Source organism: Sciurus vulgaris, assembly GCF_902686455.1.
Source record: "Sciurus vulgaris genome assembly, chromosome: 1".
Taxonomy (NCBI): domain Eukaryota; kingdom Metazoa; phylum Chordata; class Mammalia; order Rodentia; family Sciuridae; genus Sciurus; species Sciurus vulgaris.
In genome coordinates, this window is record NC_136461.1 from 117,280,862 (window position 1) to 117,350,731 (window position 69,870).

Genomic DNA, 69,870 nt, shown 5'->3' on the forward strand with positions numbered 1-69,870 from the left:
TGAGGCAGGAGGATCACAAGATTGAGACCAGCCTGGGAAATTTAGTGCGATCTTGTCTCAAAAGAGAAAAGGAAAAGGACTGAAGATGTAGCTCAGTGGTACAGCACCTCTGGGTTCAATCCCTAGTTTAAAAAAAAGGGGGGGGGGGGTTGGGGATATAGCTCAGTTGGTAGAATGCACCACAAAAAAAAAAAAAAAAAAAAAGGTAAGATCTCCCTTCCTTGGGCCTGTATATCGCACAGCTCCAGGAGAATAATTTTCATTGAAGTTGTACAATACAGCAGCCCCTGCCCCTCCCTCAATGCCTATTCCCTGAGGTAATTTGTTAACAATTTAAAGCTATTCACAAAATTATTTTTTAGTTGTAGACTCTGATGAAATAGGGATGGAAATTGGACATCAAGAAGGACTTACCGCGTTGGGGGTGTGGCTCAGTGGTAGAGCGCTTCCCTAGCATATGTGAGGTACTGGGTTCAATTCTCAGCCCCACATATAAATAAATAAATAAATAAATAAACAAATAAAATAAAATAAAGGTCCATCAACATCTTTCAAAAAAAAAAAAAAATAGAAGGACTTACCAACAGAGTTGAAAAGAAACCTAAAGGGGACTAGAACTGTGAGCATTGGAGGGGCAGGAAGAGCAGAGCACGGGCTGGACTTGCTCTAGTTAGCTATAAAAGCTCAAGTGAGTAGGGGCAGAGAATGAGAAAATTATTAGAGCAATAGGTTCTAGTCCCTTGCTCTGACATGGGGACAGCAGGGATGGTCTGGGTCCTACTGCTCTAAGCTGGCCCGCTCTGGGCAGGTAGCTCAGGGCTGGGTGGCCCTGCCACGCCTGGGGAGTTTTATAGACATAGCCTACTTCAGGGCAGCCTTGGCTGGTGAGAGCCAGGGGCTCTGGCAGGTGGTTGATTGGTTTATAGGTCGTGGCCAGCGCTCCATGTGCCCCTGCCCATTGCAGGCTTCCAGGACGTGCATGCCATGGTCTTCATGGGCTTCGGCTTCCTCATGGTCTTCCTACAGCGGTACGGCTTCAGCAGCGTCGGCTTCACCTTCCTCCTGGCCGCCTTTGCCCTGCAGTGGTCTACGCTGGTCCAGGGCTTTCTCCATTCCTTCTACGGTGGCCACATCCACGTTGGCATTGAGAGGTGGGCAGCAGTGACCTCCCCAGCTCTCTTGAGGCCACGCTGGGAGGCTCCTGCTTGAGAGAGACCCAGCTTAAGCCCTTGCCCTTGAAGTTTGTTCCCTGATCCCTGTTTATGACCCATCAGTTGATTTCCCTAGGTGCTCTGCCTGATTTCCTTCCCATCCTTGACCCCCCTATCCGTCCCACCTCACTTCTGGGGGCCGCTATTTCCCAAATGCTCTTAGGAGGAGAGATGGCATAGAAGGGGGTGGGGCATAGAGGCGCTCTTGGCGCATGTTCTGGTTCTTCCACCTACTGTGGGCTTTGTCTGCCAAGTCCTCCACTCAGTTTCCTCATCTACCAGAAGGAGCAAGGTAATCCCTTGACCCCCATGGAAGAGTTGCCTTTTCCCCCCTTTGCCCTCCCCTGCCTGCGTTGTGCTGCCTTCATTTGTGCCTGGCAGAAGCCCAGAAGCCCCTCTTCCCTGCCCCTCTCCCATTCCACGCTCACCCAGCATGATCAACGCTGACTTCTGCGCGGGGGCTGTGCTCATCTCCTTTGGTGCCATTCTGGGCAAGACTGGGCCCCCACAGCTGCTGCTCATGACCCTGCTGGAGGTGGCGCTGTTTGGAATCAATGAGTTTGTGCTCCTCAATCTCCTGGGGGTGAGAGTCTGGACAGGGATGGGATGAGGGGATGGTCAAGGCCAAGCTCTGAGCTGGAAGAGCTTCTGGGTAGGGACAGCAGACTGCCTTTCCACCTCCGCTCTACCTTCCCAGGTGAGGGATGCTGGCGGCTCCATGACTATCCACACATTTGGTGCCTACTTTGGGCTGTCCCTATCAAGGGTCCTTTACAGGCCTCAGCTGGAGAAGAGCAAGCACCGCCAGAGCTCCATCTACCATTCGGACCTCTTCGCCATGATTGGTGAGGCCTCCTGTGACAGGTTGACATGAGGAGCTGGTTCCAGATCCCTCTGATCTGGGATGAAGGGGACCACCTCCAGGCAAAGTCTTAGGGTGCTGCCTACAGTCCTTGGGTTTCTAGCTGGGAATCTGCTCTGAGAGTTTCATCTTTTTATTTCAATACTGGAGATTGAACCCAGGGTTGCCCTACCACTGAGCTACATCCCCAACCCTTTTTATGTTTTATTTTGAGACAGGGTTTCTCTAAGTTGCTGACCTTGAACTTGTAATCCTCCTACCTCAACTTCCCAAGTAGCTGGGATTACAGGCATGCACCACTGTGCCTGGTTTTGCTTATCCTCCTCCTCCTTCCTCCTCCTCCTCCTCCTCTTCTTTTCTCCTTCTCTCCTCCTCCTCTTCCTCCTTCTCCTTTTTCTTCTTCTTCATGCCAGGGATTGAACCCAGGTATGCTTAACCACTGAGTCACATCCCTAGCCCTTTTTATTTTTTTTTTTAATTTTGAGCATGGTCTCACTTAGTTCCTTAGGCCCTTACTACATTGCTGAGGCTGACCTCCAAATTGCGATCCTCCTGCCTCAGCCTCTGGAGTTGCTGGAATTACAGGCATGTTTTATGACATATTCTTAGAACTCAGTCATGGGGTATCCATGTGGCCCAGATCCATTCCCAAGGGTCCCCCTTGTATGTCTTTTTTTTTTTTTTCCAGTACTGGATATTGAACCCAGGGGTGCTCTACCACTGAGTTATACCCCCCAGTCCCATTTAATTATTTATATTGGGGATTGAACCCAGGCATGCTTTACCACTGAGTTACATCCCAGCCTTTTAAATTTTTTTAAATTTTAAGACAGGATCTCACTAAATTGCTGAGGCTGGTCTAGAATTTGGGATCCTTCTTCCCCAGCCTCTGAGTTGCTGAGATTGCAGACATGCACCACCATGCCCAGTTTTCCAGGGGTCTTTCTTAATCTACCTCCATTTTGCTTCAAATCTTCCAGGGCCCCCACAACCACACATTAGCAACAGAACCCTCATCCTGGGATGCAGCCCCCATCCCTGCTCACTCACCCTCCCCTGTACTTGGCTCCAGTCAGACTATGTCTTAGGATGTTTGGTTTCCTACAAACCTCCAGCCTCTGGCTAAGGACCCTCCTAGGATCCCTGAAAGCCCCTGCACTCTCAGGAGGGGTAGGAGGCATCTCAGGGAGAAGTAGAGCTGGCCTGGGAACCTTGTGCCTTCATGGTGGCCCCTGCTCCTCTCTCTGCATTTACAAACTGCAGTCAGCAAAGAACATCCATGTTATTTTTCATAGTAGGTATTGAACAGGGACTGCAGTGCCTATTTTTGCATTAAAAAAGAGACTGGAGCACTTAGCAGGGTGGCACATGCCTGTAATCCCAGCAGCTCAGGAGGCTGAGACAGGAGGATTGCTAGTTCAGAGCCAGGCTCAGGATGTGGTTCAGTGGATAAGCTTCCTGGGTTCAATCCCTGGTACAAAAACAAAACAAAACAAAACAAAAAACAAACAAACAAAAATAAATAAATAAATAAAAAGCAAAACCAGACTGATTTGGAGTGGCACATGCCTGTAATCCCAGTGATTTAGGTAACAGGTAGAAGAATCAAAAGTTCAAGGATAGCCTGGGCAATCCTTAACAAGACCCAATCTCAAAATTAAAAAGAAGGGCTGAAGATGTAGCTCAGTGGTAGCCCTGGGTTCAATCCCTAGTACTGAAAAAAATAAAGATTTATTTTGCATTTCTTGCCCACCTCCCAGGTTTTTGTTTGTTTGGTGTGTGTGTATGTGTGCGTGTGGTGCTAGGGATTGAACCCAGGGACTTGTGCATGGGAGGCAAACACTCTACCAACTGAGCTATATCCCTAGTCCTACCTCTTATTTTGTTGTGAAATAGATAGGTGCAGTCTCCTTGACCTCTGAGCCCCAAATAAGCTTGACTTGAAGTCCAAAGATTGAACTTGCCCCAAGATTTTCATGCATTCTCAGATCTCCGCCTCCCAGCTCCTGTTTTAGTTGTAGACCACTGAGGCAGGAACATGACCCGTTCCTCCACCGTCCCCCTACTCTCCATTAGAGACAGCCTATGTGAGTGTGGTCAGTTTTACTCCAGACTGTGGGGTTGCAGGGAGAAGTTCCACGGAGCAGGCTACTCAAAACTAAGGGACAGTCCGGAAGCCTCCCACCTGGCTGGCCCACCCTGCAGGGGCCTCAGCCTTCTGTCTCACCTCGTCCCTTGGCTTTTCTTTCCTCTCCCTACAGGACTGCAGGACACACACATGCAGGATTCTTATCCCAAAATGTGCAGGTCTAGGACATCCATTACTGAGCAAACAGGCCATGCTAGGTCCACCCTCTCTAGGAGGTGGTTGAGGTTATAAAACAAATTGTTTCCTGATATCAAGTACCCAGAACAATGCCTAATATGCAGTAACCTTTGTCTTTTCTCTCTCTCTCTCTCTCTCTCTCTCTCTCTCTCTCTCTCTCTTTTTTGTACCAGTGATTAAACATAGAGGTGTTTAACTACTAAGCCACATTCCCCAGCCTTTTTTTTTTTAAGTTTTTCGTTATTGTTGTAGATCAATATGATACCTTTATTTTATTTGTTTTTTTATTTTTACATGGTGCTGAGGATTGAACCCAGTGCCTCACATATGCTAGGCAAGTGCTCTACCTCTGACCTATAACCCCAGCCCCATCCCCAGCCTTTTAAATATTTTATTTAGAAACAGCTCCTCACTAAGTTTCTGAGGCTGGCTTTGAGCTTGTGATCCCCCTGCCTCAGCAGGGACAGTCACTAGGATTACAAGTGTGCACCACCATGCCCAGTTCCTCTCCTTTTCTGTCACTTAAAAAAACAAAACACTTGGATGGGCACAGCTGTAATCCCAGCTACTACTCAGGAGGCTGAGGAAGAAGAATTGCAAGTTCAAGTCCAGCCTGGACAATTGTCTCAAAATTAAAATCCAAAGGTCTGGGAATGTAGCTCAGTGATAGAGTGCCCCTGGGTTCAAACCTCAGTACCAACAAGGCAAAACAAAACAAAACACAACACAACCACAAAAACTCAATGCTCTATGGCTTTCAATCAGGTAGTTCCCTCTCTACTAGTACCCTTCAATAGATATCATTTTTTTAGTTCTTTTTTTTTAGGATTGGGGCACAGGTGGTATGAGGGATTGAGCCCAGGGGCCTTGTACATGCTAGGCAAGAGCTCTACCAGTGTACTTCACTCCCAGCCCTTGTCAAGCACTTAGTACCTGCTAGGACGCTGCCTATGCACTTCTCTGCATTATCTCCTTGAATCCTCACTTTATGTGATGGTGTGCTCAATCCCACTTTGCAGATCAAACAGGCTGCAGAATAGATGACTTGTCTGCAGTTACCATCTCCAACCATGTGGGGGAGCCACTTATTTCCTCTCACTCTGCCTGGCTGCCCATCATTTAGGAACCATCTTCCTGTGGATCTTCTGGCCTAGCTTCAACTCTGCACCCACTTCGCTGGGGGACACGCAGCATCGGACAGCCCTGAATACATACTACTCCCTAACGGCGAGCACCCTCAGCACTTTTGCCTTGTCTGCCCTCGTCAGTGGGGATGGGCGGCTGGACATGGTATGGGGAGGAGGCCTTGGAGGAGGCAAAGGGATAACCTAGCAAGGGAAGGAGAGACCCCACAGGGACGTCTCCACGGAAATAAGCATGAGGGGGGCTCAATCCACCCTGGTGGGGGAGTGGGAGTCAGAATGGAAGGAGACAATATAAAAGCAGGAGAGTTAGAGCTTAGATGGCACAGGGACTTCCAGAAGGACTTCCAGTAAATGCCTTGGGGATGGGGTTCTATTGAGTGTGGGTGGATGATTTGAAAGGGTCTCCAATGTCTTGCCCTTCTCTGTTCCCTTAGGTCCACATTCAGAATGCAGCACTGGCTGGAGGGGTTGTGGTGGGGACATCTGGTGAAATGATGCTGACCCCCTTTGGGGCTGTAGCAGCTGGCTTCTTGGCAGGGACCGTCTCTACCCTGGGGTACAAGTTTTTAACGGTACAGCTGCCTCTCTGTTCCTGGGCAGAGCAGGGAGTCAATTTCCTCCCACCTCCCCAATAGGCCCAGAGTGGAGGTGGGAGGGAACAGGAGTCTGATTATTCATCCTGTCCTTCTTCCAGCCCATACTTGAATCCAAATTCAAAATCCAAGACACATGTGGTATTCACAACCTCCATGGAATGCCAGGGGTCCTGGGGGCCCTCCTGGGGGTCCTTGTGGCTGGACTGTCCACCCATGATGCTTATGGAGATGGGTGAGTTTTCCCCAATCCACACAGCTGTCATTATCCCTCTGGAATGCTCTCTGTTACTCTCTGTGTCTATTTTCATCCTTCCATCCTCCATCTACCCACCCATTCAATCATCTACCCACCCATCCAACCATCTATCCACCCATCTACTCATCCACCCAACCATCCATTCAAACCATCCACCCACCCATCCACACATCCATCCACCTATCCAACCAGCCAGTCATCTACCCACCCACCCATCCACCCATCCGCCTATACATCCACCCATCCACCTATCCAGCCACTCGTCCATCCACCCATCCACCCATTCCTCCACCCACCCATCCAACCATCCACCCTCCCATCCATTCACATTATGGGAACCAAGGAAACTGGAATGAACAAGACCAATCCAGGCACTGTCCTTCTGGTCAAGTGCAACAGGAAGTCATTAAGCAAATGATTTCAAGCATATGGATTGTTATTAAAGGATCAGTAAGACATAATGACCTTTGGGATCTATTTTTGCACATCAGGACTCAAAAGAGAGGTGGGCAAAAATGACCCTTGAACTGAGTCTTGAAAGGTGTGTGTCTGTCTGCTGGCATGTGTAGGGGAGGGTGTTCCAGGCTATGGCCTGGCTTAAACAACGTCTGCCTGGTGGGCTTCCTGCAAGCCCTTTGGCTGCTTGGTTGTCCACTGGTGTGACCAGCCCTGTATCCATGATCCATCCTTGTACCCCACCCCTGCCTCTTCACAACCTGGTCTCCCTGCAGCCTGGAGAGTGTGTTTCCACTCATAGCCAAGGGCCAGCGCAGCGCCACGTCTCAGGCCATACATCAGCTCTTTGGGCTGTTTGTCACACTGGTGTTGGCCACTGTGGGCGGGAGCCTTGGAGGTGAGTGACTTTGGATGGCAATGGGGGATTGGCAGGCACTCCAAGGAGGGGAGAACACAAAGGAGAGGGAGTCTCTGGAGGAAGGGCCATTGAGTCCTATGTCCCTGGCATTTGATTCATTTGCTCACAAATACTTATTGAGTGCCTAACTTATGCCAGGGGTCAGGTGGAGGGGTCAGGGTAAACCTCCTTGGGGAGGGAGGTACAAATGGTCTTGTTTCCTCCTGGTGCCCAGGAGGCTGGGGAGCTGGGGTGGGCTGAGGTGGTACCTCTTCTCATAGCTGGCTCCCCTGTGCTGCTCCATGGAGCCACTAGAGGGCAGCCCAACCTCAGGCTGAGGCCTAGAAGGGGCAGGCTCATCTATCCCCAGGCAGAGACCTAAAGGGAAGGAGACCTAGCTCACCATTAGATAGGCTTCACAAAAACCTTTGGATAGAGGCACGCTCTCCTTGGTCCCAGGTCAGGCAGTCCTTCCTGATGTATGGCCTTAAAAATAAATCCTGATTAAGGATCCCCATCCTCCTGCTCTCACCCCAAGATTTTCACTCTCTATGGTTCAGTTCATTCATTTAGTAACTTATTTACATAATACAACTTTTCTGTGCTCCACCTATGTGGGAGACTAAAAAAAACTCAGTGGCTCATGACAGAATAACAATTTTGTCAGTCCCTTATCAACTGCAAACTTGAGCATATTATTTAACTTCCCCGAGCCTTGGTCACTTTGTCTGAAATATAGGGATAATATCCACCTCACAGGGTTGTGGTGGTTTCTCAGGAAGGCAACACTTGTTAAGCACTTGGCACATAGCAGGTGCTCAAAAATGCAGCTGTGGTTTGCCTGTGCCAGGTGCCAAGTTGACCCCATGCCTCCTTTGTACCCTTGGAGCACTGAGTGGCAACCACTGCTGAGGGGTAGGGGGTAGAGAAACCTCACATGTCTTCTCTACCACCACCAGGGCTCCTGCTGAAACTGCCCTTCCTGGATGCCCCCCCAGACTCCCAGTGCTATGAGGACCGGATTTACTGGGAGGTGAGGCAGTTATATCCCTCATACCTGGGGCCTTCATGCCCTTCGACCCTCCCTTCCCTGCCTCAACTTCTGTGCCCCAATCTGCCTCCTTACTCCTTTGCCTGCCTTTCTCACTGGCCAACAGCCCTGAGCTGTGGCCTGCAGCTCCCTAGAGCTTCCCCTTTGTCCCCTTCCTGCTTTCCAGGTGCCTGGGGAGTATGAGAATGAAGTCCAGGGACCTCTGAGTGTGGAGGAACCAGATACTCGGGCCTAACCAGTTGCCAGCCTGAGAGGATATTCTCCTTTTAGAAGATGAGCAGGACTGGGGATGTAGCTCAGTGGTAAAGCACTTGCTTAGCATGTGCAAAACCCTGGGTTCAGTCCCCAGTGCCATGTACACACACACACAAGATGATGATAACTGGCTCTCTTTTAGCTCCTGTCCAATAGAAGGCCTGGAGAGGGGGGAGGAAGCTTGGCCAGCTGCCCCACCCACTGCCCTACCAGCTTACACATGGGGCAGAAGGTACAAAGTGAGGCACCCAAGTGCCTGCCGATCCTTTGGGCCAATGTCACACAGTTACAGTGAAGCCTAGGCCAGGCTCAGTTCCCTGGGGGTAATAAACACCACCCTCATCAAGGATTCTGACTCCTTTTATTTGTGTCCTGGGAACATGGGAAGTTCCTCTTCCTTTTAACTCACAGCATTAAAACCTGGAAGAAGGAAAGGATCTTTGGGGTTAAAAAAAAAAAAAAAAAAAAAATCTCCTCTCTGGGTCCATTGATCTCTTTCTAGGAGGTCACATCTTATGAGACAGGGACCCCACCTGGACTTGCTATATCCAGAGACAGGAGAGCCTGTGCCTGTTCCAGCACACTCTGCTGCCAGAGTTCTTCTTAGGCCCCAATTGCTGCCTCTTTGACCCTCAACTGGGGTGGCCTCTGAGCAGAACAGGAAGAGGGCCCCCACAGGGCCTAAGGGGGGACATAAGGAGCTGTCTGATACCAACCCTCAGAAGCCAGAGGCTGCCATCACCTAGGTGCCACTTTATGTCTCTGTCCTGAAACTGAGTAGTGAGGATAGGAACAGCCTTGAGTAGCACAGGTCTGTGGCACAAGAAAAGTGGGCCAGGGCCTCTCACAGCCTGAAGTTATGTGACCACCAGAGGGCGCTCCAGACCCAGCAGAGGAAGAAGCGGTCTTCATGGTTCTATCATTCTTGATTCTCTACCAAGAATGAAAGTCCTTTCTACCGCCTAACCCTCTTCCTGTCTGCTTCAGTTCTGTTCTTCATACCAGGAATTCATACCGCAGCCTTTTTTGAGTTCCCACCCTCTCCGCACTACATGTCAGGCAGATGCCAGGGATTTCAGATCTCTCATCCCACAGAGAATCCATCCTTCCAGTACACTGACATCCCCTTCCCAACACTGAAGGCAGGCTCTTTTTCCACAACCTCCCCTGACCCTTGATGGCTGAGATAGGTATGTTGGGGGTGAAGATCCCTGTGTTAAGGCAGAAGACTGGCAACTGAGATTGCAAAAAGGTCTCCTGTCGCTGGGAGAGAAGGAAGAAGTTTGGGAGAGCTGAGGCCTCATTGATTCCACCCTGATCTCAGCTCCCGAATCTGCATAGACCAGCGTGTTCACCCATCCTGGCCCCAAAGCTCCAACAGAGATTTAAAAGAAGACTTTCCAGGGTGATTTAAGTGTAGGATGAGGCCCTCCTTTGCCCAGCAGTTTCTGTGAAGGGAAAGAGATGAATATTTATTCATTTGTGGCATCAGTATTTTATAGCCTTATCTTCTCCCTTAACTGATGGTTCCTTCTTTTTTAAAAAAAAATATTTTTATTTGTAGGTGGACACAATGTCTATATTTTATTTATTTAATGTGGTGCTGAGTATCAAACCCAGTGCCTCACACATGCTAGGCAAGTGCTCTACCCTTGAGCCACAACCCCATCCCTGATGGTTTCTCCTTGATTATAACCAAGTCTTTTCTTTCAGGCACCTCCAACCGAGGATGACCCTGGTTTTGGGGAACCACCCATCTCAATCCAGGAAGTCTTCCTGGAGAAGGGACAACTGAGCCCTCTAGGAGAAAGCAATTGCCAAACGAGTTTTCAAGGGACAAAAGGCTAAAAGTACCAGGATGGCCTGCCAAGAGGTCCAAGATAGGAGGGAAAGTGTGAGAGCTGTCCCATGAGAGGTGGCCCTCTCAAGTTCCAAGCTCCATCACTTCCATGAAGTCCCCCATGGTTCCAGCAATGAACTAAGTGCCACCACAAGCCCCTGTACCATGTTCCCATTGTTCAGGGTACTCTGCCACAGGTCAAACTCTCCTAAGTCACTCCCTTGGTTTTTCACTTTATGTCCTCCTTTCCTTCCTCCACTTGCCTTAAATCTGGGGGTACATGGTGGGTAGATAGTTCCATTTTATCTACTTGAGTCATTATCTGAGGTCTAGGCGAGGGGGTCATCATCCCTTCCCTGATTCAGTCAGGGAATTCAGAGGGCAGGAAAGACAGGTATGCTTAGATTCCCTTGATGTACAGGAGCTAGTCCCTCCTGGCTCTTGCCTGTAGCTCTTGCTTCAGCACTATTGGTCCCCCACACGGTGGCCCATCATTCAGGCTGGGTCAACAGGGTGACAATAAGCAGGTCAAGGGGATACGGGGGGGGCAGGGGCCAAGGGAGCTCCTTCTTCATCCATTCGGGACAATGAGGCTTTGCCCCTCAAGGACAGCCCCTCTGATCACCACCATTATTAGTCTCAATGCAGGACAATCGCACACTTGCCCGCTCATGAACTCTGTCTGTCCGGCCCCAATGCCTGAGCTCTGGGGATAATGATGGACGAGGACACTCCAGGGCCAGGGAGAGATGGGCTGTGCTGGGGTCAGGATGAGAGCCATGGCAGGAAGGCTCTCTGGAAGCAGACACTGTTCTGGCCTGGAACAAGTGTGTATGGGCTGACAACAGGGTTTCCTGTCCAACAACATCTGGGTAGGAGGCCCAGGGGCTTCAGGGTGCTTCTGTGCTTGTGCAACCAGAGCTTCCCGGGCCGGGAATTGGGAGCTGCCCCTCTGACCTGTGGAGGACCCTGCGCTCCGAACCCCGAACAGCCTGGGAAAGGCCTGATATCCCCCCTATTGGGATTCACATCACGGCGCGTAGCAGTCTCAGCTCCAGCAGGAATTAGACACGGCGTGGGTGTCCAAAGTGCAGGGCGGTGGCGGTCCCGGGGCAGACAAACTCCGCAGCCGCGGCCCCCACCTCACCCCGATATTGCTCTCTCGCCGTCGGGATCTCCCCGCCCGCCGCCTCCCGGCTCTGCGCGCCCGGTCCCCTTTGTCTGGCCCGCCCGCCGCTCCCAGCCGGTCCACCGCGCCGGCCAGCGCGCCCCGGCCGGGCACCCTCCACCACCGCCCCGGCCGGGAACAATGCCGGCCAATGTCTCCGAGCGGGCGGGAGGGCGAGCCGGCTATGCAAATGCCCAACGGCCTGTGAGAATCCCTCTCCGCCGCCGCCCGGGCTTCCACCGCCTGAAAGAGGCTGGCGGCCCGGCCTGGGTGGGGGAGGCGGTCACTGCATTAGGGATGAGCTGTCGTCCTGGAGCGCCCGGGACAGAGCACCATTGTCTGTGTCCCCGCCGTCTGATCGCCAGTGGAGTCTGCCAGCTCACGGAGGAAGGCGAGGGTGACCGGAACAGGCACTGGGGCCAGGAGAAGTGGTCACCTGTCCCCTTCATACCTATTCCTCATTCCAGCTAGCTTTGACTTAGGGCTTAGACCGCTGTGAGCTCTCCTACTCATTCACCCGCGGCCTTAACAAGTTAGTTCTCTACTCGCAGCCTTGGTGGCTTGGGGTTTAAACGTGGCTGGTATCTGATGAGCTTCCCCCTCCCAACCTCCATCCATTTTTATTCTTTCCCATATCATGTTGACACAGGGGACTCTGACAAGTGTCTCTGGGGCCAGTTGTTTTCCTGAGAAAAAGTCTTGGCGCCCTGAGAGCAGAACAAGTTACTAGGCAGAGATGCCCTCAAGGGGTCCTTTCTGACCTGTGAGCCCCAAGCCAGGTCCAGGACTTTGTCCTTGCCTCCCTCTGCCATCCATTACCTGTTCAGGAGCCACTTCAAGTGTGAGAAAAGCCAGCCACAGCAGGACTAAAATAAACTTCTCCATGATATGAAGGCAGGGGTTACTACATAAAGGCCCTTCCCACAAGTGAAAGAGAGTGTCCCTCTACCTGCAACTCATGAGCCTGTGTCCATCTAATAGAGGGCAGTGGTCCGCACTGGAGGATACCTGGGGGTAGTAAGGCAGAAGCTCTATGCTAAGAGCAGCAGAGCCCATTCTGACTGGGAACTTGGCCTCTGTACCTGAACATTTACAAGCTGAGCTCCAGGGTATGTGCTTGAGAGTCAGCAAGAATGCAGGGCAGGCTGGGCAGGCCAGGTGGCCCACTCTTGTAATCCCAGCAGTTTGGGAGACTGAGGCAGGAGAATTGAGAGTTCAAAGCCAGCCTCAGCAATTTAGCGAGGCCCTAAGCAACTCAACAAGATCCTGTCTCTAAAGAAAAAAGAAAAAAGGGCTGTGAATGTGGCTAAGGGACCGAGTGCTCCTGGGTTCAATCCCCGGTAACCCCCCCCCCAAAAAAAAGAATGCAGGACAGGAACCCACCTTTTCTAAGCTGCCACCAAGATTCATGAGATTGGGGGTGTAGCTCAGCAGTAGAGCCCTTATCTAGCAATCTACAAGGCAGTGGGTTCCATTCTCAGCACTGCAACACCACCAACAACAAAAAAGACTCACAAATAAGGGTGCATGCTACTCTTATGAGGAGCCATTTTGGAGATTTTGGGGCTTTTGGAGCAGTGACGTAAAATCAATAAGGGCCAAATGAGAACTGTCCAGGGTTTCAGTCACAGTAAGTCAGGAGAGTCTGGATGAGGGGAGGAAGGAGAAGGTTCTGGTAGGTCATGTGGTCTTCTGCTAAGTTGGGCTCAGTAGTAGCCTCAGGGGCTTGTTCTCTGCCCCCACCATACACACACACTGGGGCCTGAACCCAGGGGCACTCTACCACTGAGCCAGCCCTTTTTACTTTTTATTTTGAGACAGAGTTTCATTAAGTTGCTCAGGCTGGTGTGGAACTTGTTATCCTCCTGCTCCAGCCTCTGGAGCAACTGGGATTGCAGACATGCACTACTGCACCCAACTAGGGCCTGTTCCTTTGTGCTTTGGCCCAGCCTTCCACACGAGATGGAACTGTCCCCTTCTCCCTGTCTTCTTGACCTGTGCAAATCCAGGAGCAAAGTGCATGTCAGCCCCATCCAGAGGTGGAAGCAGCCTTTGGGATAGCCTTTGGGAGACTATTAGATGAAAGGGAAGTTGAGGACAGGGGACCACCAGTGGGAGCTGGGGCATTTCAGGTGCCAAAGAAGCAGGCAGAGTTCTCCTCACCCAGTCACAGGATCAACCTGGAATCCCTCCAAAATATTCTGACCTGGGGCTGCCTAGCTTCATGGAAACTTCTCCAGGGACCCCAAAAGCTACTTTTGAATGAAGCTGAACCAGTGGCCTCTTCTTGGGTTTTCCTGAGCCCCCGGAATACTCCTCCCTCCAGTGGCCCTCCCTTTCCAAAGCACTTACAGAATCAACCTTGCTTTGGGCATCCCTGAGAAGAGGGCTGACCAGAGCTCTCTGCCCTCACGGCAATCCTCTCCCTTTGGGTGGCAGTTCCAGGACTCTCTGGGACTGCTCTGGGCCCGCTCTGGGCCTGCCTGTCTTTGGGACTCCAGGCAGGACACGGGCAGGCTCTACTTGGCTCAGAGGCTGAGAGAGGAAGTGGGCTTTGTCGTGTAGGCCTCCTCTGGATTCTTAAGCTCCATTTTCCCACCCTGCTCTTCTTGGCAGGAGAGCCCTCAGCTGGAGAAGCCCCCCACCCCACCCTAGTGTCCCCTCCTTCCCTGTTCAGCACCATCCATCTCCGTCTCCCCAGAGCAAGGAATGTGACTCCAGGACACTGTGGGGCTTGTTCCCAATCCCCTTCTAGCTCATTTCACTCAGGCTTTTACAGACTCGCCTCCATCTCCCAGGCTGCTGTCTGGGTTCTGGCTCTAAAGGCATAGACAGAAGCCCCCCTCCTCCCTGCAATTCCTCACGCTTCATTTTGTCCCAACACCATAGAGGAGGCCGCACTGTGGGGGGTCAAGGAACCCTGGTGTGGGAGCCCGTGGGGGCGGGTGTTCCCTTTCTCCTAGCTCTCCAGTCACCGAGGCCGGCCTCTGCTGCTCTGTGGATCCAGCGCAATCCACGGCATTCTCATTATTACCCAAGCTGGAAACCATCCATCCCCTCTCCCGCCTTTCCTGTCCATGCCCCACAAGCCTCGATTATTGGTAGAATTAGCACCGGGCTTCTTGTTGGCAGTTGCTAATTAAGACCATTAATAAACGCAATTATTAATGCTGTACCAGGCGGCAGCTGCCAGCATCTATCACCAGCACCCTTGGCAAGGTGCTGGGCCTGGGATGGCTTCTGCCCACCTCCATCTTGGACTGCTCCATTTCACCTCCTGTTCCCTTTGCTGCAGGCCCTGCCAGGTGAGGGTTAGTGGATACAGAGGTTTGGAGAGTGTTTGCCTGAGCTTTCCAGAGGAATGAAGTCATAACCTACCCTCCAGGGAGCCCCAAAACTGGAACAAGGGAGGCCAGCATGTGTGTGAGAGGGACTGCATCTGATGCCAGTATCTTTCTTCCCTAGAATGTCAGGTGGGTCAGGGAGCAGTGTACAAAGACTCTAGGGAAACCTAGTGCAGTGGCGCACACTTGTAATCCCAGTGATTCAGGAGGCCGAGGCAGGAGGACAGCAAGTTCTAGGTCAGCCTGGGCAACTTAGCAAGACCCTGTCTCAAAATAAAAAAAAAAAAAAAATAGAAAGGGCTGGGGATGTGGCTCAGTGGTAGAGCACCCCAGTATTGGGGGGGAAAAAAGACCAGGGATAGCTGTGTGGACCCTAATGTGCCCCTCTGCTCCCACCAACCACAGCTCTCTGTGCCCTCCTGGCCTGCTGTGCTCCACCAGGTAATACTTAAACTTTCCTAGTGGATTTTCTTACCCTATGGGCTAGGGGATCATCTCAGTGAGACAATGAGTCACTCTCTGTAATAGGGCTTGGAGTTGCATCTAACCAGAACAGTTACTGAGCACCCACTTTGTGCCATGTGGGAAGGAGACTCTGTCTCTGTCTCTCTTTGCTTTTTTTGGTACCAGGGATTGAACCCAGGGACACTTAATTACTGAGCCACATCCCCAACCCTTTTTCTTTTCTTTTTTTTAATTTAGAGACAGGGTCTCTCTAAGCTTCTTAGGGCCTTGCTAATTTGCTGAGGCTGCCTTTGAACTTTCAATCCTCCTGCCTCAGCCTCCTGGGCCACTGGGATTACAGGTGTGCACTACCTTGCCCGACTGAAAGGACACTGTCATAAATGAACCACAGACATCTCTTCTAGGGAACTGTCTCTGCTCTCTGTAAACTGGATGAGGTCCATCTCCTTCAAACACCTCTCACTCCCATTTATGTAACAATTTGTGTTGGATTAAGCTGTGCGTGTATCTTTTCACCCCACTGGACTGTGCTCTGCTCAAGGACAGTGGCTGTGTACCACTTTCTGCAAACAGCAGAAGTCCAGGCTGGCTTTGTCGATGGGGCCTTTCCTGCCTGCCTTCTGGTGATTCCATCTTCCATTCCCTTCCCTGCTCCATTCTCCCCTCCCTGACCTCCAGCCCCAGGCTACCAAAACAGGATGGGTAGCAAGGAGCCTCTGACCCAGTTGGCCTCAGGCGGAAGAGCAAGGAAACTTTAGGACTGTAAGGAGGTAGGATGTGCTGCTTGGCAGGATTGAGCCTCCAGGGTCCTTTTGAGGAGCTGGCTGCTCACCTGAGCTTCCCCTCAGGTCCAGTCCAGCCTCCGCACCCCCTTGCACCATCCATTTCTGCCCCAGAGTGATCCAGGTCAACCCAGGAGAGCTTGGAAAGAGACCCTCCCCCACCACCGGCTCTCCCTATTCTTTTCCACCCTCTCCACCCCCTACCATGTCCATGTCTTGACTTTTCCTGCAGTATTTGAGGGGAGAGTCCACCAAGACTTTAGTCTTCCCCGACTCAGGGAAAAGAAAAGAAAAGAAAAGAAAAAAAAAGTCTTGGAAACAAAACCCCTACAACAACCTTAAAGTAGGAGAGATCAGTTGGAAGGCTTTTAATCCCTTAATCCCTCTCAGATGGGCCTTGAGACGCTAATGATTTTCCTAATTATTCCCTCCCATTTTCCCATCACTCTATAAGGACTTTGGAGAGGAGCAAAATTCTGAGTGAGCTGGTGTGGGATGAATGGCAGAGTTACCTCCCCCCAAAAAGGGCCCAGAGTCCAGGCGACTGGAGAGGTGGGGGAAGGGCCAGGAGTGCCCCAGCTGGGGGCTTGGACTTCCCCACCACTGACATCCTGGTGCAAGGCCCAAAGGGGCCTGGGACAATGGGGCGGTTGGGGGCTGCCTGAGAGGGCCAGGTGTGGGGCTGGGGTCCCCTCAGTGTGAATGGCCCATTATCCTGCCTAGAGGATGGGAGTTGAGGGTCTCTTTGTGTCCCCCCGCCCCTACCAAAAGGCCCCTCCGGGTGATAATCACCCTGGGAGGGAGGAGGAGAGGGTGATGAGGGTCTTTAAAGGGGGCCAAGCTTCCTCAGAGAACAGTTGCCCATTCAGGCCTCTGCCCTTCTCTTGTCTCCACTAGTCTAGGATCCAGTGGGCCATCCATGGGAAGTAGGGGTGAGGGGTGGCCAACAAACATGGCCACGCTCAGGGCACTCAGGCCCCCTTCCCTTCAGTGTGGCCTGCTGGACTGAGTTCAGGGGTGATCTTCTCCAGGAAACCCCTACCCGAGACCACATTTCCTACCCCCCACTTAATCTCTGGTACCCAGAAGCCTTATCTCACCTCTCCAGAAATGAAGTTCCTCTGGGACCAGACCTGCCTGGAACACCTTGACCCTTGACCCTGTAGCCTTGCTCTGTTTTAAGAAAACCCTCTCAGGGATTCTGTGCCTACAAACTCCCAATGGCATAAGGTTGTTAGCCCCATTTTGCAGATGAGAAACTGGACAGGTAAGTGATTTCTGGAAGAGGACACAGCAGTTAGGCCCAGAGCTGAGATTGGAGGCTAATTTCCCAAACACCAGACAAGGTTTCTGGGATTTTATTTTGTTTTGGTACTGGATTGGATCCAGGAGCACTTGACCACTGACTTACATTCTTAGCCCTTTTAATTTTATTTTTCAATCTTGAAACAGGATCTCACTAAGTTGAACAGTCTGGCCTTGAACTTGGCAATCCTCCTGCCTCAGTTTCCTGAGCAGCTGGGATTGTGGGCCTGTAGCACTGTGCCCAATCAGGCGTAAGGATTATACCCTGCCATCATTGCTCTGTTTGAAATGCTCACCTCCTAAATGGCCACATGGTTGTCTTCCTTGCCTCCTCTGGTCTTTGCTGAAATCATGCTCTCTAAGAAAGGCGACACGTGTGATTTGCTTCAAATGACATGGGTGGTGGGGAGAGGTGGGAGTATGGATGAAACAAGATCAGCCATTGTAGAAGCTAGATGATGGATGGGTGGCGGTTCATTATACTATCCTGTTTACTTTGTAACTATTTAAAAATTTCCACACACACAAACTTCGAACAAAATCCAAGCTTTCCGAAGCACCTCATTTTAAAACGTCATTCACCACCCCCGGCCCGGCCCTGCCTGTTCTCCTTCCCTGTGCTGTTTCTCTTCAGATCGTTCATCGCCATCTGACATCCTGTGTGTTGAATTTACTTGTTGTGATCCTTGTCAATCTCCCACATAGGTCAGAGAGTGTGAGGTCAGAGGTCGTGGGGACTATTTGTGCAGGCTGATGCCCCAGCAGGCAGAGCAGTTCCTGGCACCTCAAAAGCACTCAGTAGGGATTAGCGAAGGCCTTGGTGGCTGAAGGCTCCTGGAGGAGCTGACCGAGAGCAGGGAAGGGGCAGGCTGCAGGCTTGTGTTCCTGGCCTCCAGGGTCCTTCAGCACCTGGAGCCACAGCCGGAGGGTTCTTCCCAGCACTACCCCCATCCTGGGCTAAGCCCCTAAATGTCCCATTATGCACCATTCACTTCTCACTTTGTCGGGGCCCATCCACAGCCACTGGGTCCCTTTGTCAGAAGGGCCTGGGAGTGCGAGGGGCTATTACCACCAGGCCTCATTATTCCAGCCAGAGCAATAATGAGGTGTCCCTTCCTTGGACTAGCACATTTTGCAGGGCCCCTCCCATTTAATAACTATAATAATGATCACCATTTATGAGTCTTCATGTTGTACCAAGCACTTTACATACATTACCTCATTTAATTCCCTCTGAAAGATCTGGGAAATAGCTACTGTTGGTATCCCCATTTTCCAGAAGAGAAAGCTAAGACTGGGCTTGTCTCTTCCATCTCAGCTGTACAGGCAGGGTGAGGGCAGAAATGCAACCATGTCCCAGATGGGAGGCTCAAGGTTCAGAGAGGGGAAGTGGCCTGAAGAAGGGCACACAGCAGATTAGCAACCCAGCAGCAGGATTCCCTCTGGCATGGAGAGAGGAACACACGTCAGCTCCTTAGCTCTCCAGGCAAGGGATCATACAACCCCCTAGCTATAGTAGGGAGTGACCAGCACTGTCCCCCTCACAGGGTGCTTGAGTGACTTACTCGTGTAAACACTGTTATTGAGAATCTGGACACTCTAATGCCTGGCAGGTGGAGAGAAGCTGATCTTGAAAGGTCCTTGGAGGACATGAGCAGACTGTGGGACACAGTGCTCAGGCCCAGCTGGAAAAGTTTGATGTGGAGTACAGAGAAAAGAAGGGAACCTGGCCAGGTGCAGTGGCACATGCCTGTAATCCTATTGACTCAGGAGGTTGAGGCAGGAGAACTGCAAACCTCAGAAACTTAGACAGACCCTATCTCAAAATAAAATAAAAGTTAAAAAGACTGGGGATGGGCCAGGCGCCATGGAGCATGCTTGTAATCCCAGTAGTTCTGGAGGCTGCAGCAGGAGGATCGAGAGTTTGAAGCCAGCCTCAGCCACTTATCAAGGCCCTAAGCAACTTAGTGAGATCCTGTCTCTAAATCAAATGTTTTTAAAAAGGACTGGGGCTGTGGCTCAGTGGAAGAGTGCTTGCCTAGCACTCTGCTGGATTCAATCCCCAGCACCACAAAAATTAATTAATTAAAATTTAAAAATTTTAAAAATAATTAATATTAAAAATTTAAATTTATTATCAAGTAAGTAATTTCACATGGAATAAACTTTAAGGACACAAGAGAAGCCAGGTGGGGTGAACCTGGGAGGCTGAGGCAAGAGGATCACAAGTTTAAGATCAGCCTGAACAATTTAGGGACACCTTGTCTCACAATAAAAAATAAAAAGGGTGGGGAGGTGGTGGAGCATCCCTGGGTTCAGTCTGCAGTACGAAAAAAAGAGAAAGCCAGTGAAAGCACAAAAGAGTGCACAATATAGTGAGGAGCCTCCCTCCTGCCTGGGTTTGTGCAGTCCAGTTTCCATCCCAGAGATGACACATGTTCCTGTTTTCTCATGGTTCCTTCCAGAACTACTCTGTCTTAGGGCTTTTGTTTATAAAAATAAATACCCTCCCCTCACCAGGCCATTCATTTCCTTCCTGAACACATGGCTGGCATGCTCTCAGCCACCAGGCAAATACACTGACCCTCAACTCTCAGGGGACCCCAAGGGACCGAGAAAAGAGGAAGAGTCATGTGAATGAGAAGTTAGCCAGTGAGCAGAAAGGACGGCTTTCCAACACAACATGGGGTAACAGCATATGCAAAGGTACAAAGGTGTGGCACCAATGTGTCACAGAGGTTCACAGAGGACTTTCTTTCTTTTCTCTCTCTCTCTCTCTCTTTCTTTCTTTCTTGTACTGGGGATTGAACCCAGGAGCACTCTACCACTAAGCTACATCCCTGACCCTTTTCATTTTTTATTATGTGTCAGGGTCTTCCTAAGTTGCTGAGGCTGACCTCAAACTTGCCATCCTCCTGCCTTAGTCTCCCAAGTCCCTGGGATTATAGGTGTATGCCGCCATGCCCTGCCACAGTGACTTTTTGCATTAGAGGGAAAGAGGAGGCTACACAAACTGGGTGAGGCTGGATTTCTGTAGCGAGAGGTCTTTCCCGGCAGCCTGCATGCACTTGACCCCGAGCCTGAGGTATCTGTGGGTCTAGAGAAGGGTTTGCCCATCTGTCCCTTCCTAGGGGGAAGAAAGTTTCTGAGAAGGGCCATCCCTCAGCAGGACTTCTGGTATGCAATTAGCTGGGGGCTGGGTGGGCTCTGGGCACAGACTTTGCCCTCCTCAGTCTTCACTGTGTGATTATGAGGATTAAATAAGTTGATAAAGCCTTAGTACAAAGTTTGGCACATTTTAAATTAATTAATTACAGTTATTCCAAGGACAATCTTTTCTCCCTTTAACTCCCGTCTTAGTGTTCCCTTCTCCATGGGGACCTAAGCACCCTCTGCAACATTCCTAGCTCCCAGAATTCTTTTTCAGGTCACTCATAATCCCCATTAGGTCAGGAGGGGTGGCTCACACCTGTAATCCCAGTGATTTGGGAGGCTGAAGCAGGAGGAGCACAAGTTGGAGGTCAGCCTCAGCAATTTAGCAAGACCCTTTCTCAAAATAAAAAATAAAAAGGACTGGAGATATAGCTCAGTGTTAAGGCACTCCTGGGTTCAATGCCCTGCACCACAAACAAACAAACAAACAATGAAAACCTCTCCTGGGCTATGACCTTCAATATTCACCTGGGTTTCTATGGGAGGGGATTAGAAGTGCCAAAGCACATGAGCACGTGAACTGGGGTGTTCCATGGGGATAAAGAGACTCCCCCTCCTGGCTCCTCAACCCCACCTCTTCTCACCCATCTCCCTCAAAAAAAAAAAAAAAAAAAAAAAGCCAACAACAGACCCACTCATTACAGAGCCCGACAGCCAGGCCCTGGCTAAAGCCCTGGGTAAAGGCAGCAATTAGATCATTAGCACCAGCCCCTACCCACCTGCTCAGAGCCATCAAATGTGTCTTAATTATAATCCCTTAATCTCCCTCAGAGGGTGGGGCCGGCTCTAGGGCTTTTGCCCTGCACAGTCCCTTTCCCTCCCCCTTGTCCCCCAATTAAGGGGTCCTCTCTTAGCCCCTTTCCCAGCTAAAGGTCTCTACCCCGGAGGAGCGAGAGATCCTGTGCTCTGTCCCCTAGTCTATGGGAGTGGCCCCAAGTGGCTGTGTTGGTTCGCCTGGAAATTTCTCTGCAGGTGGAGTTGCAATCCTGTGGGTCCTGTCCCTCCTGGCCTGGGTACAATTGCTGAGATGCTTGAAGATCACCTGTCTTCCCCCTTGGTCTCCTCTGGTCTTGGGAATTCTCTGGGACCATCTCCCCAGGCTCTTTGGCAATGACTTCTAATTTCTGTTCAACCCGCCCACCCGTCTGAGTCAACTGTCTCTCTGGCATGTCTTTCAGGGAGCCATGAGGTTCTGTCCCAGGTGGAGCCAAGGTCTGAGCCCTGCTGGGGTGCCTTCTGGTGGCAGCCCTGTGTTGACCTCCAGCTGACCTTAGCCGAGCCCATTCTCGCCTCCGGCCCCTCATGCCCACAGAGGGCCCTAGAGCCCTCAGACACATTGAGACTGGCAGAATATCAGGCCCACCTCTCTCCCTGGAGCTGTAAGCAGGATAGAGGCAGGGGAGGGACAAGATGACCCAGCATGTGGCCCTGTCTGAAGCTGAGCCTGGATGAAACTCTTTCCTGGGAAAGTTCTGTCACTAATTGACTTGCAAATGCCTTGTTTGTCCCCAGATTCATAATTAGTGCTAAGGATTTCTAGGGCCCCATCCTGGAGGGGCTTTTTTGGGGGGCAGCCTGTTCCTCTCCCCTCTTTGAGGTCGGCAGGGCTGGGGGTGGGCAGAGCTGGGCACCGATGCCCAGCTGCCGTCCAGCGTTCCCACGGCTCCGGTGCCAGAGTGTGAATGGCAAGGTGCGGGGGCTGTGGGGGCCGGGGCTCCCCGCCATCCTTCAGCCGGGACCACGGCCAAAGCCCCAAGGCTCCAGGAAATGACAGAGCTGGGGAGCGGGCTATGATAGCGGGTGGGGGCTGGCTGGCACCCCCAGGAAGGAGAATCCAGCCGGTGCTGGGGGCTGGCATGGGCCAAGCCTCCGGCACGATGAATGGACCAACAAGGGGCCTCTCTTCCCCACAGCCTCCCCACAAAGGCCTTGGCTGCACCATTGGATATGGGGGGCTGGGGGCCACCGGAGGAAGGGGGAAGTCTATTTTCAAAGACCCCCCCCACCCCTTGCCTCTGTACTCCTAGGAAAGGGCCCGGATTCAGGCCCAACTAGGGCTTGGATCTCCTGACTGGAAAGGCAACTTTCCCAGACTCTCTGAATCCTACTTTCCCCCACTGGACTATCTGTGACCTCCTACCCAACCTTGATGTCCTGCTCTTGGTTTTTGCTCAACCAGCTGCCTCAGTAGAGACTCACTCCCACTCTGTTGACAATTCCTAGCCTCCTATAAGCCTGAGACCCAGTTACCATCCAAAGCCCCCCTCAGGCATCGGGCCTTCCTCCAGGCACAGCTCTCCAACTCTGCCTGAGCCCTTCACCTCCCAGCAGATGGAGGATTGTTCCAGGGCCAGGCATGGTGGACATGCCTGTAATCTCAGCCACTCAGGAGGCTGAGACAGGAGGATCCCAAGTTCAAGGCCAGCTTTGGTAAGTTAGTGAGACTCTGTCTCAAAATAAAGGACTGGGATGTGGCTCAGTGGTAAAGTACCCCTCAGTTCAATCTCTGGTACCAAAAAAAAAAAAAAAAAAAAAAAAGTCTTTTCCAGCCAGGTTCAGAGGCGCACACCTGCAATGCCAGCAAATTGGGAGGCTGAGGCTGAAGGATCACAAGGTCAAGGCCAGCCTGGGCAACTTAGAGAGACCCTCAGCAACTTATTCAGACCCTGTATCAAAATAAAAAAGGACTAAGGATGTAGCTCAGTGGTAACACACCTCTAGGTAAAATCCCCAGTACCAAATCAAAACAAAATGAAAAATAAAATAAAATAAATGAAGGACTTTTGCAGTCTCTGCTTGCCAGGAGGGTGGAGGAGAAGCTGTGACTGTCTGCCATAGAGTCAGATGGGCCTGGATCCTGCTTCTTGCAGACTGTGTGGTCTAGGACCAGCCTCTCAGCTTCCCCAGGCCTTGTCTTCAAGAGACCTCACAGGGTCATCACCAGAACCCAGTGATGCTGTGAGGAAGCCACACTTGAGGCCAGAGCAGGATGCTCAGTTGAGGTTCTTTTCTTTCTTTCTTCCCCAGCCTCCCTCTCACAGTGTTCTGCGTTTGCCCATGCTGTCCTGCGCCTGGGATGTCCATCATTTTCACCTGCTCCTCTCAGCAACACCTTTATATTCCCTATTTCATCACCAGTTCCCTTCCCAGAACTGATCTTTTTTCGTTGGTCAGTCAGTCCTTCCTGAAGTCTAACTTTCTGTTGCAGGTTGCCCATCCCCAGATCTGGCCTCTTCCCAGGCTGCCCTGCAGCTGGAGCCCTGAGTGAAGGGGAGGGGGTAAGGCTCTATGGTAACCCTGAGAAGAGAATGCCCTCTCTCCTCATCTGCATACAGACGGGCTCATTTGCATACAGACAGACTTCATCTGCATATACTCAGTGGGGCTCAGAGCACATTCCAAAGTGTCCCGCCTGGTTCCTCCCACCCCAGTCCTGGCATCCCTGTGGAGGGATGTCAAGGGACCCCACCCCGCCTCTCCTGCCCCTGTCTGGGTCTGGGTCTTTCTGTTCCAGGAGGCAGTCCACGCTCTGTCGCTGTTCTCCGCTGCTGCTGCTGCTCCCTCTCCTCTCCTCTCCCCTCCCCTCCCCTCCCCTCCCCTCCCCTCCCCTCTCCTCTCCTCTCCTCTCCTCACAGGAGGACTTCTCCCCACCTCTCCTGATGCCAGGCCCCTTTGCCCCCAGGCCTCACTTCCAAGCAGGAGGTCACTAGTGGTGGCAGAGGTTTGATCCTAGAGACTGTTGCCACTCCCTGCCTAGCACCCCTACCACTCCCAACACCCAGAGGGCAAATGGCCAAGAAGATTGATGCTCCAGCTCTGGGGGTCCAAACAAAAGCACAGAAGGGGGCGGGAAGCTTTCTCCATGCTGACCCACCCCAGCCAGATCCTGCCTCCACTCCTCCATTCACCCTGCTTCCCTAGGGACCTACCCCTAGGAGCTACAGTGGCTCCTGCAAGAATCCCCTATCCTCCCCACCCCCACCCCACCCCTGCCACCAAATGAGGGCTGGGAACCTCAGAAGCATTATCTGGCCTGGTGAGCGTGGGCTCAGTCCCTTAAGGAGCCCAAATTTTGATGAAATGAATGGCCTCCTCCCAGAAGCAGCCAGAGCCTCATCTGCCCCACTTGCTCCTCTTTATGGGGGACCCTGGGGTTTCTGGGCTTGTAAATGGGGGAGTCTGAGATTCTTTTCCCCACAACCTCCACCACACTGAACCTCCACCATACCTCAGTTTTCTCTGTAAAATGAGGAACCGGCCTAGACCAGGTAGCTCTTGGTGGCTTCCTGGAAATCGTGCCTAGGAGCCTCTCCAGCATTCCTGTGAATCTCAGCACATACATCTTGCCCCAGGCTGGGAGTCCTGGTCTGGAGAAGCTGTGCGCTGTGTGGTAGAGTTTAAATGGAAGGAGGGGGATACACATATCGCTTGGGTACATGGAGTATTTCGGGGAGGATTTAGGTACCCGTGGTTACTTCTTGGGAGAGGAATTGTATGGCCAGGAACAGAGGTGGGAAGAAGATAGCCTTTCTTGTTTGTTTTTGTTTTCTGTTTGTTGGTTGGTACTGGGGATTGAAGCCAGGGATGCTTTACCACCAAGTTACATTCCCAGCCCTTTTTATTTTTTCATTTTGAGGCAGGTCTCTCTTAGTTGCTTAGGGCCCTCGCTAAATTGCCAAGGCTGTCCTCAGCTTAGCAATCCTCCTGCCTTAGCCTCTTGTGTTGTTCGATTACAGGCGTGGGCCACCCTGCCTTACTAATACTTTTCATTTAGTGCTGTTAGAATTGTGCCATGTGTATTATCATAAGCTTTTATTATTATTATTTAGAAAAATTCCAGGATTCAAACTGGAATTTCCAGTTTGAAATTTCTAGTTCCATGGAAGAAGTGTGGTTAGATAGGAAGAGGAACTTCCTGAAGGGTGATGGAGAGCTTAAAAGGAACTGGCAGTCTGCTCTCTGCTGACACTCTCCAGCAGGGGCTTTCTAGTGGGGAGAGGGGGGCTATCTTTTGGAGGTGTACATTAGATACAATGTGTTATGGGGGCAATAACATCAAGGTCACATTCCCAATTTTTTGCTGTGGCTCCTGTGCCCACCTCAGGTCTTGTTATTGCAGAGAAGTCCTGCCTGCTGTCTAACCTGAATTCTTACCATTCACATTCATTCCCTTCTATTTCTGAGGAGCAAAGACAGAGGGGAAGCAGGGGCAGGTGGCACCATGGGAGAGGGGTGCTGCCTCCTGTGCATTGTGCCGACTAGGAGGACATGTCCGAGGAAGGATCCTTCCATGGAGGACACAGGCTTGCCCGGTGACCTCCCATGCAGGGTCCCCCACCCCCATTCTCTTGTCCTTCAGACAGTGCCTTGGTGCTCCCAGCCAAGGCAGCACCAGCCCATTGCTCTGAGTTAGAATGGGCCAGATCATGGATGGAGCCCTCAGGAGCCTCAGGGTGGTTGAGAGGGGTGTGAGTACCATGTCACCAGTCATCATCCCCACCCCATTCCCCAGAAGGTGGGAGCTCAGGCTTCAGGGAGGGTCGCCACCTTCTGTTGCAATTTTTCTTCCATAGCTTGGGTCTTTGTTAGACGGAGCCCAGTGTCACCCCCTCTTCTTCAATCCCTTCCCTTCCATCCCCACCCAGGCACATCCACTCCACTATTACTGTTAATCAATATTCAAGAGTCTTTATTAGGCATGAGGTGGGACTTCGTCACAGAGGGCATGGGAATCTCAGCTGAGATGATACAGGATAAAAGGGATGGGCCTGGATGGACATGGGAGCAAAGTCTAGCAAAGTCTACTTCTAGAAGGTTCCAGGTAGAATGGGCTGTGGAGGATGGAGGATGGGTCCTCCCCATTTCCATTCAGCCTTTGTGAACTTCACTTTGCTGGAGCTGAGCCTTCAGCCAGTCCAGGAAGGCTTCTCCAGGCCACCTGGACAAAGCAGGTTCTTTTTGATCTGAAAAGAAAAATTGTCAAGAATAATAAATAAGTAAATAAATGAAAAATAATTAAACAAAGGATGAAGACTTTAGGAGAAGGCAGAGGAAACACTTCCTGTGCATGACCTTGGAAGGATGTTCCCCCTCCATCAGGAAAGGTGAAGAGCTGGGAGGGCCACCTTCACAGTGGCTTGAGTCTAGGCATCTTTTCCAGGGTCTCCACTCAGAGCAATGTGGGCAGAAGATGCCCAGGGTGGAAGCTCAGCTTCCAACAATTCCAAAAATTAGGCTTGGATCCCAGGACACTTTCTTGAGAAAGGAAGGCAGGGGGCATGCTTTTTTGGGGCTCCAGACCAACTCCAGAGGATTTTGTTGAACATGTAAGGACCGTCCTAGCATCTGAGAATAAGCCCAGAATTCTGCCTGCCTGTCTGATCCTCTCCTCTCTTCCTTTGACTCTGTTCAGAACATATTCTTCAGGGGTGGTGGGGGAGGGAGCACATACTTTGGGACCCAGGAAGCCCCATTTGAAGCCCAATCCAATGTACTAATCCTGTACTCTGCGACAATGACACCCTTCCTACAGATTTGATTTCTCATTTGGAAAGTGAGGATAGGACTGTTCAGTTTTCAGGACTGTCAGGAAGGTTAATTGAGATGAAGGAACTTGCAGAGCCAAGCGGGTGCAAAGTCAAGGTCAACCCCCTCCTGCCTGGAGTCTTGTGGGCACAAGTGCTCCTTTTAAGCCAGCAGCTTTAGAAGCCCCTAAAGTTCACCTTGCCTGACTTTCGTGTTGGGGACTGAACCCAGGGCCACACCTGACAGGCAAGGGCTCTAACACTGAGCCCCACCCTCGGCCTGCCGAGAACCTTGAAATCTGAGAAGAGAGCCTGTTAATGGCCATGGTGGCTGCAATCCCTGCGGCAGGAGGATCACAAGTTCAAAGTCAGCCTCAGCAATGTAGCAAGGCCCTAAGCAACTTAGCGAGACCCTGTCTTAAAATAGAATATAAAAAAATAAAAAGGGCTGGGGACGTGGCTCAGTGGTTAAGTCTCCTGGGTTCAATCCCAGGCATAAAAAATAAAAATAAAAAATCTGAGAAGGGAATTTCAGGAAAAGGCAGGGCTCTCAACCACACCCCTGAATTTGCCCCACTCCACTCAGGTCATTGTAACCCTCCTGCCACTTGGACAATCCTCAGCTTTTCTTTCTTCCTTTCCAAGGGCCTTGCTAAATTGCCCAGGCTGGCCTTGAACTTGTGATCCTCCTATCTTAGTGCCTAGAGTGGCTGAGATCACAGGCCTGTGCCAATGTGCCCGGTTCACTCCTCAGCTTTTCCAGACTCACCTCCCTTCACCATCCTCCCTGTACTGGCTCCTCCTCCTCCTCCTTCTCCCACTTGCGCCAGGTCCCTAACCTGGCCCTTGACCCTAGGGAGGAGTGGGAATGAGAAGTCGGCCTAGCTCATCATTTGGGGAGACACTTATTGTGGAAAAGGTAAAGAGTCCTCTGGACCGGAGTTCCGAGGGAGGAGTCTCTGACTTCTTCTGGCTGACTCCCAGGACCCAGCTGGGTCAGCTGTTCTTCTGATCCCCTCAGTGACAGGGGCAAAGCACCCCTGTCAGCCTCTCTGCCTTCCATTTCTGGCTCTGGATCCTCAGCACATTAAGGAACCCCACTCCCCAGGCTGGCTAGATTTGGGGGGACAACAGGGCTTTCCCTGTCAGGGCCTTGAAGAGTGGTGGATGTGACTGGGGGCTGAGTCCAGTCCTGAATGAAGCAGGGAGGAGGAGGAGTCCCTGAGAACAGCCTCCTGCCTGACACACCCTCCCAGCCCCAGACAGAGCCAGCCAGGATCTCCTAGCAACGTACTGTAGAAAGGGGCTGGGAAGAGGGGGTGGTGGCTGGGAAAGTGGGGCGGGGGAACAATGACATCATAAATTATCCCTGGCCCCTCCCTTGCAGCCCACCCTTCCTCAGTGGAGAATGGCCTCCTTTCTCTCTCCACCTGCTCCCCATTCAGGATTCCCCTTTGCAAAGCTAGCCCCTGATCGGTGCCCCTTATAGATGTCCCTCGAGGTCAAGGTGACTTCTCTACTTTCTGGTTGGACTCCAGAGGAAGGAATTCTTGCCATCCCCAGATTCTCAGGGTCCTTCTAGGGATCTCCCCAATGAGGGGAGTAGAGAGATTGGTTTCCAAGGGGGCCCCCACTGAATACCTGGGAGGCTATCCCTGTCCAACGGTCTCTGACTCCTGCCTCTTTTTAGGGTCCTAACCATGGAGGGGGGATTTCAAGACATTTTAGGGCACTGACTCCTCAACACAAAAAATTTGAGTAAGGGGCCCTCAAGTTTTGAGGAAGCACGCTGACCTCTCACCAAACTAGCTGCCTCAGGGTCCTTTTTCCAATAATTGGGGTCCAGAAATAACCATAAAATGACTAAAGCTAGGTGACAGTTCTTTCCTTACCTCATATTAAGCCAAGGGTCAAAGAACTGGTGTTAAAGCAGTACAGATCTTGATTAGACATTAGGTGGAACTTCCCAAGAGAGGAATCTGTAAGATTGTGGAATTTTCTGGTTGGAGAGAAGAAAAGTCTGTTATAGAACCAGAACCTCTTGATGTCTATCTCATTAATCTTTTCTTAGCACATTGAATAACACATAGGAAGTGTTTAGCACAGAGCCTGACACATGCTAAACCTCCATTTTGACCATTAAAAATCATATATTAATCCAGGCATGGTGGCCTACACCTGTAATCCCAGCAACTGGGGAGGCTAAGGCAGAAGGATTGCAAGTTCGAGGCCAGTCTGAGCAACTTAGTGAGACCCTGTCCCAAAATAAAGAACAAAAAGGGCTGGGAATATAGCTCAGTGGTAAAGTGCCCCTGGGTTCAATTCCCAGTACCAAAACCAACAACAAAAAATCATTTATTAACATGAACTTTTATTGGGTGAATATCAGAGAAAAAGGATAAATCCCTGGAGACCCAACTCCTATCCTCCAGGAGCCCCATGGGAAAATCCAGAGATGAAGTAACACCCTAAGTGCAAGATGGCAGCCAATTGTCATGGCAACAGCAGAAGGAGTCTGGTTGGCTGTGGGGGCGGTGCTGGGAAGCCAGCTGGTGCCAGATGGACAAACCCAGCAGAAGGCAGCCCCAGCCGGGTGAAGCTCGTGCCCCATGCCCAGGGCTCTCCTCCATATGCCAGCCTCAACCTGGTCCTTCCCTCCAGGCCCAAAGGCCCCACTGCTATCTGTGGGGGATGATGCCAAAACCATTCCTCCTCCTGACTCTTGCTTGTACAACAAGGAATGACTGCTTAGAGACAAAAGACCCTCTTGCTTGATCTCTCTGGCCCATGGACCCAGGGATCTAAATAGACCCAAATTTAGCTCACTCCTGGCCATGCTAAGGAGGCAGAGAATTGGGGGCTTGAGAGGGTCCCAGGTGGCGAGGCTTGAAGGTACCATTCTGTGTGCATTCATACAGCGGAGACTCCACAATGGCTAGCTTGTGGTCCCTCCAGAGAACATGGAGGCTGGGGCTGCCAGGAAGGGGCAGCTTGGGTTATGGGCAATCTGAGGCGATCGTTCTGCCTACCTCTATCCTCCTCCCAATATTGCTCCATGGTATTCACATGTGGCCAGTAGCATGTTTTTCCTAAGAAGGATGAAAGAAGCTGTGGTACCGGGATTCACTGCCTAATTGTTAAAAGTGAGCCCCTCTTGAGTCTCAGCATGATGCTTATCTGCTCAAGACCCCAAACCTTCAACCTACATCCCATGCCTCTGACCCGGGGAAGCACTCCTGATTGCCCCCACCTTCTTCCAATGGCCTCTATAATGGCCTGTATAAGTGTCTCTCAGCATTTAGTATTTAACACCTGACATCTACACACAGCCCTATAAAACACTCCCATCCACAGCCTCCCATTTGATAACATTGGAAGTTCAAGTTCAAATGTCCACCTAGTTAGGAGGTGAGGGAAGCCAGAATTTGTATTCTGACCAACCTGTCCAACTCCGGAGACAAAAAGCGAAACCTCAGGCTGGGGTTGCAGCTCAGTGGTAGAGTGCTTGTCTAGCATGTGTGAGATCCTGGGTTCGATCCGCAGATCACAGAAACAAAAATAAAACAGCTCCAAACCTCCTTCTTTTGTTGTCCTCCCTGTAGACAGAGCCGCTACCTAATAAGTCTGTGAGCAGTAGCAGACTGAGGTTGTATCTGCCATCATTCTACAGCTTTAAGTGCCCTGAATCCAAACAGCTTTTGAAGGGCCAGGATGGACAAAAAAGGCCTTGGCAGTGGGGGAGACGTCTCTCCACACTGCTGATTATCAGGAAGAGACCCTGGGACGGGACCAGCACAGAACTAACTTCTCCTGGGGAAGATAAGAGTGTATTTGGAGGCTGAAGTGACCTTGGGCCTCCTTTTAGGCTCTGATCAATCCTGTCTTTCTACTGTCAACAGCTCTCCCTGAGCAGGAGCCAGAAGGTGACTCTGACAGTCCCCCTACTAGGAAGAAGAGAGGAGGCTAGAAGGGGTAAAGTCCAAAAGTGGCCTAGGAGGGCCTGTATAAGTCATAGAGGACGGCTGGAGATGGAAAGACCTGGAAGGATGGGGAGGTACAGCTGGGAAGAAATGGGGAGCTGGCTGGACTAAGTGGTGCATGCACACCTGTAATCGCAGTGACTCAAGAGGCTGAGTCAGGAGGATCTCAAGTTAGAGGCCAATCTGGGCAACTTAGGGAGACTGTCTCAAAAAAAAAAAAAAAAAAAAAAAAAAAAAAAAAAAGGTCTGGAGGTGTGGCTCAGTGGCAAACGACCCCTGAATTCAATTCCAGTACCACATTAAAAAAAAAAAAAAAAAAAAAAAGAGGGAGTGGGCTTTGGAAGAGAAGGTGTTGGTGCTATGTAACCCCAGGGGCCTTGATGATGGTGGTCAGGAGCCTATCCAGGAATGGCCCTACACAGCCTCACAATGAGATCCCAGTGGGGCCTCAGCTTCTCTTTCTGCTCAGACTGGTTTAAGCCTGAGGCCCCCCCTTGGCCCTCCCTTCTTCCAGCCCCATTCCACACCAGCCCCTGAGAGGCCCCTGGGAACTAAGCCTTTGCACCTGACAGGGCCACTTCCATAGCCACTACAGAGAGGTCTTTGTGCAAAGGCTGGACGGGGGGCTGGGTGGCAGCTGGCACCCCCCACTTACATTCCAGCCCTTTGGCTGGTGGCAGCCTCATTGAACCCCCTCCCAGCCTTGGCCCTGGATACCTCTTCTGGTCCCTTCCTTCCTCCAGGAAGTTTCCAGGACTGATCTCCCTTCTCTGCTTCTTCACTCTAGCTTCTTGTCCTTGTAGCTCTTGACCTCTGGAACCTTATTATTATTATTTTTATTTTTGTTTGTTTTTTGAGTAAGAGAGGTTGGAGCAGGCCTATAATCCCAGGGACCCAGGAGGCTGAGGCAGGAGGATCGCAAATTTGAGATCAGCCTGGGCAGCTTAGCAAGATCCTGTCCCCAAAAATAAAAAGGGCTGGGGATATAGTTCCTGGGTTCAATCTTCAATGTAAATAAATAAATAAAATAGAGAGCTTAAAAACATAAATTTAGGTCCAGTGTCCCTGCCCCTCTCCAGGCCCCTCTCCTGCCCTGACCTTAACGTGTTCATTGTGCTGTAAATTCCCAAATTTGGCTTCTCCACATTTCTCCCCAAAGAGCTCACATAAGCCTAGCTGTCCTCCCCATCCACCACGTATGTGTGTGTTTATGTGTGTGTGTGTCCATCTGTCTGTGTGAGAGACAAGATGAATGAGGGGGTGGGGGCTGGGCAAGGTGGCACATGCCCATAATCCCAGTGGCTCAGGAGGCTGAGACAGGAGGATCAAGGGTTCAAAGCCAGCCTCAGCAATGTAGCAAGGCCCTGTCTCTAAATAAAATATTAAAAAGGTCAGTGGTTAAGGCCCCTGGGTTCCCTGGTACCAAAAAAGAAAAAACAAAAACAAAAACAAAAAATAAAAGGAGGAGGAGAGAGATGGAATTCTCCAAGTGGGAAGCAGATTGATACATCCCTGTCTCAAGTGGCTCCCAAGCCTTTTACATCTTCATTCATTTATTTGGAACCAGCTGAGAGTTAGATATCTGGATGGGCACTGTGCTCAGTGGGCAGCTAGATGTGGGAGTCCCCATCACTCCTTAGGGGATGCTCCCCAGTCGTACCCTCTGCCCAGGATATCCAATGATGTTGGCTGCCTTCTCCAGCACCCCATCATTAAATCTAGACTCCCTGGTGTAGCACATAAGGCTCTGGACAATGGAACTTTTGCCCCCACTTCAACACCCTTCAGTCATGGACGCCCTGCCAGGGACAGGCTAATTCCCAAACACACCATGCTCTTTCACACCCTCCGGCCTTCATACGTGCAGCCTACTCTCCACTACCTACCTCCTCAGGCTCCTTGGAGTGACAAACTGCTGCATGCCTTATGTCACTTATCTTCCGACACCCAAGGGAAGCCTTCCTTAGCTCTCCAGAGGTGGCCAGCAGCACCCCCCTCCATGTCTCCATAGCACTTGGCAGGTCTTCAGGACAATGCTCCTCATTGGTCTTGTGTCCCTGCCAGACTGCTTGTTCCTCAAAGCAGCTTTGTACTCTACCTTCCCCTACAGCACACAGTAGGCACTCAGTAAGTACCTGAATGACTGAGTTGATGTGGAGCTGACAAAGGAGGAAGCAATGGATTTTAGTGGAACTGAGATGGAACTGGGGCAAGTCCAGGAAAGTGCTCAGGATTTGAACCTGAGGGCCTAGGAGTTGAACAATGTCGATAACTGACAGACATAAGGAAGCAGGAGCTTGGGGCAGGACTTAGGCATAATGCTAATGAGTGGCCAAGCCCTCTGGGAATGGCCCCTCCTGAGTGTTGGGGGAGGAAGCACTTGCATGCCCCTAGAGAAACTAAGAACATAGGAATTTCCCAGCATTCCTTGCAGCTAAGGTCTGGGCATGTGGCCTTTCCAGTCTCTGACCTGGGAGCTAATGGTGGGAGCCCAGGTAATAGTTAGGATATGAATCTAGAGTTCTGGATAGGTCAAGATTAAGAAAATGGGTGAGCATTTATAACTTCAGAGGATGGTTGAAATGATAAAAGTGAGTAAGAGGAAGAAGGAAGAAAACAGAGTGCTAATAGTAGAACCTTGGGTAGCCCTTCTGGTTGGGGAACTGGTTGACACAGAGGGCTGAATGAATGGAACCAAGAATGAATAATCATGGATGTCACAGAAGAACCAAAAGCCAAAGGGGAAGACTGGGAGGGTACTGGCATGAAATTTTCTATAGAGGTCAAAGAATTCCATTCTGAGGAAGTTCCATAGGCCCTGTTGAGGCAGCTGTGAGTGGCTTTTGAGAGGGCACACTTTCACCAGTTATGAAGATGGAAGCTGGACTGCTGGACTGAGGAGAGAAGATAGACAGTGGCTTTTCACAGGCCTGAGAGACCCTCCAACTGGCAGATGATCCTGCCTGCCCACACCTCACTGTCTCCCTCTCCCTGTTGGTACTCCCAGTTCTGAATCCTTCAGTAACTTTGATGTTACTCACAACCCTCCAAGTCCTCTGGGAGCTATACCTGGTGCAGAGGGCTGTACCACCTGTTTCAGTGCCAAACCTCACATCTGCTCAGGGAGTTGCCCTTCCTGTTCTCTCCCCTCTCTCTTTTCTCCTTGTCCTCTTTTCCCTAATTCCACTAGTAGAAAGATTCAACTATATTCTTGGTCAGTCAAGAAATCTTTCAATTTCCTTCATGTCCATCAACCAGGGCTGGCTCTCAGCTCACACCTGTCAGGGGCAGCCATTTTATAGGCACCAGCTACCTAAGATGGCGGCCACCTCCCTCCCTCTGCTTCCGTTCCCACAGCCTTCCTCCTATCCCTGCCTCTTTCTTTCTGAAGCCTGAACCCAACAAGGTGGGGGGCCAAGCTGGGGAGCCAAGGCCGGAGGAAACAAGACAAAAAAGGACAGAAAAGCCGTCCCTTTGGCATCTCTCTTTGGCATTTGAGTCCAGCCCAGAGAGGGAGGGCAGAAGGGAAGAAAGAAAGTAGTGTGAGTTTTTATTTCTGTCCTCTTCCTGCCACCTCCCCCACCCCTCCCCCCACACTTTGATGAAAACAAAACCTCTCCCCTTTTCTCTCTTCTCCAACCGCCCCCCCCCCTTTCTCCCTGGCTTCTACCATGAGCCTCCTGGAATGCAAATGAACTGTATTATGCAAATATATGCAAATCAGGCTTAACGAGCGGAAGGAGGGGGCAGAATGCCTAATGAGTAATGGCGGAGGGTGCAGATGGAGGGTGTCAGGAATGGCCCCCTCATCTTCTCCATTCCCACAGCCTGGAGGTTTGCTGGGGGTAGCAGGGTATTCCTCATTCCTGGGAAAGAGTAGAAGGTCATGGCTTTGTTGCTTCAGCTGAGAAGGCCTAGGATGGCCTTGGTATAGGTGAATGACAGAAGAGTTTGGGGAGAGAGAGGGTTAAGTACGGGGATGGGTGCTCCCTTGCACAACCTTGCCCAGACACTGGATGCGCCAGCCTCCCTGTCTGTATGGCCTACTGATGCCAGAAACTTCAGCTACGAGTGCTAAAAAGAGGGTGATGCTTATGCATGCCATGGCTTGTGCATCAGAAAGGAGGATTCCCAAGGGAAGATTCCCAGCCAGACCCAGGTTCTTCCTGGAGGTGAGGGTGAAATCTGTCTCTCTTTGTGCTTTGGGGGGGGGGAGTCGGGGGTTGCCATGGCAACGTAGCATGGAACACCCACCTCTCCAACATCCAGCCCCAGAGGACTTAGGAGTTGGGGGGTGGATAATGGATTGACACCCCCTGATGCCCCCGCCACCTGGCACTGCCAGCCGGAGATGGCGGCATCAAATCTAAGAGAATGGCCCCTTTGTTTCTAGGCTCACGGTGTTGGGGGAGCAGGCATGGGCACACAGAAGGGCCTTTCCCAGGCCCCGTTCCAGTTTGCATGACTCCTGCTGGCCTCTGGAGACTCCTTGTGGTCATCAACTGGCCTCTGTGCCCTGGCAGATGGTGGCCTCTTGCCTTTTCTCTCATGGTTTGCCAGCTACTGCTAGGTATGGCTTCCTCTGTCCTTCTCCCTGAGGCCTTCCCTCCAGATCTTTTCAGACATGGAGAGCAGGCAGTTCTACCTCTTCCGGGCTTTTGCAAATACCTCACAAGCCCAGGCATGCATACTATCCTTTTTTGCAAGGGAGCAACCTGTGAACTCCCCCTACTAGCATTAGTTCTGCTCTGCCCAACCCAAGCTGGGAGACTCCTAAAGAAGATATCTACCAGGTACATAAAAAGGGCCAGGTTGAATTCAGGAGCCCAGATCTTGGCTTTTCACTAGTCAGCTGGGTGACCTGTTATCACACCTCTTCCACTCCCTTGGGATCTGTAAAAGGACATAGTGCTGGTGAGAACTAAGGCCCATTTTAGCATTACCACATCTTCCATGATTTTTTTTTTTTTTTTTTTTTTTTTGGGTGCTGGGGATTGAATCCAGGGTCTTGTGCTTACAAGGCAAGCACTCTACCGACTGAGCTATCTCCCCAGCCCCATCTTCCATGATCTTAGTGAACCCTTCCTGAAATCTAACCATCTTTTTTTTTTTTTTTTTTTTTTTTTGCGGTGCTGGGGATTTGAACCCAGGGCTTTGTCCTTGCGAGGCAAGCACTCTACCAACTGAGCTATATCGCCAGCCCCTTAACCTTCATCTTTCCTACCACTGGACCAGCTCCTTTAGACTACTCCTGTGAGGACAAACCCAAAGTCCTGGAGACAGGAAAGTCCACTTCTGTCAGCCTTTGCCTCTCTCTAAGACTCCACGTATGACTGCAAACAAATCCTCAGATTCAAAAATCTGATATCTGATGGCAGAAGAAAAGGAGACCCCCTCCCCACCCTCCCAAAGGGGGTCTGCACAGTGTCTCACTCACCGCCCGGGAGCTGTCCGTGGTGCTGGATGCTATTCTGTTGTCCACATGGAGGAAAGAGGGCGGGAGGGTGGTGAAGCACCCACCCGCCCCAGGTGAGAAGCTAAAGGGAAGAAAAGCAGAAATATTTGGATACAGTAAGGAAATGGAAAACGTAATCCTGAGGAAAGTCTCCTCTTTGGAGACCTCCAAATCGCCAATACTGCTTTGAGTAACAAGAGCACAAGAGTCAATAAATATCTGAGCTTCCCACCCCCTTCTCCCCTGATGATTTAAGTGCCCCAGAATAGATCGATCCTTCTCTGGATTCTATTGTGAAATCCACAGGGAGATGAAGACCGTGTATTTGCCTTTGGGAAAGAGCTCAGGTTGATGTGAGAAACAGAGTGCAGATCTCTAAATTCCATCCTAAATTCTAAGGCTCCGACAAGGAATCTAGAAACAAAGATGAAAAAGAGATACAACTTGCCTGATAGCATTTTAGATATCAGGAGCTTGGGAGGAATGGAAGGGAAAGGTGTGTGTGTGTGTGTGTGTGTGTGTGTGTCTGTCTGTCTGTCTGTCTGTCTTCCAGGCAGAGAGATGAGTCTGTATCAGAGATTCTTAACCCAAAGTTGCACATTAAATAATACCAATGCCCAGATCTTATTCCGATACTCTGATTTCATTGGTCTGGGGATCTGGAGCTGGAGATATATACAAAATCACCCTGAGGTGATTTAAGTGCATAACCAAATTGAGAAATCACTGGTGTAGAAGGAGGCAGATAAGAAAAGGTATAGGGGTTAAGCCTGATCAGCTGGAGAAAGACACCACCTAAAGAAAAAGTGAAAGAATAAGAAAGAGAGAGACCCAAGCATGTAAATTCTGTTCCTAAGGACTCATGGATGGTCCCAGGCTGGCCTAAAGACCCACTCAGGTGTTGGACTTGTCTCTTCCATGCTATGGAAGCTCCAGCCACCCCAAGGTGATGAGATGAACTGTCTCCCCATCATAGTCCTTCATGCAAACAGGGAATGGGTGCAGTGACCTGAGGGCTGGCAGCTCCCCTTCACCCACAGGGTCCCCAGGGAGGCGGCTGTGGAAGGTAAACAGCAACAATGGTCCCTTTCAGTGTCCAGACTCCAACCCTTCAGTCCAATTAGCAGACACAGCAAACAGCAATTCAGCTGCCTTCAGCCGCTGTCATAACAAACTCAGAGCTGCCTTAATGGGGGGATTAGGGCAGTAGGAGGGGGGTGTCACTCTAGCCCTGGCACAGCCTGGGTGGCAAGGAAGGGGTTCCCCTTTCCTCTCACCTCTTCCTAACTCAATATGCACCCATCTGTCCTTCCTCCCATAACCATACTCTTCTCTCCTCAAAAGCCTGAGAATGTTTTTATAGTTTTGTCTCCTCCTCCCCTCCAGTGATTTTAAAGCATTAACCTAAACTCTCACTTCTCCTAGGAAGGTTAGCCTCAGGACAAGACCCCAATCTCTGAGGTCCAGATAGCAAGGAAGGGAGGTAGGAAGGTCGTTCTGTCCCCAGAACACTGGGGTAGAAGGGATGTGAAAAAATAAATACCAGAGTTTTAACTCCTAAACCTTGGGAGTGCAGACTTCAAGAAGGACTTCCAGATGTAGAAGAGTACACAGGGGCCTGTGATTCTCTGGTGGGTTCCAAACCTTGGGAATCATGTTGGGGAGTGGGGGGTCTGGGAGGCAAGGTGAGAGAAGATTCCTTCTCCTTCCCCCTCGTCCTCGTCCTCCTCCCCCTCGTCCTCGTCCTCCTCCTCCTCCTCCTCCTCCTCCTCCTCGTCCTCCTCGTTCTCCTCCTGCTTCTTTTTGGAGTGCAGGGATGATGGAACCCAGAGCTTCACATATGCAAGCACTCTACCACTGAGCTGAATTCCCAGCCCAAGACAACTTTGGGGATAAAGTAGAAAGTCTGCACGCCAATAGGCAGGGCTCCATTTGGTTTATTAATTATACCCACTACCTAACTGGTCTTTTAATTAAAAAAAAATCAAATTTAGTAGCTCTGGAATCTAGATTCTTAATGATACAAACAGAATTAACACATGCCATATTTATCAATCCACATAAATTGATTTATCGATCATCAGTACTTTTACAAATAAATATAAGATACATTGAGAAGAAAGAGCACAGTCAGTGGCCATTCTGCATGTGGACCCAGCCTCTTCCCATTAACAGGGTTCCCAAAATCTATGCCTCTTCTCTCTAGGCTTCCAACACTTCCCACCCAAGTCCGACTCTCAAAGCTAGAAAAGGAGGAGGAAGATCCTCACCTTTAAATGTTTAAAGATCCTTAGTCACAAACATGTCAGAAAGCATGTTCTTTTTACATTCTGAAATCAGTCACATCCTAGTCTTGCCAAATGGTAGCCTTTGACTTTTCTGCAATCTAAGGATTGCCCTTTATCCATGAGTGTCAGTACATATCATGGGGTGAGTTATCCAGAATTCTTCATGTGCTGCATGTAACAACCTTGGGTGTAGCTCAGTGGTAGAGTGCTTGCTTAGATTGCTGTGAGTTCCTGAGTTTGAGCACCAGCCCCCTGACACACAAAGTTTAAGGGTATCATTCTTATCTCTATTATATAAATCTTTTTTTTTTCAGTGTTGTGGATTGAACCCAGCAGTGCTCTACCACTGAGTTATGTCCCCAGTCCTTTTTATTTATTTCTTATTTCAAGACACAGTCCTGCTAAGTCGCTTAGGCTGACCTTGAACTTGCAATCTTCCTGCCCCAGCCTCCTGAGTTGCTGAGATTACAGATGTAAACCCCTTCGTTAGGTCCATTGTACAATATCTGAATTAACACTCAGAGATGTGCATTGTTGGTAAATGATGGCACCTGAGCATGGCCCTTAGTTCAGTCACATTTGCTCCCTCTGTTTTCTCTTCCCTAGGCTTGCTGACTATGGTGATCCTCATGACTCCAAGGACCTTTTGATGCCTGGAACTGGAAAAAATAATGTGTCCCAGGGTGAGGGAGTGGGTGATCATGTAAAATTTGAATCAAATGTTTTAGAGAAAATTGTCTTTAACTGCTTGGACTGAGAATTCGATAGGAGGCATTAGGATGAAGGATGGGGAGGAGAAAAAAACATATGAAGAAACCAGCTTAGAATTTGGTTTCCAGTAAATTAGTGGATGTAGTGAGATCTGAAACATCTGGGGTTTTTCAGGGGGAAAGGGGGTCCTAGGGATTGAATCCTAGCAAGCACTCTAGCACTGAGTCACACCCCCAGCCCTTTTTATTCATTTTTTAAAATTTTAAGACAGTGTCTCCCTAAGTTGCTCAGGCTGGCATTGAACTTGCAATTCTCCTGCCAGCCTCTCAGGGGATTATAGGTGTGCACCACTGTGCCAGGTTAGATCTGAGAAATAAAACTGAAAATTCTAGGGCACAGGTAGAGACATGATGATACAATGGGGGAATTTTCCTAACAGGTAGCTGGTGAGGCTCTTCTGAGTCTCTGTTAAGAAAGTCTCCCAGTTCTACCAGGTCTCCCACTGGGTTTAATTGGAGGAAGAAGGTGCTATCTGGTATAAAGAAAAGAAGGTTCAGGTTTGGGGAATGGCTTAATGGTAGAATGCTTGCCTAGCATGCAGGAGGACCTGGGTTCAATCCCCAGCACTGCAGAAAAAAAAAAAAAAAAAAAAAAAAAAAGAAGTTCAAAGTCCCAGAGTGTTCCTATAGTGAATTTACCTATACATGGCCAGGCATCCCTAATCTCCCAAACAAGCTTCCCTAGGGACTAAGGAACTGCACATATCCAACCTCACACCAGCTCGTGCACCACTTAGTCCTCACCCTCACAAAAAGACACTCATGGCTCATAGTCACGCATCACTTTCCTGGAAACACCACACATATACACCATATGCACATACAAGGGGGACACAAACCCTCACCCTCACCTCCCTTGTGGCCTCTATTTCTTTCTGTAGATATGCTTGACTTGTAGGGTACAACCCTTCAGTTCCCTCAGGTCCTCTCTTCTCCTTTTGAGATCCTGCAGTTAAATGTGCCCATAAGAGACAACATTAATAATATAAACCTATTGTGGATGAGGCTTTGTGGATCCCAAACACGCATTTCCAACAAGCTACACGAAAGTTTAAAAAAGGGTGTGGGCAGGTATGTAGCTGAGTGGTAAAGCACTTGCCTCACGTGCTCAAGGCCCTGAGTTCAATCCCCGCATCACAAAAACAAAACAACTGCCCCCTCAAGACCCCAACAACTAGAACCCCCCAAACAGGAAGCCTATCTTTCTTGGTGCTTCTTCTCCTCCCTTCCCAGCTCCCAGCCTTGACTCTTCTTCCCTCTCTCCTGATGCTCTTTCCCTCCTCAACCCAGCCCCATCCCAGTTCCTCATACTCCCCAATTTTTCCCAGTGAAGTTCAGGGGAAAGAGCTTTGGGTTGGAAGACACTGGGTGACATTAGCAACCCACTTGGGTCTGTGGTTCTTCATCTGTAAAATGGGGTTAATAACAGTTCCCTCACCCGTGTTGGAAGATCAGAAAAAGGTGTACAGATAGAGCTAGTATTAGTGATTATTAGTCCCTGCCTAAAACCTGCTCTTTCTCCCTAATCCAGTCTCCATTTACCCCTCCTCCAGAAAACCCAAATTCCAAGTGACTGAAAAGCAAGAGGTTGATAATCTCTCCATTTCCAAATCTCTAAGGGGAGGAGACATGTACTTCAGGCTCCCGGAAGCCCAATTTTTTGAATTTGGATTCTCCAATATTTCTACCACATAAAATATAATTGAATCATTCTCTTCTAGCTATGAAAAATCAGGTCCTGGGAGGAAATTTTAAATTCACCCTGGAAACTGGAGTCTGAACAAGGCGATTTTACCCAATTGTTCCTGCTCCCTGATTACACTTTACTGCCTTGTGTCCTGGAATGCCAGGTCTTGGGTGTTGGAATGGGGATCAGTAATAATTGCAGAGGGGCAATTTCTAGCTTTGGCCACAGTTACTTTTATTCTACAGGGTGACTTTAGATCCTCCTCCTCCTCCTCTCACCTAAATACTCTTGCTTAAAATATTTAGGTCAGGCCAGATAAATGAATTCTTTTAGGAAAGGCCCTGATTAATCTAATTCTTTGCTTTCTCTGGGCAGCATAGATACTAAGCTACACATTCCTTTGTGTTTGAGCTTCTCAGAGCTCCTTAAGACCATTTGTTCTTCTTGGATGTGACTTTCCAAAGTAAGGCTGGGGTGGGAGGAAGTCCTAGAATGCCCTGAAAGACCCAGACTCAACCCCTTTGGTCATCGTGAGAATCTTTTGAAGACATCACTCAGATCTGAGTCCCAAGGAGAAAAGAATACGGAAATGGAGCACAGGGAGTCTTCACTCCATTGCCCTAGAACTTAGGCTGAGCAAAAGAGTTTCTAGCCACTCTGTCCTGGGTGTTTTTGATTTTTGCTTCTTTTTAAGGCAACACTCCTTCTAGTCGTTGCAGTCTTATCCCCACCTATTCCACTTTGACATTCTCAGCTTCCAACAAAGCTGGATAGCCCTACATGGATTCAGGGACTCACCAAAGACCAGGGTTCTCAGGTGACATCCTAAGACTCTCCCACTCCAGCAATAGTTGCTTACAGCCCAGGGGGAAACTGCTCAGCAGGTCCTGCTCCCAGGAGAAACCTGGTCCAGAAGCCCCAGGCATATCCCGCATGACCCTGCACCTAGATTTCAACACATCTCTGTCTCTCCTGGAGCAGCTTCCTGGCCAATGAACTATACCATCCCGTCCCAAGCAGGGACCGCCAGAGGGGATCACATGTCGCTTCTTTACTCCCTCCGAACTCAGCGGGGCAGCGGGGCGCGGGAGGGAAGAGAGAATATTGCTCCTGGCTAAAGTAAAATACGACGGTGACTCCTACCTGAGCAGATCGGGTTTGGGGGGTTGGAAGTCGCAGCGACCATTGTGGTCTGGAGGCCGTTGGGCTGCTGGATCCTCTTGCAGCCTCCCACGGCCGTCATTCCTCGAGGCTCTAGCCCTTCGATCAGGTATCCCCCACCCGCCCATGAGGCCAGCTTTCCTGGGGTCCCTCTGCGCAGTGTATGGGGTTATTTTTACTTTCGGTTATCTAGCTTTATGAAGACTCCACACCACTCATACAGCTAGATAACCAAAGATAACAACCAACCCCGCCTCCTGGCTGCTGCCGCCGCCGCCTCTTCCACGCAGCCTCCAGGCTGCCGCCGCCGCTGCCGCCTGTACCTCCGCAGCTTCGCGTCGCCCGCTGGTGGGGGTTGGGGAAGGATACACGCAAGCAGGTGGAAAGGGGGAGAGGGAGGGAGGGGGAGAGAGAGAGAAAGAGATATGGAGTCGGAGACCAAAAAATATAAGACACAGTGATACAGACTAGACAGCGGGGGGGGGGGGGGGGGGGGGGGGGGCGGGAAGGCGTAGGAAGGATGCGATGACCTATGGCGTCGAGGTCCAGGGATTGACCTCAAAAGCTTCTGATGCCCCATTTCCCTCTTCCTCTTTCGATCCAGAAGCGGCAGTACCTCGGGTCCCTGGTCCCGGAGAGAAGGGACTTACGGGTTTTCGTGCCACCCGGGAAGACGGCAGGGACCGAGGTAGAGGCCTCCCCAACCTCACCGGGTTTCCATTGCCCTTCTCTGGAAGATCGAGAGAGCATCGGATAACTAGAGCCTTAGCCTTCAGCGGAGCCCGAGCCTCCGCGTGGGGTGAAAGCCCGGAGCCGCAGAGCCAGCCCAGCCAGGTCTCCAACTCGCAAGGGCGGTGGAAGCGAAGCTCAGCCCGTGCAGAGAAAACAGCTGGATCCAAGCTGCCGACTGAAAGGGTGAGCGGGCAGCGAAATCCTGGGGGTAAAATCCCGGAGGCACGGGGAAATTCCCGCGACTCAAAGAGGGGGAAGGCTGTGAGTGTGGGGTGGAAGGCGACCCAGAGGCGAGTCTTGCAAAGGAAGAAGGAAAGGGCAAAGCCACCATCCAGGAAGAGATCACCCATGTGACGGCGTTGGGGGAGGAAAGCGCAGGACGGCCAGGCAGGTGAGCCGAGTCCCAGGCCCCGCAGAAAGCCCCATAGAAACGGCTTTGTACAAAGAGGATCAGAAATCACCCGGGGCTATGAAAATGGCCGGGGGTCTGAGGCGAGGGATGCCCCAGGGGCTGGCAGGGGGTGGTCTCGGGAACTGGAATCGACAAGGAGGGTCTGGAAGCCGGGTAGAGGGTGTGGAGCTCCGCCGGCCCCTCGTGGCGGACGCACAGCACGCTCTATTCCCAGGCGCTCGCCCACCTCCTGCCCCACACCCGCCAGGCCACTTACATGGAGCCTAGGGTGCCCATACGTGCTCTCCGCGGTCCTGCCGGCATGTCCCCATCCAAGGAGCGCCTTGGACCTGGGTCCGGAGTGCCAGAGCTCGACGGATGCCAGAGCGGAGGAGCCCATTCGACTCAGCCTCAGCAGTGCCAAGTCGAGAAGGGTACAGCAGGTCTCACTTCCCTGCTCCTTCCTCAGCCTCTGCTGCTGCTCTGGCCCGGGCGCGCTCCGGCTCCGGACTTTTCATTCATCCTTTCACACTCCCTCCCGAGACCAGTCTCTGATTGGTTCTATCTAGTCTGACGTCACCGCCTCGTTCCCCTGTCGGCCCCGCCCCTCCTCCTTACCAGGTCGGGCCACAGCGCGCAATTGGGGCGTCCCTCCCCGGGAGAATGGTTTGTTGCGGGGGAGTACTACATCTGTGTGCTGATTCTGAGCTTCTTGGTGCCTCACTCACCCCCGAGACCCGCCTGCCATGTCTAATCCATTGCCACTTGTGGTTTTGATCTCCAGCCTCACTCTTTTTGTGGGTCCTACATTTTCCATTTTGGTCCTAGGTATGATGCACTAGGACGAACGCGCAAAGATAGAAAAGAGATCGGGTGAAATCCCCTTGAAAAGAATCAAATGACTTAAGACTACCCTTCCCTGCCTTCTCCCATCAGAGTATTCTTTGTGCTCCACAGGTTCTGATCCTTCCCAAACTGTGATTCTAATATTCAATATGGACAGGAACCTCTGTCCTTGGTTTTCAACTCAAAACTGTGAGGGAAAGATTCTGGGACTTAGGGACTCCTGCTGGAAGACACTGTGGCCTTTAAAGGAGGCCAAATCTTTCCGCCTTGCGGAAAAGGGACTATCTCTCGAACCTGTTCACAGCACCAAAGTTCCAGGTAAGGGAGTCTAGGGGTGAAGATCCCAGTTGGCATTAGCCTGGGCAAAACCCGCAGAATTAGGCCTAGCCGTGGAGGCCTTAGTTAGGCCATCGCTCCTTTTTGCCACCCGTGCACTCTAACCTCAAGTTCTGCGCAGGCCTCCCACCTACCAGCTCTGGGACTTGAGGAGGAAGAACGCCCTCAGCAAGGCTCGGTTCCCAACTTTCCCACCTAGCTCTCATCTGACCCAGCGGGACATTCCAGGTTCAACCGGCCTATCGGAGAATCAGAACCAAATCCTTGGATGATATACAGCGACCAGCCAGCCGGCAAGACCCTGATTCCAGCCGCTGCCTGCAGCGGCAAAAAGCTCTCTGAACCAGTAGGCCTCTAAGAACCGTGCTGCCTGGCAGGAAGCGGTTTGAATCCCTGCTGTGCACCCCACCCTTCCACTCACCCTCCTCTGGGGAGCTCTGCTAAGAGACTGGCTCAGACACCTGGAGCCTATTGGTCTGATTAACATGGACCAGTTTCTATGACCATGGATCCTTGAGCACTAGGTCACCAGGGGAGCACTCCAAGCACCACAGATTGTTGGTCAATCCTGCTCAGATTGTTTTATCTGAGGGATTGTACAGATCCGGACAAAGCCAAACCTGAACCCTATTCTCCTTGGTTAGATGCAAACTGATGGACAATGGGTTGAACTTGGTGCTTCCTTCAAAGAATAGTGCATGTCTAAATAATAATCACTGCCATTGATGTTGGCAGCAAGACTGTAGGGACGGGGGCAGATTGAAATGGGATGGAGTCCTGCAACCCAGAATGGTAGTATGAAGCTGAAGCAAATGGCCTGATTTCCCCAGGGCATTCTCAGGGGTGGGCTGGCACAACATTTTCCCCCCATGGTCTCAAGGCCCTTACTCAAGGGAAAGCCTTTCTTTTTTTTTTTTTTTTTTGTTTGTTTGTTTGTTTGTTTTGGAACTGGGGTCGAACCCAGGGCTTTGTGAATGCAAGGCAGATGCTTTGGCACTGAGCTACATCCCAGCCCAAGGGAAAGCCTTTCTAGAAGCTTCCAGAGTAGCAATGCATCATCATTCCAGAACTGGGAACACTGATAGTGGTAGTGGGGGGGGGGGGCAGAGACAAAGTGTCCATTCCTTACATTGTTTCCTTCTTCCCCCTCTTAGGTACCCTTGCAACTCAGAATGGGGTACACAGGGATGGGGTACACAGGGGCACTTTGGGGTTCCTGTGGCTGCAGTACAATTGCAGAAAAAGGAAACACTTTCCAAATGTTCTCAGATAGACCTGTCTACAAGCATGCTGCCAATACATTTCCCAAATGCATCCTATTAGGGCTCCAGAGAAGCAACAGGCCTTCTGGCCTTTCTTCTCCAAGCCCACAACTCCCTCAAAGATTTCTCAGCATGCCACCTAACACCCCTTCCTAGGATGCCCCCTCCTCTCCAGACATTCCAGCCATTCTAAATAGGCCCTGCACTTCTCCAGACCCTCCACCAACTTTCCCAAGTATTCCCCTATTTGCCCTCCCATAAAATCCCTTAAAGGCAGGTAAGCAAACCTTTCTCCCTTCCTTCCTCCATTTCTCCAGCACTGGGAGGTTGAGGCCAGCTTGTGGAGGAAGAGCCAGGTGTCCTGCTAACTAAAATTGTCCCTTTTTCCTTGCCCACCAATGTTCACCAATGTAACCCGCCATCTGTAGGGTCAAGCTAATCTCTACAACCTCTTGCCCTGGCTTGGACCTTACAGATTGTATGGAAAGACTCAGCCAGGATTAGTTAAATCTCACTTCTCTGTCAGCCACCCCTGTATTTTTGTTGGAAATGGGAGAGAACAACAAAGGTTTCTTTAACCAGTGGAGATTCCCGCACATTCATCCCTACTGGCCAAATTCATTCTCAACCGGACTTCCTCAAAACCAACATCAAAAGAGAATGGGTACATTTAGCTGACTCCTGAAAATACGTACATTGAAATTTCCCCCAAGTAGCAATATCCTCCTACCTCTTACTTACTGTGGCTCTGAGTTCTACAGAGGTAGTTCAGTTCAGTATCCAAATTAAGGAAGAGACACCCCCACACACACAAAAGAAAATGGAGCTTAGTTTAAATTGCCCTGACATTATCCACTAGGAACCCCATCTCTTTCCAGATTCCAGATAAAGTCAATTTTTGTTTGATTTTATCTAGGTGTGCTGGACAGCCCCATCTCCCACTGCTCCTGCTCAGTTACACAAACTGGTGGAGCATCAACTGTCTTTATTCCAGTGGGAACAAGGCTATAAGCCATGAAAGAAGCAGAAAACTCACCACTGTCATGTTAACTGGGATTGGATTGTACCCTGGGCCATGTACTCATTTCAAAAAAGAAACTACTTTGAGGATGGCAAAGAAAATAGCCTCCTTCAGTACAGGTACAATTTCTCACTTATTCATAGTATCGGAGGAGACAGAGCAGGCAAACTTTCAGCAGGGTATGCCAAAAAACTTAGTGGAGAACCGGACTTGGTGTTGCACATCTGAAATCCCAGAAGCTCTGGAGGCTGAGGCAGGAGGATCTGGAGTTCAAACCCAGCCTCAGCAGATTAGTGAGGCACTGAGCAACTCAGTGAGACTCTGTCTCTAAATAAAATGTAAAAAAGGGCTGGGGATGTTGCTCAGTGGTAAGTACCCCTGGGTTCAATCCATAGTACCAAAGGGGGGGGGATACATAGTGGAGGACCAATAATTGATAAGTTAATAAAGGTATGTGGTCCCTGTGTCTCCACATCTGGGTTTGCCATCATGTGATCATGTGCATTATGGTGGATGTTAGTGTATCAGTGAGGGTATTAGTCAGTTGTGTTTTATGGAATTTGTGTATAGGTGTCGGGAGGAGGCATTGTATCCATCATGCTATGTGTTCGTGACTATTCCACAGTTCTTTTGACCAGAGAAGACCCTTCTACTAATGGGATATGGCATGCAGATCTGTAAGAGGCTAACAGCTGGAGCAAAATAGGTGCATTAGGTGCCATTTTGGGTTGGTCCACCAGTCTGGGTCTCCCTAGGAAGGCCTCAGCTGGAGCAGAGCCCTCTCCTTTCAGTGCACAGCACAGTCTGCTGGAGTGTTCTGTAGAACAACGGTCTGTGGACCACACCCTGTGTCCTTCCAGGGAAATTCTGGGGACTCTGGAGAGCGCACCCCGAATTCCTCTGCTGATGTGAGTCTGTGAGTGTCTCAATCAGCCCAGGAGCCTGCATTCTTTGCTAGTGCTTATCCCCACCCCCATCCCCATAGCTGCCCACCTATTGTCTGTGTGCCTGAAGAGGCCCATGTAGAGAAAAGCATGGCCTGAATTGTGCTCTCTGGATGCAGTTTTTGGAGAGATCTTTATAATCCAGGTCCCAAAATACATTTGGCAGTAAACCACTCTCTTGAAATATTCAGGTGACTAAATAAAAAGCATATTTTTCTTTGTTTCAATTACCAGGTTAATTTGCCTTGAAGATAAAGATGAAGGCTGCATTTGAGGGAAGGTTCGTACAGATATTTATTTCTGTCTATTTAAGTGCATCATTATTATGAACATTATCATGTGTTATTCTTTTGCTATAGAATATTTACATAGTGCGATCATGGAATCATACCAAATAGAATTGGCAATTAAAAAATGCTGAGGCTGTGTTAAAAAAAATCTATCTATCTATCTATCTATCTATCTATATATATATACATATACATGTATGTGTCTATGCATACGAACATATAAGGTTAGAATGCACGGAGACAAAATGTGAAGAATTTTGCCTGAGGAATACCGCCCTTCCTCTACACAGAGTGTTTTTCCCCCCTCCACCCTTGGAAAGACCAGCCTGGAAATTCCTCAGGCCTGTCTCAGCACTGCCTCCCTGGCTGGCTCCAGTTCTGTCCTTGAGCCCACACACTGGCTCACTTGCCTGAGAGCCCTATGCTGTTGGGGCTGTTGGAGAAAAAGATGGCAGAGATGGTGGAGGATTGACTGGTTCATCCACATGGGGCCCTTTCTACAAGACACTCAGCCATCAGCAAATGGCCTCCGCAAGGGGCACAAGCATGTATGTGCAAGGGTGCTGTGCATTATACACACTCAAACCCAGTGCAATGCAAAGACTCCCAGCAGCATCACCTCCTAATGCTCACAGGTGCATGCCAGGAACACACAACCACTCCCTGTTGCTTAGGTTCCCATGGCCCCATTCACCCCAACTCACATTCCTCTCCTTTCTTACTTCATTCTAACCTTTCTTACTGCCACCTATGAACAGAGAGTTCTGTTCCCCTCCCCAACCAACCACCTCTCCCAAGGCCCACTGGCCTCCATCTCCACCCTCTGGAGCCTATGGGAGAAGGGGAAAAGAGTTTCCTGTGTCTCCAATGCCTTTCCTTTCAGTCATAGAACTGAATGCAAGATGGAATCCAGCTACCTTGTTCCATTTCTATTATCATTAAGTATATAGATCTTACTATGGAGAAGCTCAAAGAGTTCAAGAGAGGGGTGAAGAGGTGTAAAGAGCAGGAGAAAACACGGGATACAGGACAAGCTTCCCTACCCCACCCCACCAACAAACAACAAGGAAGAAAATAAATACCCCAAAAGCCAAAGGTGACCACCAGAAACAAATGAGGCTGTTTCTTCTTGGGTGCCCAGCTCCTGTTGAAGGAGAGAACACAAAGGTTAAAGTCCACTGGGTGGCTCCAGTCCCCTTTCCCTAATAGCCCCCAGTCTCCCTATCATTCTCCCCTAGCGCTCTGCTTCCAGCACCTAGGCATTCTAGGTGCCCCTTTTCAATCACCAGAGCCCTAGGCTGCCCTGGGAGATGGCAGAAAGAGAAAAGCCTAGCAATGGGAGGAGGGCGCTCCAACTCCATCTTGCCTGGGTGACTCTAACCCTGCCTCCTCCTCACAACCTCCTGTGCCTCCATGGAAAACCTTCAGGCCCATGGGTTTGAAGTGAGCCCCTGGAGATCTCTAACTTCTAAGTAATTCTCTGTCCAAAGGACATATCTCCTCACAGATCCCTGATACTCAAAGTCTACCAGAGAGCACACTTAGGATAAAATAAAGGATCTGGGGTTAGAGATGTATTTGTGTCTGTCTAGATCTAATGACACTATAAAGTACTAGGCATATTTAAGATATTCTCAATCATATTATCTCTCTAGCTTTCTCTACCAATCTCCATCATGACTTATCTACCTGCCACCTATCCATGTATATCTCTCAGGATCCATAAAGACATCCTATAGCTATCAATTTCCTTCCTCTCTTTTATACACACACAAAAGGTGTGAATAGAGTGCAGTTATTGATTATTATTTTAATGTTGGGTATGAAACTCACTCCTTCCTTTATAATTTTATCTTCCCAGCATTTTGTTTTTAGGTTAAAGTAGAGTTTGGGTAATCACTTGTATAGCATAGCTGGCCCAGCTCCTAAAATACTAGAGTGTATTTATGTGTACCTGGGTGTGTTGGGGTAAGCTGATGAATTCTTCTACCTCAAACTCAATTCCATAACTAATTCCTTTTTTTTTTAAGTCAGGAAGATAACCTGCCTGCATGCAGAGGAAATTGGATTTAAAAAAATGGTACTAGGGAGCAGGAATAAGCTTAAGTCCAAGCCTGATTTCTAAAAGGGGTGCTTCGAATGCCTCCTCTCCAGTTCTCATACCCACCAATCCTCACTTGACTCCCACCCTGTGTCCCAGAGCCGCCAGCCCATCCATTTCATAAAGGAATGTCTCAGACTGAAACTGTTAGCTTCATACCAAAGAGAGACCACCCTACCCCATGCCAATTTGCTGACATGCCAAAAAACAGGCACAAGGACAAACGGGGAACCTCTGGCTCCCTCTTCCACTCTCAGTGAGAGTTCTGGGGTCCCTGGGGTCATTGGCTCTCTCCTCACTGAACTCTGCCCTCCCGTGTGGCCACCAGGCACACACAATGCCCAGGGGAACGCAATGATAAGAACAGCTCAGCACGCACGGCTTGTATAACGGCTGGCAGCCTCAGCCTCTTCCAGCAATCTGGCCTCTGGGGCACCAGGAATGGTCGGCTCTGTTCTGACTTCCATTGCCCCACAATGATCCCAGCCTGTGTCCCAGAAAGAACAGAGTGGGTGGGAGACTAGGGTCATGATAGTGCCATTTTTCTATATCCCTGGACCTCCTTTTAATAACACCAAAAAGAAAAAAACCCTCCATTAAATGGATCTGGAGGGGGTTGGAGTGGGTTCTCCCCACTTCTAAGACCCAAACATCTGTCCCCAAACCTTGCTTGCCTTCAAGCTCCTCTCAGCCCCTTTCCTACCTGCCAGCTCATAGGAATGGGAGCAGGTGGAGAAGGCAAATGAAATGAATCTAAATCTAAAAATATTTTTGGGTTTTTCCCAATGCTGGTTTCTACCTTCCTGGAAATGTGGCTCCTTTTCCCTCCCCCATCCCAAAATCCCTCAGACTTTTTCTTCCCCTAAAACCTGCAGTCTCTGGGGCAGAGAAGAATAAGAGCCAGAGGCAAGGAAAGAAGGTCAGGAGTCCAAATACAGAATCATTTTTTCTCTTCCCTCCCGTCTGCACTATAATCTTCCTTCCTGCCTCTGCTCTGCTGCAAGCATTAAGATGTTGGCCTTGTCTGGTGGAGAAAAAGGGAGGGGCGGATTAATAGGATCAGTAGCACCGTGACCCTAAAGTCCCCCCCAATCCCATTGACAAACTTAGTGAGCTGTCTGGGCTGGCAGGGGCTGGAGGAAGGAGGGGGACCTAGAGGCGCTCTGGGCGGTTGGGCAGGGCCACTGCCTCCAGCTCAGTGATGGATGCCCAGGAAGCGGGAGATAAAACCTGCTCGGCCAATTCCTCCTCCACACACATGCCTCATCCCTTTTGGGGACCCCCCTGAGTCTTTTATCAGCCTTTTCTTTCTGTGATTGTTGCACCAGACTCCATTAGCCAGTAGGCAAAGTAGGAAGGTTAGGGTGCCTTGACTCAGCTTAGGGGTTCCCTTCCCACCCCCAGTTCAGGTGTCTAAGGGAGCTAGGATCCTCTCTGGACCCCAGTGGACACTTACCCTGCTTCTGTGAAGAGGACAGACTGCACGGGTGGCCCCTGCGGCTGGACTGCCCGTCTCCCCCCTGCTCCTAGCCTCTTGTGGAGTGGAGGATGCGGCTCCGGTGACGTAGCATCTGTCTATCCATTCAGGAATTTCGCTTGCCTCTCTCTTTCTTTCTCTTGCTGTTCTCCCTGGAAAGGCAGCAAAAAGGGGGTGCTGCCCCTAGCTGGAGACACCATCACCACCAAAATAACAGCCCACTCTCATGAAGCCCCCCTCCTTCTTCCTTTTCATGCCTGGGTGAGAAGGGGGTCTTTGTCATCTGCACTGTGTTCCCCACCTCCCTCTAGTGCCTTTTCTAACCTGAAGAAGGAAGGAGCTAAGGGATGCTATTGTTCCTCCAGGCCACCCTTGTCCCCAAAGGAAACAAGAGAAAGGGTGTGACAGAAGTATCCCATCCCTGGGTTCCTCTAAGTTTACATTTGCTTTTGAACTTGAGAGAGTGATTCCATGGTGTGAGCCTGTAGGGTGGGGAGCCGAGTTGATAAGAAGTCATAGAAAGAGGGCACAGTTAGCCATTTGAAGGTTGGGGTGTTCCAGCGCCCCCTTTCCAAACTTCCCCCAGGCTCCTAACATTGTCAGCTGAATTAATGGAAAATCCAGATCTTAGTTGTGAAGGAGAAACTGACAATTGGAAGATGAAGTCTGAGAGCTAGAGGGGGGGACGGCCAGCACTTGGAAGTCTAGACAGAAGAGGAGGGGTGGGACCACAGACTTCAAGTGAGAGATAAATTATCTTGCTCTCAGAGGAGGGAGAGTGATTTGGGGGTTGGTTTCCAGGGCTGGGGTCCCGATATTTGGTGGAAGCTGGGGGCTCAGAATGGTACAATGGTCGTGTCTCTTTTCTCTCTTTCACCCCCACCCTCAACCCCTCCCTTTTCCTCCCTCCCACTCTTCCTGGTCTGCATGGGAACTCGGTCTGAGCTCGACGTGACAGACAGCAGGCCTGCATGCTAATGAAGTTTGTCTCAAGTTCATTGTCAAAGCCCCCCCTTCCCCACGGCCCCCTCCCCTTCTCTCTCATACACAAATCTCCCTCCAACTTTTGTCCCACAGACCTGGAGGCCACTTGAGTCTCTGCCGGCTCCCCTCTCTCACCCTCCCCCACTGCTTTCAGTCTCCCCTCTCCTCACTACCTCCCTCGACTGGGGGCGGGATTGGGGGGGGCACCCTCTCTTCTCCCCAGTGCCTTCGAAGGCACCTTCTGGCCCAGCTATCCTTAAGCTCCAGTTGAGGGATTCTGAGGGCTGAGGTCAGAGTCTACAAACCTGGTCCTTCTCTCCCCAGCTCAAAGTAAGGAGGCTCTAGAGGGGCGAGAGAAGGCGACAGAGTCTCCCACTGAAAGTTCCCTGCCCCCCAATTCTCAGCTCTGTCCTGGCCCAGTCCCCCCATTCCAGCCCCGCTTCCCCCTCCCCCCATTCTTCCCATTATGATTATTTTGCTCTCCCCTTGATTACATCTGCTTCACTAGCTCAGAAATAAAGATCCTTTGAGACTAATTTTGCACCCCCCCAGCTCCCCACCCCTTCCCTCCCCCTTCCCTCTAGACCAGGGCTCCCGTTAGCTCCTTTCTCACCGGCTGGAAGACATTGAGTTCCTTGTCTAGGGAGCTGGGGGGTTGATGGGAGGGGGTGCCAGTGGAATGGGGGGGTCTCTCCAACTCTGGGACGTGTCCAGCAATCCAAACCTGTCCTTCTTTTGTTCCTACAAATCTCTTCATACTGTCACTACCCTCTGGAGTCTGCCTTTCTCCCAGTAACCAGGGGCTAGGGGAGGAAGGGGAGGAGGACCCTGAACTCACCCCACCCCTCAATTCCAGGGAAAGGAGGGTGAGGGAGAAAAGGGGGGAAATTTAAATTCCCCCCTCATTAGCCAGAAAGGAAGCAAAAGGGGATAATTATAATTAAAAGCAGACAGCTGTGGATTGCATCTTTTATGTTCCTCCAAGCCTCCTCCCTACTTCTGCCACCATCACCCAAAAAACTGCACACCCGCTGTGCATCTTGCCCTGGTTTCCTGCCGGAGTGGGGAGTATGCTAGGGGGCTAAGATAGATTTAGGCAAGGCAAATCCACTTCCTCTTCCTGACAGCACTTTCTGAAACATCTCAATAGGCCGAAGATATGGGGGCTTCCTCTTCCCTATCCCCCAACCCGTACCCCACAGTGAGGGCCGGTGGGAGGTGGGGGCATTCATTCGGTAACAACTCATTCAATAATTTTGAAAAATTTTCGGTTTTCTTTAAAATAGCCATAATGTTCACAATGAAATGAACACTAAGAATTCAATATAACTGGAATGTTTTCACATTCCTCTTCCCTTGGAATTGCCTCCAAACACAGGAGGACAGCTGAAAGAGAAGAGCTGAGATCCATAAGGGAGTGTGTGTGGTAACAAAGAAGCTACATATAATGCACACATATACATACATATGCTTGATAATTTGGGGGGTGGTGTTGCTGGGCCTAGCTTCTCTATCCTATGTATTTATAGAACTTGATCATAGGCCAGAACAGCAGGATAATTATAGCATTATTAGCATATATGCAAATCAGGTAACCTATATACGCTGAATGGAGTCAGATTATTATTTATTTCTCTCCCCCTTTCTCCTTCCCTGGTATCAGCTCTGGCTCCTCAGAGCTGCACACCAGCAATTATCTGACATTATAAGAGGGGGTTGTAGCCCTGGAGGAGGGGGCTGAGGGGAGTAGGACAGGAAAAAAAAACCCTACGGGCGGGTGGCGGGGGTTTTATCTCATTTTACTCAATGTTATTCTGAGAAGAGCGGGGAGGGGCTCAGTGAGAAGCCTTTGAATTAACAAAGGGGGAGGGGGTGCTATGGAGAGACAGAGACCTGAAAACAGAGACAGATGAAGCCAGAAAAGCTGCGAAGCAAAGACAGAGACCAGAGAGACAGAACCACCGGTTCACAGGGAGTGGGGGAGCCAGAGACAGAGGAGTTGCAAACTCACACAGAGTGAGGCACAAAGAATCCAGATCTGGCGTGAAAACAAGGATCTGTTGATGTGGGGGTGGAAGGATGAGCTGATCAGGTTCACTGGGCTGGGGGCCAACATGGGGACCCAGACCTCCTTAGTCCCTGGACCTGGAGACTGAGGCTGAGTCAAATCCAGAGCACATCCCATGTTAGCAAACCCTTCTCCCTTGTTCCACCACCTTGTTACATGGTCAGGAAACCCCAAGCAGTGACTTTTGGTGAATTCTTTCATTCCAAGTAGTACATGAGCACAAACTCCCTGGGCAAGGTCTAGAGTCCCTTCTCTTCCCCAGGGGTTGGTACCAGTCAGTCCTTGACTCTCCAGCGAGATCTCTTTGGACACCTCAGTCTTTAAGGAGCCATTTAACTGCCACCCTTGTCCTGTCTCACTCTTCCATAACTCAGGAATTATACCAGATCCATGGGTGGGAAGCTGGAAACTTAGCAGGTTTTATTGGTCCCCCACCTTTCCTTCTCAGGACTTGCTCTACTGAGCTGTGTTCCCCCTGCCTCTGTCTCGCTGGGCAGAATTCTGCTGGCCATTGATGGCCTCAGAGCGGCAACTGGGATTCCAGAGCTCCATTCTAATCTCGCCTCCACCCTGCTCAAAAGAGATCTTCAGCTCCCAAATGGATTAAGGGAGTATTTCTCTTTGGCTGACCCCAAAGCCCTTTTTATGATCCTAGAGATACCTGCATCTCTGTCGAATTTCAAATGTCTGTCTCCAAGTTCCTTGCAATATTGCTATTTCTGTCTCAAAAAAAAAAAAAAAAAAAAAAAAAAAAAGGCTTTTGTCCACATGAGGCAAACGCCAAAACGCCAAAGAAGGTGCTATTGGGAAGGAGGATTTTTTAAACTAGGGGAGATCCAAGGGCCTTGAGTGATGTGTTACAATGAAGAAGAAATGTGCTGGATGTGGTGGTGCACACCTGTAACCCCAGTGACTCTGGAGGCTGAGGTAGAGGATCACAAGTCAGCCTCAGCAACTAAGTGAGGCCCTAAGCAACTTAAGAAGACACTGTCTGAAAATACAAAATAAAAAAGGCTGGGGGCCGGCGCAGTGACACACCTGTAATCCCAGCGGCTAGGGAGGCTGAGACAGGAGGATCATAAGTTCAAAGCCATTCTCAGCAAAAGCAAGGCGCTAAGCAACTCAGTGAGACCCTGTCTCTAAATAAAATGCAAAACAGGGCTGGGGATGTGACTAATGAGTGCCCCTGAGTTCAATTCCTGGTACCCACCCATCCCCAAAAAAAGGACTGGGGATGCAACTCAGTGTTAAAGCATCCTTGAGTTCAATTCCTAGTACCAAAAGGAAAAAAAAGGAAAAAGAAAAAAAGGAAAAGGAAAGAAGAACTGTTCCTGAAGGAAATGAATTACAGAAACGGATAACCAATGAGGCAGAGCCAAAAGACTGGGAGGAAACAAAACTCCAAGCTGTATTTAGATTTGTACACAAAACTGAAAATGTGATATGTACATTTTCATTTCAGTTTGCTGGTGTGTGTGTATATATATAGATAGATAGATTATATATATGTATAATATATGTATGTATATTAAGGGAGGGAGTATTTGTTTGGCTGACCCCAAAGCCTTTTTTATAGTCCAAGAGATACCTGCATCTCTGTCAAGTTTATATGTACACACACACCAGCATACTGGATGGGTTTTATAGTCAATGATCTCTGAATCTATGATATGCATTTGTATTTATATTTGCTCCTGGATCCAGTTGTTTCTCATTCTTTGTGGCTGTATGATAGAGTAGTACAAGAGCCGAAGAGGCAGAGAAAGACAGACAAACTGAGCAGAAAGAAACTAAGAGTACAGACTGAGACCCAGAGACCCCTCTACAAAAGGTGCTGAGAGGCACCACAAACCCGGTCATGGATAAAGCAGACACAGAGACAGACAGCTAGCCTTGGGGGGGCCGAGCTTTCTGTTTTCCATTCCAAGTTAGAGACCTGGAATATGGCCCTCGCTCCTGCGCGTTTCTGCCCCTGGCTCCTTGCAGCCTGACATTCTGAGGTAGGAGTCACCAGCATTTCTTTTTTGATCTTTGCATTTTCTTACTTTTGAAGTTTTACTGTACAATAAGTAAGTTCCAAGTCTATGGGACTCTCTATGTGCACACAATATCTCTTAACTTCATCTTCTCTCCTACAAAATTCATCTCTCTAGCAATCCAGTCAGACATCAGTAAACACCCACTGCCTGTCTTTTGCCAGGCTTGGTTGTTGGGACCTCTCTGTGTGTGGAGCAGGTCTGCATATGCCTGTGAACAGCTTTGTAATTTTATCCAGTGGGTCTGGGTGCACTGACAATTTCCTATAGACAGGCTCTGTCTTCGGTCAGGAATATCTGGCTACCACTTTCACTGCTGCTACGGAAGATAGCTTTCAGACTTTCTGGAGATGCAGTTCCCACAGCCCTTTACCCTTTTACCCGGTTAAAGCAGCCCGAATCCCGCCCCCCCCCCCACTTTGGTGGCCATACATATGGTTCTCCCAAAAACCACCAAAAACCAAACCAACCTCACTGCAGTGCTGCCATGGCTTCAGTCACCTGTTCCCTGAAAAGGTGAACAAACCTGGCCACAACGGCATGGCTGTCACGCCAGCTTGATAATGCCTATGAGCTGCAAAGAAATTTTCTACTTTACATCTCTCTGGGTGTACATTGGTACATAAATTTGTACACACTTTACTTTTATTCCTAGAATCATATACATCGTCTCCATTTGTTTTCAGATAACAGCCTTTACATAGGCACCTGGCCAAACACTAGCACTGTGCGTGATACATGTGGGACGGAATCCATACTGGCACGGGAATGGCTTCCTGCTTGGTGCTGTTGCAACACGGTGCCATTTCTTGGTACCGTAACTGTTTTCTGTCTGCTTCACATAGGGTTCCCTAGGCCTGATGCTCATTTCTGGGGATCTGGCTCTGGGATTTTGGTTGCATCCCTGAGCTAAACAAGCAGCCAGCGTTGGAGCCCTTGCAAACTCGGTCCTCAGATACATGGATAGCGAATCTGAGTGGGTGTGTATGGGCTCAAGGCTACTGCTGTCTTTGCTGGTGAGAACAGGCAGGGCCCCTTCCCACTGTGGGGGTTTCCTCCCAAGGATCACTGCGATATGATGAGTTAGCAGTTGAAATATCCCTGGGCTGCTGAGTGTGTGCAAGTAGGTTCATGTGTCTCTGTGCAAAGTCTATCAGCAGTGTGCAATCACGTGTGTGCCAGTTATTGTATGTGCACACCATCATGTGTATGTCCACATTCTGTAAGTGTAGTTTGGGGCTTTGTGTGTTTGTCAGTGAGTGTTGTGTGTACATGCTTGAGTTAGCTGTGAGGCTCCCAGATAACTCAGTCTGTTGAGGGGCTCGTGGACTATGGTCTGCAGGCCCCTGAGTCCTAGTGTGAATCAACCTGGGGTTTCTTTGTGCAAAGTGAGGGTCTGGCCCTCTGCCTGCCCCTGAGCCACGCCAGCAGGCCCCCTTGCCCGCCGTCCCTGCCTGGTCTCCGCTCTCTCCTCCGCGGCAGCGACTTCCGCGGGCTCCCGCTTTCGGCAAAGTCCACGCTCCGCCGCGGCACCCGATGTGGACCAGCTGGGAGGCCCGAGGGAACTCGGGGTGGAAAAGCGAGGTGTGTGGGACACTGGCTCACTTGCTCTCTCTCCCCGGTCACCCACTGCGGAGAAGTGCGCGGCCGCCGGCGCAGTGGAGAGGAAATGAAAGCAGGGGAAGAGCCAGAACCGGGCGAGAAGTAATCAGAAAAAGAAAACAGATTTTTTAAAGAAAGAAAGAAAAACAAAATTCACTTGAAAAGACAGAAAACGTTAAATCAAAAGGGACAAAATAACGCCGAGTGAAATAAAAAGGAAATAGACCAAAGACGTTAAAGGTGTTAAATAAACTAAATGATAGAAAAGGCGAGGAGACAAAATGGGAAAGAAAGGGCTCAGAGGCGCCGGTGGGGAAGAGGGTCCTAGACGGGGCGACTGGGCTTTGAGAGCTTGGGTCTCGGTGTCGCCGCTGGGTGGCCCAAGCCCGGGCGCCCGGCCTCTTCGCTCACCGCCCGCTCTCCGGACCCGGCTCGAACGAAGAGTCCCGCCTGCCTACCTGCTAGCCCGCACCCGCCTCCAGCAGCGGGGGACGAAAGGGCTGGACCTAGAGAGCCACCTTCGCCACCCCCGCGCGCTGCTCGGCCGCCGAACCCACCCCGGGAAAATGAAACCAAGAGCGATCCTCCGACCCGCCACCTTTCAGGGTCAGTTCTCCCTAGGGTTCGAATTCTTGGCCGGTAGGCCCGTGTAGACGCTGTGACTGGGTTGGTGGCGCCAAGCGGAGGCTCGGTTCAGCGGAGGCGGGCGGAGAGCGTGGGGGGCTGCAAAACGCGTCCCCACTGCCGGGTCACAGCGCGGGACCCCAGCCCTGCGGGAAGGGACGGCTTCTCTGTGCGCTCAAACTGCACCCGGCAAGTGCCAGCGGTGGTGCGGGGCCAGGGGCTGAATAATTAATAACCGGGAGAAGCTGGGGGGAGAGCGGAAGACTGGCACGCGGGCAGGAGGTAGATATGGGATTGGGGCTAAAAAATCGAGGGGGCTAAGAGTAAGGCAGGCAAGCGAGGAAGAGAGGCTAGAGAGAGGGAAAATAGCGATAAAGGAAAAAGGAGCGGGCGAAAGGTGGAAGAAGCAGCCGGTCCCCTCCGGGAGTTTGCCCAGAGGCGCCAACATCTCCCCTCCCCCGCGCTGCCGCTGGGATCCGCCTGCGTTCCCTTTTCTTCCCAAGCTGCCAAATGCTGCCCTTAGACGCTACGTTCCCAGCACCCGGTAGGATCAAGATAGAAAGATTTAGGAACGTGTAAACCCCACCGACCCCTAGCTGTCGGCAGGCAAAGGGGACTGAGGGACTGTGAGGCAATGGGAAACTGCAACATTGTGAGGCACAGAGAAAGTGCCTCGGGGATCCGCCCAGCAAGCCCAGCTCCTCCAGATTCAGGCACCATATTCTGGCCTGGTCCAGAGCTCCCCAATCTTAATAAGCCCGGGCTGACTTTAGTGTCGGGGAATCAGATCAAGAGTTTTACTCCTGAACAGATACCTCCTGCCCCTCTCCCATCCATGGACTGGTGGATTAAAATGCAGCTAAGACCGACTTTGCCGCTGTGACCAAGTCACTTCCCCACCCCTTTTCTCCTTCATGTAAGGCGGATCTGGGGCTGGAGTCCCCAAAGTTCTTTCAGTTAAAAAAAAAAAAAAAAAAAATCAGAACTAATAATGAATTGGACTCCAAATGAGAACAACCTGGAATTGGAGGTCAGTCAATCTCATCCCAGAACATTTGAACCTCATCAGTACACATAACTGGGTATTAGTTTGTGTCTGGGTGTGGGTCATTGGCTGAGGAATGGGCTGCTCCTGCCAAGGAAGGCTTCCCTCGAGGGTCTCCGCCATGAAATGAATAACCTACCTGGTGCTTTGGCAGAAGAGGACCACTTAATGACCAGACATCTTGAGGGCGGGTGCAGGTGTTGGAATGTGCACAATCTGAGAGGACACTACCACAACTTCACTGCCTGTGTGACTCTAAGTCAGTTACCTAACCTCTCTGAAACTTCTTCAGAACAGGTATAATGGGGGAAAGGAAACATACCTCCCTGGGGGATAATAAGAACTCAATGAATTAATGCACCCAGTGCCTATTTTCATGGCTCTTCATAGACACTCTGGAAATAGTAGCTTTTTTTCCAATTCAGGAATGTTGTGTGGATGTTTGGGTTTTCCTGTTTGTGGTGGGGCGTATGAAGGGTGGGGTGAATAACTGCTGCTTGCTGCCTCTGCACTCTTACCTTTTGAGTCAAATTCCTCCTGGACCCTCCACCAATAATCAGTTATATTTTTTACAGTTAAAGTCAATACATTCAAAAGTGTTGAAATTTTTCTTTATTTCTTTTCCTTCGAACCCAGGGCTTCCTGCATGCTAAGCAAGTGCTCTACCACTGAGTTACAACCCTAGTCCCAAAGCATTGGAATTTTTATTTGGAATTGAATAATTTGTTTGCATTGCCTTTCTGTCTATCCGCACTCCACTTTCCTTACCTGTGAATTTGTTTTCAGAGACTTATGGCGATTCTATGTATGGAAAAATGCACATTTTCAATGTTTTGGTTTTTAATACCTCAAGGTAAACCTATAAATGTGACACAATTCCAATAAGATACCTGTTCAGGAGTGACTGTAACAATAAAGTTTGGGAAGTGACTTAAATGTTGAAATGAATAAAGAAAATGTTATGCAACAAAGGAAATTTAGACTTGTATTTATCAACATGACTAGATCTCACAATATAATGTAGGTGAACAGGTTAAAGTTGAATGAGATAAATAACGCTACCCCATTTATTCAGATTATATAAAATATGTATAATTTCATATGTTTGCGTGTTTGGGGAAAAGACAGGTAGAGTCAAAGCAAGGAAAGTGTGTGTGTGTGTGTGTGTGTGTGTGTGTGTGTGTACTTACAAGTGACCAAAGGATGCACAGGCAGGAGAAAGATGGCAGAATGGAGAAGGGGGAAAAGAAGCGGATTCAGAATCAAAAAATAAAATAAAATTTCAGCCCTAACTGTGTCATTTACCAAACTGGTTGACTTTAGGCAAATCACCAACCCTTGCTAAACCTGTCTTCCAATCTTTGGAATGTTCTCACTCAGTTGTTGCCAAATTCAAATGAAATTCTGACCATCAAAGTTTCTTTATAAACTACAGGGTGCTGTATGAGACGTACTTCAAATAACTTCTATGAGCCTCCAACTGCATCGCACCTGCTACTGAAGGGGTCTCCCTGTGCCCCGGCTCAGCGGCTAGCGGTCTCTCCTTGGTGAGGATCCTAGGCCTGGAGGCGCTTGGACTCTGGAGGATGGAGGTGAGTTCGGAGTGGAGACTTTCACCTACCCTTTCACATTTCTTCCTCCACCCCAACCCCTTCTCCCAGGAGCAGTTTGCCCTCTCCTGGCTGGCTCCCCCAGTCCTTGAAGTACGTGGAGACTAAGGAGGTCACCAGGGCTTGACTGCTGGAGGTGAGGGACGGGAACTGGACGGAGATTGCAGAGGGACAGACAGAATTTGGATTCTAAGAACTTCCTGACCTTCCAAGCAAGAGACTCAACAACATTCTCTCCCTGGAGTGGCTGAACACCCTGGGAATGGAAAGGGCTGACTACCAGGGTACACCCCAGCACATCCCAAAGTGGGGCAAGGGAAAAGAAGGAAAATGGGCCCCGACATGGCCCAGGGGGAATTTTCCTTTCTGCGCTCTCAAGAGGAGAGGGGCTTGACTCGCACAGCTAACGAACCTCTTCCCAAATTCTCTGTGCGGGATTCGGCTGCTCCCAGAGGGGGGTCCTTTCTAACAAGGTGCCCCCGGGCCCTGCCCCTCCCTCCCCAGGAGCCGGAGCCGCCAAAGGTTCCTGGAATATAATGGATCATTTTCCAATTTACCAGGGTCTTAGAGATTACGCCGCTAATCCCATCAAAGACCATCTGCTTACATTGTCCCTCCTGAGCCAAAATAAATAGATCCTTTACTCCCTCCACTTCAGCTCCTCTGGGGTATTGTAGCAGGAGAAAGTTCGACAAGGCCCATCCCATTTCCCCCTCCCTCCTGCTGCTAGCTGGACAGAAAGGGAGAAAACAAACTTAGCTTGTCTGAGGTGTGAAAGGTCACTTATGTTCCTGACCTGCATTCTTCTCAGGAGCCTGCGACGATGGGAATCGGGGAGAGGGGCGGGCCCGGGGCTCTGGGGGTCTCTCAGGATCAGCCCCCTGTGGAGGTGTGGGACAGGCTGTCCTGTGCCCCACCATCCTGCTGTCTCTGCCCTGAGGCCACCTTGGCCCCAGCGCCACCCCCCTGCTTTTTTTGGTCCCCTTTCTAGTCTTTAGTTTCTCCCACCTGTGACTGTTGAGGAATAATTATTGAAATCTAACTCTCATTCCTCCCTTGGCAGAACTGTGGGAAAAAGGACACAAAAATCCACATAAACACTAATTTGATTTCATCTGAAAGTCATTTATTCTATGGGCTTTTCACACTTGTTCTCTTATGTGTTATTACTCTATTGCAAGAGAAAGAAGTTTCATAAAAGGGGAAGGGAGATTGTTGGAGGAAGGAGTGCCTTCTAGCCCAAGGTGTCACGGGAAGTCCATGACTAGAACCAGGAGTATGTGGACCAACACAAACCTACCGGTCTTTGCTTTGGGAATTAGATTATGAATGTTATATATTAAAAGGTGACAACTGCTATGGAAAATAAATGAAATATAGCCGGGTGCTGTCTAATCCCAGTGACTCAGGAGGCTGACGCAGGAGCATCGCCAGTTTGAGGTCAGCCTGGGTAACTTAGAGAGACTCTGACTCAAGAAACAAAAAAGGGCTCAGTGGTAGAGTAACCCTGGGTTCAAACCCCATAATTGGAAAGAAGAAAGAAAGAAAGAAAGAAAGAAAGAAAGAAAGAAAGAAAGAAAGAAAGAAAGAAAGAAAGAAAGAAAGAAAGAAAGAAAGAGGGAGGGAGGGAGGGAGGGAGGAAGGAAAGAAAGAAAGAAAGAAAGAAAGAAAGAAAGAAAGAAAGAAAGAAAGAAAGAAAGAAAGAAAGAAAGAAAGAAAGAAAGAGGGAGGGAGGGAGGGAGGAAGGAAGAGAAAGACAAAGAACAGGGAAAGGAAATGAGGGTGGGGCCTCATTGAGAAGCAAAAGATTTAGAGGAGGTCAGAGAGTACTTCTACTCCTCTCTATCCTTCAACCATCATTGTCTTAGCTTCCAACCTGCTCCAGAACCTGCAGGGTCTCCAGACAACCTGTCTTATCCTTTTCTGGACAATCTGCAGAGGCAGGTCTCTCTAACTCTGCCAAATGACTGCCTGTTTGGGGTGACTGCACCAGACACAATTGATCTCCAGAAAGGACACATGTTTTACTTTAGCTAGGGTGACAAACAGCACAGGCATTGGAGTCAGGAGGGACAATCTCAGTGTGAATCATCCCCAGTCTGGGCTCCTCACACTGTATGATCTGGGTATGGCTCCTTGCCTCCCTCACTGTCCATTTCCTCATTTGTAAAATAGAAATCATGCCCACCTCATAGGAATGCTATTGAATGAGACAGTGTACAGTTCCTGGTGTACTGGAAAAGCACTGTGTGACATGACAGGGAGCTAGCCCTCAAATCATAGAGAAGGGCCAATCATGGTGATGCATGCCTGTAATCCTAGCAACTTGGGAGGCTGAGGCAGGAGAATTGAAAGTTTGAGACAGCCTCAGAACTTAGTGAGGCCCTAAGCAACTTAGCAAGACACTACCTCAAAATAAAAATTAAAAAGGGCTGGGGATGTGCCTCAATGGTTAAGCACCCTTAGGTTAAATTCCCAGTACCTGCCCCCTCCAAAAACAATCATAGGGAAGGTGGGAAGGATTTGTTCAAGAAATTTAACAGGAATGTGCGAAGGTTTGCATTTAGAGACAAAAAGACAAAAAATTTCCCAGTTACTAGTTTTGTTCATTTGACAAATGTTAGCTGGCTCTCCCTGTGTGCAAGGTAGTAAGAGGCACTAAAAGGAAAGGGGCATATGTCCTTATGTAAAGAAGGAAAACAAGGACACAAATTACTGCTCAGAAAATACAGATAGAAATTCATTGGGAAAAGAAAGATCAAGTTCAGTTGGGATATGTGGAATCAGGAATAGGTTTCATCAAGGAGGTGGCTTAACTGGGTGGTCTTTGAAGGACGAAGAATTCCCAAACATGAGGAGTACAGGAGACAGCAAAGAATGTGAGGAACCATACTTGATGATAATGCAGATTCCAAAGCTCTGAACATCTAGGAACCATCAGCTCACTAGGAGCCATCAACATGATGTGACTGGCTAAGCTAATGTGGTCCTTGGCTCTGTGAGGGGAAGAATCACATCCAGACTAAGAAAGATGATGAATGTTGCTGAACTTCAGGCTGGCCCCATCTAAAGTGGGATGCTGACATAGAAGAGAGCACAGAGCAGAGGACAAAACCAACCATATGTAAGAGTTGTAGTGACCCTGGAAGGTTATTTCGCCTCTCATTTTCATTTTCCTTATCAGTAAAACAAGGATGATATTTATGGTACGGAGTTTGCAATGAGGGTTAAATGAGATGACATGAAAATACATACATACTAACATGCCTGACCTGTGGGTCAATTCTTAAAATAATTTTTTTATGTGGTACTAGGGATTGAACTCAGGTGTGCTCTACCACTGAGCTACATCCCCCGCCCTTTGATTTTTTAAAATTTTGAGACAGAGTCTTGCTAAGTTGCCCAGGCAGGCCTGGAACTTGGGATCCTCCTGCCTCCGTTTCCTGAGTTACTGGGATGACAGCACCCAGCTAAAATGATTCTTAAAAGAAAAGTCTTCATAAGTGAAGAATTGTGAAAAAACTGATTATGAAGACCTGGTATCTCTCCTTAAGTATTTGATAGACCATTTGTGTAAAAGGGGCAGATTTATTTAATGGTGCAGAAGAATCTGTGACTAGAAGTAAGAAGGAGGGTTGGGGACATAGTTTAGAGCTATTGCCTAACAAAGGCACCACACACACACTCAAACACACATCTTTACAGAAATGCAAAGGAGGTAGATTAGGGCTGGACATAAAGAAAAACAGACAGCCAAAAAAGACTAAATCTAATGTTTGGTCATGAATTCACACCCTTCAAAGATACAGAAGGAATTTCTGTTTGGAATAGGTGATTTAAAACTATAAGTTTTCTGGGCATAGTGGCACACACCAATAATCCCAGCAACTTGGGATGCTGAGACAAGAGGATCATAAGTTTGAGACCAGCCTTGGCAACTTACTGAGACCCTGTTTCAAAAAAAAAAAAAAATTAAAATACCTGGGGATGTGGCTCAGTGGTAAAAGCCCCTCTGGGTTCAATCCCCAGTATCCCCCCCCAAAAATTATGGATGGATAGAAAGAGGCATTGTGTGTCAAAATTCTCTGAAACAGCAAAATAATGCATAGCGTTGTCAATGGCAATGAGAATCACTGATGTTTATTGAGCTTTTTGTTTCAAGAGCTTTACGTGCATTATGATAAAGACAGTAAGTGCTCAGGAGTTCAGTGAAAGAAGAAGCACACACTCACTATTTTCTGTCCCCCACCATGGGAAGTAGTGACATCTGGAGGAGACAAGACCAAGAATCACAATCCACAGCAGAGAAAGAAGCCAGAGGATAGGGTGGTGGTCTGCATTCTATTATGTGTGCTGAAGGAAAGTGGAAGTACATCCCTGGGCTGCATATCCTCAGATGGCTGCTAAACAGAGCAACAGTGGAATGAAAATGGTACAGGAAGGGGGATATTTGTCGTAGAGATGCTAAGTTAAGAAGAAGATAGCATCTTCTATTTTATTTTTGGTATTTGGAATTGAACCCAGGGGCACTTAACCACTGAGCCACATCCCTAACCCTTTTTATGTTTTATTTTAAGACAGGGTCTCCCTGAGTTGCTTAGGGCTTCGCTAAGTTGCTGAGGCTGGCTTTGAACTCACTATCCTCCTGCTTCAGCCTCCAGAGCTGCTGGGATTACAGGCTTGTACTACCATGCCTGGCTAAGACAGCATCTGTCCACTGGCACTGTATGCATGACATAGGAGGCTTGCATTATGAAGGCTGACATAGCATGATCAACTCCCTGCACTTCTTGCTACACAGTAACTTTTAAGGGTTTCCTGAATGAAAGAAGATTTACCTAAAGGCCCCCTAGCTTTTGGTAGAACCTTCTTTCCTCTACCAAAAAACAATAAATGATAGAAGGATAAGATGAAGTGTTCCATTAGCAACATAGAGAGATCTGCTTTGCTTTTGTTTTGCTGGAAAGGCTATGAAGAAATTGATCAAGGTGTGAGATGTCCTGAGACAGGTAAGAATGAGGATAAGATTGATTAAAAAAGAAAAGAAAGCTCTGTCACCAGATTTCCCCAATCAGCCTATGTTGGGGAAGGACCCCTATTTAAATGCTTCCTAATTCGAATTGCTCACATATTCTTCCAATTTCTCCCTTTCTTATCACCCTTTTGAGAGCTGGAGAATTCCAATTCCAGGAACAATTTGAAAATAAACCCCAGGCATATGTGTTTGCCCTTCTCCTCCCCGGTTTTTCTCTTTTCTGCCTGCCTCAGTGTTTTAGCATTGGAAAAACTGTCATCATTTGAAAGACATAGTGGAAAGAGAAGCGGGTCCTACAAGTCAGTGGAATGCAGATGAGGTGCCCTTTCTAGGGCAGCCCCTAGACAAGGCCAGGACAGGTCCTGGTCTCTTGGGGTTTTTTTTTTTTTTTTTTCTTTTGCCTTGTGCTGCCACCTAGTGTCCCAAGACTTTAAAACACCCTACTCTAGGGAGGAGCCATATTTTATTCATTTGCACTCATTGATTCATTCCTTCCTTTATCACAGATTCATTCAGCTTTCAGCAAATATATGTTAAGCTCTCCCTCTTGTCAGCTACAGTTGCTCATGGCTGCATAGCTCCACTTGTTTCTAGAAGTCCTTGTGATTCTGCTGTTCTAGACAATTCCCTCGCTGAGGTCTCCTCTCAATGTTCCAGGTAAATTTAATTCCAGACTCTCTTAACGTGGTTCACACTTGTTCTCTTTTGTGGGCAGAAACTGTGGAATCCCTTCCCAACAATGCATTTCCGGCCTGACGCAGGGGATGATGGGAGCATAGTGTTCATTGAGAAGCCACAGTGTGGGACTAGACAAAAGTATAGCCCGTGCAGCGCTTTATATAGTTAACAGAGAGTGTCAGTATGCATCATGATATTTCATTCTTACAGATATTAAAGTCCCCATTTCACAGGTGAGAAAACTGAGAAACTTCTAAAGGAAGTCAAGCAGTTGATTGACAGGCAGAGCTGGGGAACTAATCTTCTGGTTCTCATTTGAGGTCTTTAGAGCGAACACACTATCTGGCCAAAAGAAGAGACTGGAAATACAGAAGTAGAAAATTCTATGTTTGTGCCAGGAGGAGGGGAAGACAGGAGGATGACTGTAGTGTCATCAGGAGACGGAACACTGCAGTTTACTCCAGAGGACAAATGTAGCCAGGAGATTGAAGCTGGCTTTTTCCTGCCTGAGTCGGGTGCTGTGCTATGGCACAAATGCTCCTCCTGGTGGTCACTCCAGGCAATGTCCTCTTGGCTCAAAGGGGGACTGAGGAAAGAGGAAGGGAGAAACAGTTGGGATGCTGAGCTAGGCTAGGAAAAGATATTGGGAAGCAGCATCATTTAATCTGCACTGATGTGGATTTCCAGAAAAGCGGGCACATTCATCTTGAAGTATAAATAGACAAAACACAGTTTAAATGTGTTTTATTTATTCCTACTATTACTAGAGCACCTAAAAATTATTAAGTTCTTGTTATTGGGTACTGTTCTAAGTGCTTCACTTGCATTTTATTTAATCTTCACCACTTTACAGAGTATCTGCAGAGACTCTCAGAGGTTAAGCAATGTGTCCTGAGTCACATAAGCAGTAAATGGTGGTGCCAGGCCTTAAGTGAAGTCCAGCACACTGTCAGGCAAAGTGGCACACACCTGTAATCCCAGCAACTTGGGAGACTGAGACAGGAGGATTGCAGGTTTCAGATAAGCCTCAGCAACTTAGTGAGGCCCTAAGCAACTTAGTGCTGTCTCAAAATAAAAAATGAAAAGGGCTGGGATGTGGCTCAGGCTGAGTTCAATCCCCAGTACCAAAACAACAACAATCCCTCAACACCACTTCTCTTTACCTAACACAGATTGAGTAGGTAAGTTTTTGTTGTTGTTGTTTTTTGTGGTGTTGGGGATTGAACCCAGGACCTTGTTGCTTGTGAGGCAAGCATTGTACCAACTGAGCTACATCCCCAGCCCAAAGTAGGTAAGTTTTGCCAGCCACAATCATGCATGCCTATAATTCCAGATACTTGGAAGGTTAAGGCAGGAGTATCACAAGTTCAAGACCAGCCTTGGCAACTTAGTGCCTGTCTCAAAATAAAAATGACTGGGGATGTAGCCCAGTGGTAGAGTGCCTGCCAAGCATGTGCAAGACCCTGGGTTCAATCCTCAAAACTGAAAAGAAGAAGAAAAAAGAGAGCAATAGTAAGAAGAAGGAGGAGGAGGAGGAAGAGGAGGAGGAGGAGGAGGAGGAGGAAGAAGAGGAAGAAGAAGACTCAGAGAAAAGGAAGCACCGGGCATATTGAAGATCATATTCTCAGCTGGAAAAAATACAAGGGTCACAAAAGGACACTAGTGAGATGTAAAGTTGTTCTGTTGCCGGGTACAGAGGCACACAACTGTAATTCCAGTGGCTTGGGAGGCTGAGGCAGGAGGATCATGAGTTCAAAGGCAGCCTCAGCAAAAGCATGGTGCTAAGCAACTCAGTGAGACCCTGTCTCTAAATAAAATATGCAATAGGGCTAGGGATGTGGCTCAAAGGTTGACGTGCCCCTGAGTTATTTTGAGACAGGATGTTGCTAAGTTTCCCAGATTGGCCTCAGATTTGCCATCCTCCTGCCTTAGCCTCCCAAGTAGCTGGGACTACAGGCATGGAGCCACTGTACTGCACACCCACAAGCTCAGTGGTAGAGCATCCCTGGGTTCAATCTCCAGTACTACAAAAAATAACAATAATAACAACTGGATGCATTCATGAGATAAAGTGTGAATATTATGGTTTTGAACAGGTTGACAGTGATGACATTGACTGAAATAGGAAATAATGGGAGGAGGCTGGTTTTCTTTTTGTGCGTATGTGGGTGGGGCAGTTGGTTAACAAATTCGCAAGTTTAGGAATTGTGGAATTTGAGAAACCACATCCAGTTTGAGCTGTCTGACAGGC

At 49.6% G+C, this 69,870-nt stretch overlaps 2 protein-coding genes across 20 annotated transcripts in view; one reads left to right on the forward strand and one right to left on the reverse strand.

Annotated features, from left to right (window-relative positions):
- Positions 1-8,911, forward strand: part of RHBG (Rh family B glycoprotein) — a 14,074-nt gene extending 5,163 nt beyond the window's left edge. The window contains exons 2-10 of one of the 3 annotated variants that reach the window (XM_079104512.1): positions 965-1,151; positions 1,593-1,794; positions 1,909-2,056; positions 5,523-5,689; positions 5,979-6,116; positions 6,239-6,372; positions 7,128-7,249; positions 8,209-8,282; positions 8,467-8,909. In XM_079104512.1, the coding sequence (XP_078960638.1) occupies positions 965-1,151; positions 1,593-1,794; positions 1,909-2,056; positions 5,523-5,689; positions 5,979-6,116; positions 6,239-6,372; positions 7,128-7,249; positions 8,209-8,282; positions 8,467-8,535 (1,241 nt within the window). In that variant the 3' untranslated portion in view covers positions 8,536-8,909. Of the gene's footprint in view, positions 1-964; positions 1,152-1,592; positions 1,795-1,908; positions 2,057-5,522; positions 5,690-5,978; positions 6,117-6,238; positions 6,373-7,127; positions 7,250-8,208; positions 8,283-8,466 lie in introns of all 3 variants that reach the window. The other 2 variants (XM_079104513.1, XM_079104514.1) reach the window with 2 other exon arrangements.
- A 17,435-nt stretch (positions 8,912-26,346) lies between these two features.
- Positions 26,347-52,067, reverse strand: LOC306640568 (uncharacterized protein). Of its 17 annotated transcripts, none has more exons than XR_013757813.1 (8): positions 51,917-52,062; positions 49,442-49,503; positions 36,614-36,713; positions 35,967-36,069; positions 33,063-33,280; positions 30,226-30,285; positions 29,089-29,195; positions 26,347-26,635 (listed from the first exon to the last, which is right to left on the reverse strand). XR_013757813.1 is itself a non-coding variant. In XM_079104887.1 (8 exons), the coding sequence occupies exons 1-4, from the start codon at positions 44,058-44,060 to the stop codon at positions 36,044-36,046; spliced, it is 345 nt and encodes a 114-aa protein (XP_078961013.1). In that variant the 5' UTR covers positions 44,061-47,025; the 3' UTR covers positions 26,347-26,635; positions 29,089-29,195; positions 30,226-30,285; positions 33,063-33,280; positions 35,967-36,043. The 17 variants fall into 17 exon arrangements, 6 of the variants coding, with proteins under 6 accessions (XP_078961013.1, XP_078961012.1, XP_078961010.1 ...); XM_079104887.1 differs by lacking the exons at positions 49,442-49,503; positions 51,917-52,062 and adding exons at positions 42,787-42,882; positions 43,938-47,025; XR_013757812.1 differs by lacking the exon at positions 35,967-36,069 and having other exon boundaries at positions 33,063-34,070; positions 51,917-52,067.
- Between the last annotated feature and the right edge of the window lie 17,803 nt (positions 52,068-69,870).

Excerpts from the sequence above, each read along its gene's own strand:
- LOC306640568 (XM_079104883.1), bottom strand. The coding sequence starts at position 44,060 with ATGGGCTCCTCCGCTCTGGCATCCGTCGAGCTCTGGCACTCCGGACCC. Across the intron at positions 33,281-36,613 it reads CCACGGACAGCTCCCGGGCG|GGGAAGGTAGAGTACAAAGC; the intron begins GTGAGTGAGACA and ends TGTGTGCTGTAG. Across the intron at positions 29,196-33,062 it reads ACTCCAAGGAGCCTGAGGAG|AAAATTCCACAATCTTACAG; the intron begins GTAGGTAGTGGA and ends CTCTCCAACCAG.